Source organism: Ranitomeya imitator, chromosome 1, assembly GCF_032444005.1.
Source record: "Ranitomeya imitator isolate aRanImi1 chromosome 1, aRanImi1.pri, whole genome shotgun sequence".
NCBI lineage: Eukaryota > Metazoa > Chordata > Amphibia > Anura > Dendrobatidae > Ranitomeya > Ranitomeya imitator.
In genome coordinates this window covers 116,910,590-116,982,678 of record NC_091282.1, presented here as the reverse complement: position 1 = coordinate 116,982,678, position 72,089 = coordinate 116,910,590, and the positions used below count along the sequence as shown (strand labels likewise).

The 72,089-nt window shown below is 47.0% G+C and overlaps 1 protein-coding gene across 2 annotated transcripts; it reads left to right on the top strand.

Annotated features, from left to right (window-relative positions):
- The first annotated feature begins 20,268 nt into the window (after positions 1-20,268).
- On the top strand, positions 20,269-68,571 carry AGGF1 (angiogenic factor with G-patch and FHA domains 1). 2 transcript variants are annotated; one of them, XM_069750042.1, is made up of 14 exons: positions 20,269-20,653; positions 27,691-27,781; positions 30,201-30,361; positions 30,728-30,859; positions 31,054-31,236; positions 32,246-32,312; positions 58,510-58,621; positions 58,704-58,755; positions 59,234-59,335; positions 65,556-65,721; positions 66,136-66,218; positions 67,006-67,133; positions 67,522-67,621; positions 68,166-68,571. In XM_069750042.1, exons 1-14 carry the CDS (start codon positions 20,378-20,380, stop codon positions 68,358-68,360), a joined length of 1,848 nt encoding a protein of 615 aa, XP_069606143.1. In that variant the 5' UTR covers positions 20,269-20,377; the 3' UTR covers positions 68,361-68,571. The 2 variants fall into 2 exon arrangements, with proteins under 2 accessions (XP_069606143.1, XP_069606135.1); XM_069750034.1 differs by lacking the exon at positions 32,246-32,312 and adding an exon at positions 41,561-41,807 and having other exon boundaries at positions 20,270-20,653.
- Positions 68,572-72,089: the final 3,518 nt, after the last annotated feature.

Below are 72,089 nucleotides of genomic sequence, written 5' to 3'. Positions count from 1 at the left end.
ATCGTTAGCGGACACCATGTCGCGTTTGGATAGCTCCTGTGTGCCTAAACATTGGCGCTCCCCCACAAGTGACCCCATTTTGGAAACTAGACCCCCCAAGGAACTAATTTAGATGCCTAGTGAGCACTTTAAACCCTCAGGTGCTTCACAAATTGATCTGTAAAAATGAAAAAGTAATTTTTTTTCACAAAAAAATTCTTTTCGCCTCAATTTTTTCATTTTCACATGGGCAGTAGGATAAAATGGATCATAAAATTTGTTGGGCAATTTCTCCCGAGTACGCCGATACCTCATATGTGGGGGTAAACCACTGTTTGGGCACTCGGCAGGGCTCGGAAGAGAAGGCGCGCCATTTGACTTTTTGAATGGAAAATTAGCTCCAATTGTTAGCGGACACCATGTCGCGTTTGGAGAGCCCCTGTGTGCCTAAACATTGGAGCTCCCGCACAAGTGACCCCATTTTGGAAACTAGACCCCCCAAGGAACTTATCTAGATGCATATTGAGCACTTTAAACCCCCAGGTGCTTCACAGAAGTTTATAACGCAGAGCCATGAAAATAAAAAATAATTTTTCTTTCCTCAAAAATGATTTTTTAGCCTGGAATTTCCTATTTTGCCAAGGATAATAGGATAAATTGGACCCCAAATATTGTTGTCCAGTTTGTCCTGAGTACGCTGATACCCCATATGTGGGGGTAAACCACTGTTTGGGCGCACGGCAGGGCTCGGAAGGGATGGCACGCCATTTGGCTTTTTAAATGGAAAATTAGCTCCAATCATTAGCGGACACCATGTCACGTTTGGAGAGACCCTGTGTGCCTAAACATTGGAGATCCCCCAGAAATGACACCATTTTAGAAACTAGACCCCCAAAGGAACTAATCTAGATGTGTGGTGAGGACTTTGAACCCCCAAGTGCTTCACAGAAGTTTATAACGCAGAGCCATGAAAATAAAAAAAAAAATTATTTTCTCAAAAATGATCTCTTAGCCTGCAATTTTTTATTTTCCCAAGGGTAACAGGAGAAATTTGACCCCAAAAGTTGTTGTCCAGTTTCTCCTGAGTACGCTGATACCCCATATGTGGGGGTAAATCACTGTTTGGGCACATGCCGGGGCTCGGAAGTGAAGTAGTGACGTTTTGAAATGCAGACTTTGATGGAATGCTCTGTGGGCGTCACGTTGCGTTTGCAGAGCCCCTGATGTGGCTTAACAGTAGAAACCCCCCACAAGTGACCCCATTTTGGAAACTAGACCCCCAAAGGAACTTATCTAGATGTGTGGTGAGCACTTTGAACCCCCAAGTGCTTCATAGAAGTTTATAATGCAGAGCCGTGAAAATAATAAATACGTTTTCTTTCCTCAAAAATAATTATTTAGCCCAGAATTTTTTAATTTTCCCAAGGGTAACAGGAGAAATTTGACCCCAATATTTGTTGTCCAGTTTCTCCTGAGTACGGTGATACCCCATATGTGGGGGTAAACTACTGTTTGGGCACATGCCGGGGCTTGGAATTGAAGTAGTGACGTTTTGAAATGCAGACTTTGATGGAATGCTCTGCGGGCGTCACGTTGCGTTTGCAGAGCCCCTGATGTGCCTAAACAGTAGAAACCCCCCACAAGTGACCCCATTTTGGAAACTAGACCCTGAAAGGAACTTATCTAGATGTGTGGTGAGCACTTTGAACCCCCAAGTGCTTCATAGAAGTTTATAATGCAGAGCCGTGAAAATAATAAATACGTTTTCTTTCCTCAAAAATAATTATTTAGCCCAGAATTTTTTATTTTCCCAAGGGTTACAGGAGAAATTGGACCCCAAAAGTTGTTGTCCAGTTTCTCCTGAGTACGCTGATACCCCATATGTTGGGGTAAACCACTGTTTGGGCACACGTCGGGGCTCAGAAGGGAAGTAGTGACTTTTGAAATGCAGACTTTGATGGAATGGTCTGCGGGTGTCACGTTGCGTTTGCAGAGCCCCTGGTGTGCCTAAACAGTAGAAACCCCCCACAAGTGACCCCATTTTAGAAACTAGACCCCCCAAGGAACTTATCTAGATATGTGGTGAGCACTTTGAACCCCCAAGTGCTTCACAGACGTTTACAACGCAGAGCCGTGAAAATAAAAAATCATTTTTCTTTCCTCAAAAATTATGTTTTAGCAAGCATTTTTTTAGATTCACAAGGGTAACAGGAGAAATTGGACCCCAGTAATTGTTGCGCAGTTTGTCCTGAGTATGCTGGTACCCCATATGTGGGGGTAAACCACTGTTTGGGCACACGTCAGGGCTCGGAAGTGAGGGAGCACCATTTGACTTTTTGAATACGAGATTGGCTGGAATCAATGGTGGCGCCATGTTGCGTTTGGAGACCCCTGATGTGCCTAAACAGTGGTAACCCCTCAATTCTAACTCCAACACTAACCCCAACATACCCCTAACCCTAATCCCAACTGTAGCCATAATCCTAATCACAACCCTAACCCCAACACACCCCTAACCACAACACTAACCCCAACACACCCCTAACCCTAACCACAACCCTAATTCCAACCCTAACCCTAAGGCTATGTGCCCACGTTGCGGATTCGTGTGAGATATTTCCGCACCATTTTTGAAAAATCTGCGGGTAAAAGGCACTGTGTTTTACCTGCGGATTTTCCGCGGATTTCCAGTGTTTTTTGTGCGGATTTCACCTGCGGATTCCTATTGAGGAACAGGTGTAAAACGCTGCGGAATCCGCACAAAGAATTGACATGCTGCGGAAAATACAACGCAGCGTTCCCGCGCGGTATTTTCCGCACCATGGGCACAGCGGATTTGGTTTTTCATATGTTTACATGGTACTGTAAACCTGATGGAACACTGCTGCGAATCCGCAGCCAAATCCGCACCGTGTGCACATAGCCTAATTCTAAAGGTATGTGCACACGCTGCGGAAAACGCTGCGGATCCGCAGCAGTTTCCCATGAGTGTACAGTTCAATGTAAACCTATGGGAAACAAAAAACGCTGTACACATGCTGCGGAAAAACTGCACGGAAACGCAGCGGTTTACATTCCGCAGCATGTCACTTCTTTGTGCGGATTCCGCAGCGGTTTTACAACTGCTCCAATAGAAAATCGCAATTGTAAAACCGCAGTGAAATGCGCATAAAAACGCGGTAAATCCGCCATAAATCCGCAGCGGTTTAGCACTGCGGATTTATCAAATCCGCAGCGGAAAAATCCGCAGAGGACCAGAATACGTGTGCACATTCCTAACCCTAACCCTAACCCTACCCCTACCCCTAACCCTAACCCTACCCCTAACCCTACCCCTAGCCCTACCCCTAACCCTACCCCTAACCCTACCCCTACCCCTACCCCTACCCCTAACCCTACCCCTAACCCTAACCCTAACCCTATTCTAACATTAGTGGAAAAAAAAAATTTCTTTATTTTTTTATTGTCCCTACCTATGGGGGTGACAAAGGGGGGGGTCATTTATTATTTTTTTTATTTTGATCACTGAGATAGATTATATCTCAGTGATCAAAATGCACTTTGGAACGAATCTGCCGGCCGGCAGATTCGGCGGGCGCACTGCGCATGCGCCCGCCATTTTGGAAGATGGCGGCGCCCGGGAGAAGACGGACGGGACCACGGCTGGATCGGTAAGTATGATAGGGTGGGGGGGGGCCACGGGGGGGGGGATCGGAGCACGGGGGGGGAATCGGAGCGCGGGAGGGGTGGAACGGAGCGCGGGGGGCGTGGAACGGAGCACGGGGGGGGGTGGATCGGAGTGCAGGGGGGGTGATTGGAGCACGGGGGGGTGATTGGAGCACGGGGGGAGCGGACACGAGCACGGGGGGGAGCGGAGCACAGGACGGAGGGGAGCCGGAGCAGTGTACCGGCCAGATCGGGGGGGTGGGGGGGCGATCGGAGGGGTGGGGTGGGGGCACACTAGTATTTCCAGCCATGGCCGATGATATTGCAGCATCGGCCATGGCTGGATTGTAATATTTCACCCGTTATAATGGGTGAAATATTACAAATCGCTCTGATTGGCAGTTTCACTTTCAACAGCCAATCAGAGCGATCGTAGCCACGAGGGGGTGAAGCCACCCCCCCTGGGCTAAACTACCACTCCCCCTGTCCCTGCAGATCGGGTGAAATGGGAGTTAACCCTTTCACCCGATCTGCAGGGACGCGATCTTTCCATGACGCCGCATAGGCGTCATGGGTCGGAATGGCACCGACTTTCATGACGCCTACGTGGCGTCATGGGTCGGGAAGGGGTTAAAGAACAAAAAAAAAAATTCTTAAGATAAGCTATTATTCTAATCAGCTTCAAATTACCAATGATGCTGTTGTTTTTAAACCAGGTATTGGTACTTTTGGCTGTGTGGACAGGTGCCAAGTCCTGCTCAAGAATTAAATTTCCATCTCCATAAAGCTTGTTGGCAGAGAGAAGCATGAAGTGCTCTAAAATTTTGTAGTATACGACTGCACTGACGTTTGTCTTGATAAAACACAATGGACCTACACCAGGTGATGACATGGCTCTCCAAACCATCACTGATTGTGGAAACTTCACACTAGACCTGTAGCAGCTTGGATTGTGGCATCTCCACTCTTCCTCCAGATTTCCAAATGAAATGCAAAATTTACATTAATCTGAAAACAACACCTTTGACCACTGAGCAACAGTCCAGTTATTTTTCTCCTTGGCCCAGGTAAGACGCTTCTGGCATTGTCAATTGGTCATGAGTGGCTTGACACAAGGAATGTGACACTTGCAGCCCATGTCCTGGATACCTTTGTGTGCGGTGGCTCTTGTAGCAACGACTTCAGCAGCAGTCCACTCCTTGTGAATCTCTCCCAAATTTTTGCATGGCCTTTTCTTAACAATTCTTTTAAGGCTGCTGCTATCCCGGTTGCTTGTGCACCTTTGTCTACCACTCTTTTTCCTTCCACTCAACTCTCCATTAATATGCTTGGATACAGCACTCTGAACAGCCAGCTTCTTTAGCAATGACCTTTTATGGTTTACCCTCCTTGTGGAGTGTGTCAATGACTGCCTTCTGGACATCTGTCAAGTCAGCAGTCTTCCCCATGATTGTGGAGCCTACTGAAACAGACTAAGGGACCTTTTTAAACTCTTAGGAAGCCTTTGCAGGTGTTTTTGTTAATTATTCTAATTTACTGAGACAATTTTGGGATTTCATTGGCTGTAAGTCATAATCACCAACATTAACAGAAATAAACACTTTAAATAGATCACTCTGTTTGTAATGACTCAATATAATATGAGTTTCACTTTTTGTATTGAGAAACTGAAATAAATTAACTTTTTGATGATATTCTAATTTTGTGAGAAGCACCTGTATAACTCATACATACACGCCAATCCTGACTCGAAAACCAGAAAATCCTAGCAGTGCACAATATATGTGCTGGGGGGATTACATTGCCAGAGTGGGACTGAAAATCAATCATGGCACACAAACAAAAGCAGCCCACATTCAAAACAATTAAATACAGTTTGTGGGTGAGAACACTAAGGGACATAAATAGGTGAAAAATGATAATGTACATCCCTCCTTGTCTTTAACCCCCTTCGACATCCGGCATAATGTCCGATGTCAGACTCCCCCTGTTTAGTGCAGGCTCCGGCACTAAGCCCATACCTTTCCTGGCACATGATAGCTGATATATACAGCTAACATGTGCCCGCAACAGCCGCAGGTGGAATCACGATCCACCCGCGGCTGTTAACTAGTCATAATCAATCATCAGAGATTGACAGCAGCATTTAACTCGCGCTTACGGAAAGCGTATCACTATGCCCGCCCATTGATGACCCCATGATCGCGGGTCACCCATGGGTTGGCATGACCACCAGAGGTCTCCAGATCTCTATGGTGGTCAAAGTCAGATTGCTATGAGCACCGCCCGATGGTCAGCGCTCATAGCAACTGATCATTTTGCTACATACAGGCGATCTGATCATCGCCTGTATGTAGCAGAGCTGATTAGACAACTGCAGCAACTGAAACATGCAAAAAGTAAAAAAAAATGTTTTTTAAAAAATAAAAATATATAAAAGTTTAAATCACCCCCCTTTCACCCCATTCAAAATAAAACAATAAAAAAAAATCAAATATACACATTTGGTATTGCCACATTCAGAATTGCCCGATCTATCAATATAAAAAAAGAATTAATCCGATCATTAAACGGCGTGACGAGAAAAAAAGTCAAAACACCAGAATTACATTTTTTGGTCACCGCAACATTGCATTAAAATGCAATAACGGGCGATCAAAAGATCGTATCTGCATGAAAATACTATAATTAAAAATGTCATATGGCACGCAAAAAATAAGCCCTCACCCAACCCCAGATCACGAAAAATGGAGATGCTACAGGTCTCGGAATATGGCGCTTTTTTTTTTTCTTAACAAACTTTGGATTTTTTTTTCACCACTTTAGCAAAAAATAACATATATATATATATATATATATATATATATGTTTGATGTCTATGAACTCATAATGACCTGGAGAATCATAATGGCAGGTCAGTTTTAGCATTAAGTGAACATGGTAAAAAAAAAACAACAACTGTGGGATTGCACTTTTTTTTTAGCAATCTCACTGCACTTGCAATTTTTTTCCCATTTTTCAGTACATGATATGTTAAAACCAATGGTGTTATTCAAAAGTACAACTCCTCCCGCAAAAAAACAAACTCTCACATGGTCATTTTAACCAAAAAATAAAAAAAATGGCTCTGAGAAGAAGGGGAGCAAAAAACTAAAATGCCAAAACAAAATTACCCCTTGCAGTTAAGGGGTTAAAAGTTGGGAGATATGGCTGACATATTTTGTTTAAGGCCGGGATCACACTTGCGAGTGTAATGCGAGAAACTCACGCATCAATACCCAGTACTGCCGCCGACACTCGGGACCGGAGTGTGCGGCTCCATGTATTTCTATGCAGCCGCAGGCTCCAGTCCCAAGTGCTGGAAGCAGTGCCGAGTATTGATGCGTGAGTTTCTTGCATTACACTACCAAGTGTGATCCCGGCTTTAAAAAAAAACTATCTCATTAAAACAATCCCAAACAGATCTTTAACTCAGACCTTCCTTGGACAGGGATATAAAACAGAAAAGAAGAAAAACTTAGTTCAAGTATATCAAGTTACAAACAAAAAATTATTATTTCAAAACTAATCAGTTTAAATTAGATACATTGAGTGGCATAAAACAGATGTACAAAGAGTTTTCCTAATTTTCTAGTATTTATTCTTTACTAGAAATAGGCCCGATGCTCTCGCATGAAATTAACATCTGTGTATACTTAGTGGTGCTGACAGGAGCAGCGGACATGTCTCACACCATTTGCACTTTCCAACATATTTGTTCTATATCATCCCTCTGCATTTTTGTATTGTATGTGTTGGGTCATTTCACCTCTTTCACCCCTTGTGCACTGTTTCTTCCTTGTTGAGTGCTGTATTTTGGTATCTGGTGTAGTGTTTCTTGAGCGGTGTTTGCTGCCTGAGGTAATAAAAAGAGCGTATATATTGCTGTGGTACTGGCTTCCTTTGTGCCGTAATGGTGATGAGGCCAAATATTTTTAGTTATTTTTTTGTTGAGTACAGTTAAAATGCAAATCCATAAGAAGTGCCTGCGCAAGTGACTTACACATCACCGCTATTTCCGCGCATGCGTAGTAACGATGCGACTGTTACTGCGCCTGCGTGGGAATAGCGGAGAGGTGTATGTCACTTGCGTAGGCCATGAACTGCGCCTGCGCAAGTGACACTGCCACAGTGCCTTATGGGATTCGGGGACAGAAGACGGAAGTCCCAACAGGCGGGGAAGGGATCGGCATATACTGGTTCAGTCACTGGTACAAGTCTAGGCCGCACGCACACAGCAGTCACAGGTGCCACGGATGAGTAACCTTCCAGCACTGGGGACGTCGGGAGAGTAGCTGTCTGATGTCCGCGAGCAGTGGACACAATTACAGGGGTTGCGCTAGGTGGGCCTACGCTTACAGGATGCCCTGCTATAAAGGCCTGCACCTCACCCCACTGCGCACTCTGTCTTCCCGCCAGAATTCCCGACTTTCTCCCGCACGCAGCCCTTTTTATCTCTGACCCGTCCCCTGCTGACAAGTGTAAAGGTCGGTCCGGGCCAGAAAGCTCTCCCTCGTGCAACAATGGTGACAGTCCCGACAGTTCCAGAACCGGCGCAAGAGAGGTACCCCCGGTCCAGTTAATCTTCTTACATGATCGTGGGTCACCGATGGGTTGGCATGACAACCAGAGGTCTCTTGCAGACCTCTATTGTTATCACTACTGGATTGCTATGAGCGCCAACCGGTGGTCGGCACTCATAGCAAGTAAGTAATTCTGCAACATACAGGTGATCTCATCATCGCCGGTATGTAGCAGAGCCGATCGGGTTATGGCAGCTTCTAGTCTCCCATGGAGACTATTGAAGCATGCCAAAAGAAAAAAAAATTGTTTTTAAAAATATAAAAAAAATATAAAAGTTCAAATCACCCCCCTTTTCGCACCATTCAAAAAAAAAAAAAATCAAGTTCACACATATTTGGTATTGCCGTGTTCAGAATCACCCGATCTATCAATAGATAAAAATAATTAATCCAATCGGTAAATGGCGTAGCGACAAAAAAACAAAATGCCAAAATTTATTTTTTTTAGTCGCTGCAACATTTTAATAAAATGCAATTAACAGGCGATTAAAAAAATCGTATACACACCAAAATGGTATCAATAAATACGTCAGATCAGCATGCAAAAAATAAGCCCTCACCTGGCCCCAAACCCCGAAAAATGGAGATGCTATGGGTCTCGGAAAATGGCAACTTTTTTTTTTTTTTTTTACAAATTTTCGATTTTTTTTTCAAAAACTTAACATAGACACATAGATCTTTATTTTAAACACTATTATTCATATTTTCTCTGCAGCAAACTCTGCTGCAGGGAAGATATGATTTGAGGATTCAGCACGATGCAGGGGACAGCGCTAAACTTTAGCGCTGTCTCCTGCACGGTGCGTGTGGTATCCAGTGGGCACAAGGGCGGCACACATGTGCCGCACGTGTGCCACGTGAGCACACGGACACGGATAACTCTAGTACCGATTTTATACGGTACTGGAATTATCTGGACGTGTGAAACCGGCCTGAGGCTGTGAGGGAGCGCTGACTCAGTGACGTCACTGCTAGTCACTGAAGCTGCGCTAACAGCATCTCATTCACCAGTGGTTTTCAGACGGGACGGTCGCATCTTAGCACTGTCCAGGCTGAAAACTGTATATCCCCCAGATATGGATTACTGCGTGGGACACAACGACAGACAGGCATGGTATATTGTGGGTTTGATATTTTGTTACTGTTACTTTTACTAACCACGGGGCTTGATGTCACCTGAAGGTGACATCAACCCCCCAAACTATTATCCTACTTGCCACCGCTACAGGTCAAGTGGGAAGAGCGAGGCTAAGTGCCAGAATTTGCGCATCTTAAAGATGCGCCTTGTCTGGGGCGGCTGAGAGCTGATGTTTTTAGCCGGGTGGGGCAATATCCATAGTACCTTCCCAGGCTATTAATATCAGCCCGCATTTGTCTGCATAGCCTTTGCTGGTTATTAAAGGGAACCTGTCACCCCGAAAATCGCGGGTGAGGTAAGCCCACCGGCATCAGGGGCTTATCTGCAGCATTCTGTAATGCTGTAGATAAACCCCCGATGTTACCTGAAAGAGGAGAAAAAGACGTTATATTATACTCACCCAGGGGCGGTCCTGCTGCTGGTCAGGTCAGATGGGTGTCTCCGATCCGCTGCGGCGCCTCCCATCTTCATTACAAGACGTCCTCTTCTGATCTTCAGCCACGGCTCCGGCGCAGGCGTACTTTGCTCTGCCCTCTTGAGGGCAGACAAAGTACTGCAGTGCGCAGGCGCCGGGCCTCTGACCTTTCCGGCGCCTGCGCACTGCAGTACTATCCTCTGCCCTCAAGAGGGCAGAGCAAAGTACGCCTGTGCCAGAGCCGTGGCTGAAGATCAGAAGAGGACGTCTTGTAATGAAGATGGGAGGCGCTGCAGCGGACCAGAGACGCCCATCTGACCTGACCAGCAGCGGGACCTCCCCTGGGTGAGTATAATATAACGTCTTTTTCTCCTCTTTCAGGTAACATCGGGGGCTTATCTACAGCATTACAGAATGCTGTAGATAAGCACCTGATGCCGGTGGGCTTACCTCACCCGCGATTTTCGGGGTGACAGGCTCCCTTTAATTATAGGGGGACCCCATGTCATCTTTTGGGGGTCCCCCATTTTAATAACCAACAAAGGCTATGCAGACAAATGTGGGCTGATATTAATAGCTGTGAGCTGATATTAATAGCCTGAGAAGATCCATGGGTATTACCCCCTTCGCAGGCTATAAACAGCTTCCCCCAGTTGCTGGCTTTCCCTCTGCTGGTTTTTAAAATTGCACGGGAGCCCATGCCATTTTTCCCCGAAAAAGAATCTTTAATTAATTAAATAAATGTCCAGTAATTTGCACACACACTGTACTAATAGTATTTTTCACTGACATCTATATATCTATATCTACCTATTCTGCATGGATTTACTATATGTAATCCATCTCTTCTATCCTGTCGGCTCCTGCAGTGATTTTACAGAACACGGCAGATGAATTACCGGCTTTTCTTCTATCTCTCTATGCAATATAAATACATATATACATGTGTGCGTCACTGACATCTATATATATATATATATATATATATATATATATATATATATATACTGTTCAAAAAACTAAAGGGAACACTCAAATAACACATCCTAGATCTGAATTAATGAAATATTCTCATTAAATATTTTGTTCTGTACAAAGTTGAGTGTGCTGACAACAAAACCACACAAAAATCATCACTGGAAATCAAACGTATTAACCAATGGAAGCCTGGATTTGGAAAGATACTCAAAATCAAAGTGGAAAATGAAGTTACAAAGTTACAGGCTGATCCAACTTCAGTGGAAATGCCTCAAGACAAGGAAATGATGCTCAGTAGTGTATGTGGCCTCCACGTGCCTGTATGACCTCCCTACAATGCCTGGGCATGCTCCTGATGAGGTGGCGGATGGTCTCCTGAGGGACCCCCTCCCAGACCTGGACTAAAGCATCCGCCAACTGGACAGTCTGTGGTGCAACGTGACGTTGGTGGATGGTGCGAGACATGATGTCCTAGATGTGTTCAATCGGATTCAGCTCTGGGGAATGGGGGGGCCAGTCCATAGCTTCAATGCCTTCATCTTGCGGGAACTGCTGACACACTCCAGCCACATGAGGTCTGGCATTGTCCTGCATTAGGAGGAACCAGGGCCAACCGCACCAGCATATGGTCTCACAAGGGATCTGAGGATCTCATCTCTGTACCTAATGGAAGTCAGGCTACCTCTGGTGAGCACATGGAGGGCTGTGTGACCATACAAAGAAATGCCACCCCACACCATTACTGACCCACTGCCAAATCGATGATGCTGGAGGATGTGGCAGGCAGCAGATTGCTCTCCACGGCGTCTCCAGACTCTGTCACATGTGCTCAGTGTGAACCTGCTTTCATCTGTGAAGAGCACAGGGCGCCAGTGGCGAATTTGCCAATCCTGGTGTTCTCTGGCAAATGCCAAACGTCCTGCATGGTGTTGGGCTGTGAGCACAACCCCCATCTGTGGACGTCGGGCACTCAGACCATCCTAATGGAGTTAGTTTCTAACCGTTTGTGCAGACACATGCCCATTTGTGACCTGCTGGAGGTCATTTTACAGGGCTCTGGCAGTGCTCCTCCTGCTCCTCCTTGCACAAAGACTGAGGTAGCGGTCCTGCTGCTGGGTTGTTGCCATCCTACAGCCCCCTCCACGTCTCCCCGTGTACTGGCCTGTGTCCTGGTAGCACCTCCAGCCTCTGGACACTACGTTGACACAGCAAACCTTCTTGCCATTGCTTGCATTGATGTGCCATCCTGGATGAGCTGCACTACCTGAGCCACTTGTGTGGGTTGTAGAGTCCGTCTTATGCTACCACGAGTGTGAAAGCACAACCAACATTCAAAAGTGACCAAAACATCAGCCAGAAGGCATTGGCACTGAGATGTGGTCTGTGGTCCCCACCTGCAGAACCACTCCTTTATTGAGTGTGTCTTGATAATTGCCAATAATTTTGATTTCATCTCTATTCCATTTGCACAACAGCATGTGAAATTGATAGTCAATCAGTGTTGCTTCCTAAGTGGACAGTTTAATTTCACAGAAGTTTGATTTACTCAGAGTTATATTCTGTTGTTTAAGTGTTCCCTTTATTTTTTTGAGCAGTGTATATATATACTGTATATATACAGGTCCTTCTCAAAAAATTAGCATATAGTGTTAAATTTCATTATTTACCATAATGTAATGATTACAATTAAACTTTCATATATTATAGATTCATTATCCACCAACTGAAATTTGTCAGGTCTTTTATTGTTTTAATAATGATGATTTTGGCATACAACTCCTGATAACCCAAAAAACCTGTCTCAATAAATTACCATATTTCACCCATCCAATCAAATAAAAGTGTTTTTTAATAACAAACAAAAAAAACATCAAATAATAATGTTCAGTTATGCACTCAATACTTGGTCGGGAATCCTTTGGCAGAAATGACTGCTTCAATGCGGCGTGGCATGGAGGCAATCAGCCTGTGACACTGCTGAGATGTTATGGAGGCCCAGGATGCTTCAATAGCGGCCTTAAGCTCATCCAGAGTGTTGGGTCTTGCGTCTCTCAACTTTCTCTTCACAATATCCCACAGATTCTCTATGGGGTTCAGGTCAGGAGAGTTGGCAGGCCAATTGAGCACAGTAATACCATGGTCAGTAAACCATTTACCAGTGGTTTTGGCACTGTGAGCAGGTGCCAGGTCGTGCTGAAAAATGAAATCTTCATCTCCATAAAGCATTTCAGCCAGGAGTTGTATGCCAAAATCATCAGTATTAAAACAATAAAAGACCTGACAAATTTCAGTTGGTGGATAATGAATCTATAATATATGAAAGTTTAATTGTAATCATTACATTATGGTAAATAATAAAATGTAACACTATATGCTAATTTTTTGAGAAGGACCTGTATATATATATATATCTATATATATATATATATATATATAGATATATATATATATATACAGTGGGGCAAAAAAGTATTTAGTCAGTCAGCAATAGTGCAAGTTCCACCACTTAAAAAGATGAGAGGCGTCTGTAATTTACATCATAGGTAGACCTCAACTATGGGAGACAAACTGAGAAAAAAAAATCCAGAAAATCACATTGTCTGTTTTTTTTAACATTTTATTTGCATATTATGGTGGAAAATAAGTATTTGGTCAGAAACAAAATTTCTTCTCAATACTTTGTAATATATCCTTTGTTGGTAATGACAGAGGTCAAACGTTTTCTGTAAGCCTTCACAAGGTTGCCACACACTGTTGTTGGTATGTTGGCCCATTCCTCCATGCAGATCTCCTCTAGAGCAGTGATGTTTTTGGCTTTTCGCTTGGCAACACGGACTTTCAACTCCCTCCAAAGGTTTTCTATAGGGTTGAGATCTGGAGACTGGCTAGGCCACTCCAGGACCTTGAAATGCTTCTTACGAAGCCACTCCTTCGTTGCCCTGGCGGTGTGCTTTGGATCATTGTCATGTCGAAAGACCCAGCCACGTTTCATCTTCAATGCCCTTGCTGATGGAAGGAGGTTTGCACTCAAAATCTCACGATACATGGCCCCATTCATTCTTTCATGTACCCAGATCAGTCGTCCTGGCCCCTTTGCAGAGAAACAGCCCCAAAGCATGATGTTTCCACCACCATGCTTTACAGTAGGTATGGTGTTTGATGGATGCAACTCAGTATTCTTTTTCCTCCAAACACAACAAGTTGTGTTTCTACCAAACAGTTCCAGTTTGGTTTCATCAGACCATAGGACATTCTCCCAAAACTCCTCTGGATCATCCAAATGCTCTCTAACAAACTTCAGACGGGCCCGGACATGTACTGGCTTAAGCAGTGGGACACGCCTGGTACTGCAGGATCTGAGTCCATGGTGGCGTAGTGTGTTACTTATGGTAGGCCTTGTTACATTGGTCCCAGCTCTCTGCAGTTCATTCACTAGGTCCCCCCGCGTGGTTCTGGGATTTTTGCTCACCGTTCTTGTGATCATTCTGACCCCACGGGGTGGGATTTTGCGTGGAGCCCCAGATCGAGGGAGATTATCAGTGGTCTTGTATGTCTTCCATTTTCTAATTATTGCTCCCACTGTTGATTTCTTCACTCCAAGCTGGTTGGCTATTGCAGATTCAGTCTTCCCAGCCTGGTGCAGGGCTACAATTTTGTTTCTGGTGTCCTTTGACAGCTCTTTGGTCTTCACCATAGTGGAGTTTGGAGTCAGACTGTTTGAGGGTGTGCACAGGTGTCTTTTTATACTGATAACAAGTTTAAACAGGTGCCATTACTACAGGTAATGAGTGGAGGAAAGAGGAGACTCTTAAAGAAGAAGTTACAGGTCTGTGAGAGCCAGAAATCTTGATTGTTTGTTTCTGACCAAATACTTATTTTCCACCATAATATGCAAATAAAATGTTAAAAAAACAGACAATGTGATTTTCTGGATTTTTTTTTCTCAGTTTGTCTCCCATAGTTGAGGTCTACCTATGATGTAAATTACAGACGCCTCTCATCTTTTTAAGTGGTGGAACTTGCACTATTGCTGACTGACTAAATACTTTTTTGCCCCACTGTATATATATATATATATATATATATATATATATATATATACTGTATATAACACTTAGACAACAGAATATAACTCAGAATGAATCAAACTTCTGTGAAATCAAACTGTCCGCCTAGGAAGCAACAGTGATTGACAATCAATTTCATATGCTGTTGTGTAAATGGAATAGAGACGAGATGGAAATTATTGGCAATTATCAAGACACACTCAGTAAAGGAGTGGTTCTGCAGGTGGGGACCACAGATCACATCTCCATGCCAATGCTTTCTGGCTGATGTTTTGGTCACTTTTGAATGTTGGTTGTGCTTTCACACTTGTGGTAGCATGAGACGGACTCTGCAACCCACACATGTGGCTCAGGTAGTGCAGCTCATCAAGGATGGCACATCAATGCGAGCTGTGGCAAGAAGGTTTGCTGTCTCTGTCAGCGTAGTGTCCAGAGGCTGGAGGGGCTACCAGGAAAAAGGCCAGTACACCAGGAAACGTGGAGGGGGCCGTAGGAGGGCAGCAAACCAGCAGTAGGACCACTACCTCAGCCCTTGTGCGAGGAGCACTGCCAGAGCACTGAAAAATGCCCTCCAGCAGGTCACAAATGTGCATGTGTCTGCACAAACGGTTAGAAACCGACTCCATGAGGATGGTCTGAGTGCCCGACGTCCACAGATGGGAATTGTGCTCACAGCCCAACACTGTGCAGGATGCTTGGCATTTGCCACAGAACACCAGGATTGGCAAATTCGCCACTGGCGCAATGGGCTCTTCACAGATGAAAGCAGGTTCACATTGAGCATATGTGACAGAGTTTGGAGATGCCATGGAGAACGATCTGCTGCCTGCATCTGTGGACGCTGGGCATTCAGATCATTCTCATGCAGTCGGTTTCTAACCATTTGTGCAGACTCATGCACATTTGTGACCTGCTGGAGGTCATTTTGCAGTGCTCTGAGGGTATGTGCACACATTGCAGATTCTCTGCGGATTCGCAGCATTTTTTGAGGTGCAGAAAAGCTGCAGATCTGCAATTGATTTACAGTGCAATGTAAATCAATGAGAAAAAAAATGTGCACACTTTGCGGAAAATCCGCTGCGGAAACGCTGCGGTTTAAAAGAAGTAGCATGTCACTTCTTTTTTGTGAATCTGCAGCGTTTTTGTACCCATTCCATTATAGAAAACCGCAGGGGTAAAAAAACGCAGCAAATCCGCAAGAAAACCGCAGCAAAAACGCACAAAAAACGCGACAAATACGCAGGTGCGTTTTCTGCCAGGAGAGGCAGAATTTGCACAAGAAATTACTAAGCCTAATCCGCAACGTGTGCACATAGCCTGACAGTGCTTCTCCTGTTCCTCCTTGCACAAAGGCTGAGGTCCTGCTGCTAGGTTGTTGCCCTCCTACAGCCCCCTCCACGTCTCCTGGTGTACTGGCCTGTCTCCTGGTAGCGCCTCCAGCCTCTGGACGCTACGCTGACAGACACAGCAAACCTTCTTGCCACAGCTCGCGTTGATGTGCCATCCTGGATGAGCTGCACTACCTGAGCCACTTGTGTGGGTTGTAGAGTCCGTCTCATGCTACCACAAGTGTGAAAGCACAACCAACATTCAAAAGTGACCAAAACATCAGCCAGAAAACATTGGTACTGAGTTGTGATGAGCAAGTATTCTCGTTGCTCAAGATTTCCCAAGCATGCTCCTGGGGTCTCCGAGTATTTGTGACTGCTTGGAGATTTAGTTTTTATTGCCACAGCTGAATGATTTACATCTGTTAGCCAGCATAAGTGCCTGGTTGCTAGGGAACCCCCACATGTAGTTATGGTGGCTAACAGATGTAAATCATTCAGCTGTGGCAATAAAAACTAAATCTCCGAGCACCAAAAAATACTCGGAGGACACCTGAGCGTGCTCGGGAAATCTCAAGTAACGAGTATATTCGCTCATCACTAGTGCTGAGATGTGGTCTGTGGTCCCCACCTGCAGAACCACTCCTTTATTGAGTGTGTCTTGATAATTGCCAATAATTTTGATTTCATCTCTATTCCATTTGCACAACAGCATGTGAAATTGATCGTCAGTGTTGCTTCCTAAGTGGACAGTTTGATTTCACAGAAGTTTGATTTACTTGGAGTTAGATTCTGTTGTTTGTGTTCCCTTTATTTTTTGAGCAGTGTCTATACTAAGGCCGGCTTCACACTTGCGAGTTTTACGGACGTAAGAGCGCAGAAACTACGTCCGTAAAACTCGCAAAAAATACGGCACAATTATTCTCTATGCCCCTGCTCCTATCTGCCGTATTTTACTGATCAGTATTATACGGCTTTCTACGGCCGTACAAAATCGCAGCATGCTGCGTTTGTCACCGTACTGCGCAAGAAATACGCCAATGAAAGTCTATGGAAGCGTGAAAAATACGGATTTCACACGGACAAGCAGTGTGACTTGCGAGAAATACGCAGCGCTGTTAGAGAGAAAAGCCGGTAATTCAGTGCGGTGTACAGTAAAATCACACTGACAGCTTACAGTAGAATAGGTAGAATAAATGTGTACACATAGAATAGGTATATATATATATATATGTCAGTGAGACACATATATGTATATATATTAATATTTATTCCAGCGCTAGACAGCTTGAAAGCCGGTAATTCAGTGCGGTGTACAGTAAAATCACACTGACAGCTGACATTAGAATAGGTAGAATAAATATGTACACATAGAATAGGTATATATATATATATGTAAGTGAGACACATATATGTATATATATTCTTACTTCATACAGCCGCGATATAGCAAAAAGCCGGTAATTCAATTACCGGCTTTTTCTTTCTCCTTCCTAAAACCCGACATGATTTGAGACATGGTTTACATACAGTAAACCATGTCTTCTCTCCATTTTTTTTGCAGATTCCACACTACTAATGTCAGTAGTGTGTATCTGCAAAATTTGGCCGTTCTAGCTCTTAAAATAAAGGGTTAAATGGCGGAAAAAATTGGCGTGGGCTCCCGCGCAATTTTCTCCGCCAGAGTAGTAAAGCCAGTGACTGAGGGCAGATATTAATAGCCTGGAGAGGGTCCACGGTTATTGGCCCCCCCCTGGCTAAAAATATCTGCCCCCAGCCACCCCAGAACAGGCACATCTGGAAGATGCGCCTATTCTGGCACTTGGCCACTCTCTTCCCATTCCCGTGTAGCGGTGGGATATGGGGTAATGAAGGGTTAATGCCACCTTGCTATTGTAAGGTGACATTAAGCCTAATTAATAATGGAGAGGCGTCAATTATGACACCTATCCATTATTAATCCAATTGAATGAAAGGGTTAAATAAAACACAAACACATTATTTAAAATTATTTTAATGAAATAAAAACAATGGTTGTTGGAGTATTTTATTCTACGCCCAATCCAGTCACTGAAGACCCTCGTTCTGTGAAAGAAAAAACATAATAAACCAACAATATACTTACCCTCCGCAGATCTGTAACGTCCAACGATGTAAATCCTTCTGAAGGGGTTAAAACATTTTGCAGCAAGGAGCTTTGCTAATGCAATGCTACTCCTCGCTGCAAAACCCCGAGGAATGAGTCTAAATATAGATCAATGAGCTATATTTAGCTTCATTTGCGGTGAGGCGCCCTCTGCTGGATGTTCATAGATCGTGGGAAATTGCCTAGAAAGCCTGGGAGCTTTCTAGGAAAGGAAGGATTTACATCGTTGGACGTTACAGATCTGCGGAGGGTAAGTATATTGTTGGTTTATTATGTTTTTTCTTTCACAGAACGAGGGTCTTCAGTGACTGGATTGGGCGTAGAATAAAATACTCCAACAACCATTGTTTTTATTTCATTAAAATAATTTTAAATAATGTGTTTGTGTTTTATTTAACCCTTTCATTCAATTGGATTAATAATGGATAGGTGTCATAATTGACGCCTCTCCATTATTAATTAGGCTTAATGTCACCTTACAATAGCAAGGTGGCATTAACCCTTCATTACCCCATATCCCACCGCTACACGGGAATGGGAAGAGAGTGGCCAAGTGCCAGAATAGGTGCATCTTCCAGATGTGCCTTTTCTGGGGTGGCTGGGGGCAGATGTTTTTAGCCAGGGGGGGCCAATAACCGTGGACCCTCTCCAGGCTATTAATATCTGCCCTCAGTCACTGGCTTTACTACTCTGGTGGAGAAAATTGCGCGGGAGCCCACGCCAATTTTTTCCGCCATTTAACCCTTTAAGAGCTAGAACGGCCAAATTTTGCAGATACACACTACTGACATTAGTAGTGTGGAATCTGCAAAAAAAATGGAGAGAAGACATGGTTTAGTGTATGTAAACCATGTCTCAAATCATGTCGGGTTTTAGGAAGGAGAAAGAAAAAGCCGGTAATTGAATTACCGGCTTTCAAGCTGTATAGCGCTGGAAAAAATATTAATATATATACATATATGTGTCTCACTGACATATATATATATATATATATATATATATATATAGACAGTATATATATTTTTTTTTTTCTTTTTGGGACACATGGATCACTTCTATAGCGGTATGTTGGTTTTGCAAGCCTGCGAGAAAACCACGCAGTACGGATGCCATACGGATTACATACGGAGGATGCCATGCGCAAAAAACGCTGACACACCCTGCCTACGGAGGAGCTATGGACCACTATTTTCGGGACATTTCAGCGTATTACGGCCGTAATATACGGACCGTATTTTCATACGCTGAGTGTGAAGCCGGCCTTATTCTATTCTAACCTGTCTGTGTGATTTTACTGTAGCAGAACGTGAATTGATGGCTTTTCAAAGGAGGTACGATTCTACAGTAGTTTTTTTCCTCTGGGGGCACTCAACTTTATTAGCATGCACAAAGAGACCCAAGTTAGCCCCAAAAACGCATGAAAAAAACGCACCAAAAATACTGGAAAAAAACCCCTCCGAAGGCGCGATCACATTTTTTCTTCATTTCACCCCACAGGATTGCCTGTACATTATGGTATAATGAACGCTGTCACTGAGCTACAATAATAATCGCACCCTCGTGCTGCTCTGTGGGCGAAAATATGAGAAAGTATCACTCTTACCAGCAGGGGAGGAAAAACATAAGCGCAAAAAAAGACATCATGTCAAGAAGGGGTTAAAGGGAGCGCTTTGGCTGCAGTTATGGGGGCGTGCATGAATATTGGAGGAATTTATACAAAGTAACAGATTCTGCCTGAAAAAAAGGAAAATTGCAAAAATCAGACATGAACTATCAGCACCAGAGCAGCCTGACCGCTGCCCCCCTGAGGACACTGGCGGCACTACACAAGCACCAGCTCCCAGACCCAACCAGCGGCGCACAGAGTACAGCCAGGCATCTGCGTCACGTGATCACAGAGGAGTCACGTGGTATGGAACAGTCACGTGTCGTTCGCCAGTCACGTGTTTCTCTGCGACCGGAGCGTTGAAGCAGGAAGGGAAACTAGTTGCTAATGAAGGGGAACCGGCCAGAGACGTGATGTGATTTTCGGGGTGTTATGGCCGGTCACGGAGAAGACGCCTCTCCACCCCAGGATCTGGATGAGGCAGATGAGATACTAACGAGTGCTGAGGACGATCCGGATCAGTCATGGCCGGAGGTGGAGAATGCTGCAAAAACCCCGCCGTCTTCTGCTCTCGGCTGCCGGGTACAAGCCCTGGAGGAAGAACTGAGGAACTGCCAGGAGGAGCTGCGCAGCATCCAGAGACAGCTGAGCCTGAGCCAGAGACTGCACCGCAGCGCGGAGGCCACCAATCAGGAGCTGCGGAAACAGGCCAGTCACCCATAGCAACCATGACACTCACTTCCAGCCAATCAGATCTCTTCTTTCACTATCGAACCTGCAACAACAAAAAATGAAAGCAGCACGCTGATTGGTAGATGGGAGACAATGCTGTTTTAATTTTATGGCAAGGTTTCTATTACTGATGATCATAAGCTTGTGATACACAGGAGCTGACGTCCAGCATCTCCCCCGTACACAGGAGCTGACGTCCAGCGTCTCCCCCGTACACAGGAGCTGACGTCCAGCGTCTCCCCCGTACACAGGAGCTGACGTCCAGCGTCTCCCCCGTACACAGGAGCTGACGTCCAGCGTCTCCCCCGTACACAGGAGCTGACGTCCAGCGTCTCCCCCGTACACAGGAGCTGACGTCCAGCATCTCCCCCATACACAGGAGCTGACGTCCAGCGTCTCCCCCGTACACAGGAGCTGAGGTCCAGCGTCTCCCCCATACACAGGAGCTGACGTCCAGCGTCTCCCCCGTACACAGGAGCTGAGGTCCAGCGTCTCCCCCGTACACAGGAGCTGACGTCCAGCGTCTCCCCCGTACACAGGAGCTGACGTCCAGCGTCTCCCCCGTACACAGGAGCTGACGTCCAGCGTCTCCCCCGTACACAGGAGCTGACGTCCAGCGTCTCCCCCGTACACAGGAGCTGACGTCCAGCGTCTCCCCCGTACACAGGAGCTGACGTCCAGCGTCTCCCCCGTACACAGGAGCTGACGTCCAGCGTCTCCCCCGTACACAGGAGCTGACGTCCAGCGTCTCCCCCGTACACAGGAGCTGACGTCCAGCGTCTCCCCCGTACACAGGAGCTGACGTCCAGCGTCTCCCCCGTACACTGGAGCTGACGTCCAGCGTCTCCCCCGTACACAGGAGCTGACGTCCAGCGTCTCCCCCGTACACAGGAGCTGACGTCCAGCGTCTCCCCCGTACACAGGAGCTGACGTCCAGCGTCTCCCCCGTACACAGGAGCTGACGTCCAGCGTCTCCCCCGTACACAGGAGCTGACGTCCAGCGTCTCCCCCGTACACAGGAGCTGACGTCCAGCGTCTCCCCCGTACACAGGAGCTGACGTCCAGCGTCTCCCCCGTACACAGGAGCTGACGTCCAGCGTCTCCCCCGTACACAGGAGCTGACGTCCAGCGTCTCCCCCGTACACAGGAGCTGACGTCCAGCGTCTCCCCCGTACACAGGAGCTGAGGTCCAGCGTCTCCCCCGTACACAGGAGCTGACGTCCAGCGTCTCCCCCGTACACTGGAGCTGACGTCCAGCGTCTCCCCCGTACACAGGAGCTGACGTCCAGCGTCTCCCCCGTACACAGGAGCTGACGTCCAGCGTCTCCCCCGTACACAGGAGCTGACGTCCAGCGTCTCCCCCGTACACAGGAGCTGACGTCCAGCGTCTCCCCCGTACACAGGAGCTGACGTCCAGCGTCTCCCCCGTACACAGGAGCTGACGTCCAGCGTCTCCCCCGTACACAGGAGCTGACGTCCAGCGTCTCCCCCGTACACAGGAGCTGACGTCCAGCGTCTCCCCCGTACACAGGAGCTGACGTCCAGCGTCTCCCCCGTACACAGGAGCTGACGTCCAGCGTCTCCCCCGTACACAGGAGCTGACGTCCAGCGTCTCCCCCGTACACAGGAGCTGACGTCCAGCGTCTCCCCCGTACACCGGAGCTGACGTCCAGCGTCTCCCCCGTACACCGGAGCTGACGTCCAGCGTCTCCCCCGTACACAGGAGCTGACGTCCAGCGTCTCCCCCGTACACAGGAGGTGACGTCCAGCGTCTCCCCCGTACACAGGAGCTGACGTCCAGCGACTCCCCCGTACACAGGAGCTGACATCCAGCGACTCCCCCGTACACAGGAGCTGACGTCCAGCGTCTCCCCCGTACACAGGAGCTGACGTCCAGCGATTCCCCCGTACACAGGAGCTGACGTCCAGCGTCTCCCCCGTACACAGGAGCTGACGTCCAGCGACTCCCCCGTACACAGGAGCTGACGTCCAGCGTCTCCCCCGTACACAGGAGCTGACGTCTAGCGACTCCCCCGTACACAGGAGGTGACGTCCAGTTTCTCCCCATACACAGGAGCTGACGTCCAGCGTCTCCCCCGTACACAGGAGCTGAGGTCCGGCGTTTCCCCCGTACACAGGATCTGACGTCCAGCGTCTCCCCCGTACACAGGAGCTGACGTCCAGCGTCTCCCCCGTACACAGGAGCTGACGTCCAGCGTCTCCCCCGTACACAGGAGCTGACGTCCAGCGTCTCCCCCGTACACAGGAGCTGACGTCTAGCGACTCCCCCGTACACAGGAGCTGACGTCCAGCGTCTCCCCCGTACACAGGAGCTGATGTCTGCGCTCTCTCCCGATTCCCCCGTACACAGGAGCTGACGTCCAGCGTCTCCCCCATACACAGGAGCTGACGTCCAGCGTCTCCCCCGTACACAGGAGCTGACGTCCAGCATCTCCCCCGTACACAGGAGCTGACGTCCAGCGTCTCCCCCGTACACAGGAGCTGACGTCTAGCGACTCCCCCGTACACAGGAGCTGACGTCCAGTGTCTCCCCCGTACACAGGAGCTGATGTCTGCGCTCTCTCCCGATTCCCCCGTACACAGGAGCTGACATCCAGCGATTCCCCTGTACACAAGAGCTGACATCCAGCGATTCCCCCGTACACAGGAGCTGAGGTCCGGCGTCTCTCCCGTACACAGGATCTGACGTCCAGCGTCTCCCCCGTACACAGGAGCTGACATCCAGCGATTCCCCCGTACACAGGAGCTGAGGTCCGGCGTCTCCCCCGTACACAGAAGCTGACATCCAGCGTCTCCCCCGTACACAGGAGCTGACGTCCAGCGATTCCCCCATACACAGGAGCTGACATCCAGCGACTCCCCCGTACACAGGAGCTGACGTCCAGCGTCTCCCCCGTACACAGGAGCTGACGTCCAGCGACTCCCCCGTACACAGGAGGTGACGTCCAGTGTCTCCCCCATACACAGGAGCTGACGTCCAGCGTCTCCCCCGTACACAGGAGCTGAGGTCCGGCGTTTCCCCCGTACACAGGATCTGACGTCCAGCGTCTCCCCCGTACACAGGAGCTGACGTCCAGCGTCTCCCCCGTACACAGGAGCTGACGTCCAGCGTCTCCCCCGTACACAGGAGCTGACGTCCAGCGTCTCCCCCGTACACAGGAGCTGACGTCTAGCGACTCCCCCATACACAGGAGCTGACGTCCAGCGTCTCCCCCGTACACAGGAGCTGACGTCCAGCGTCTCCCCCATACACAGGAGCTGATGTCTGCGCTCTCTCCCGATTCCCCCGTACACAGGAGCTGAGGTCCGGCGTCTCCCCCGTACACAGGATCTGACGTCCAACGACTTCCCCGTACACAGGAGCTGACGTCCAGCGTCTCCCCCATACACAGGAGCTGACGTCTGGCACTCTCTCCCAATTCCCCCGTACACAGGAGCTGACGTCTGGCACTCTCTCCCTATTCCCCCGTACACAGGAGCTGACGTCTGGCGCTCTCTCCTGATTCCCCCGTACACAGGAGCTGACGTCTGGCGCTCTCTCCCGATTCCCCCGTACCCAGGAGCTGACGTCTGGCGCTCTCTCCCGATTCCCCCGTACACAGGAGCTGACGTCTGGCACTCTCTCCTGATTCCCCCGTAGACAGGAGCTGACGTCTGGCACTCTCTCCCGATTCCCCCGTACACAGGAGCTGACGTCTGGCGCTCTCTCCCGATTCCCCCGTACACAGGAGCTGACGTCTGGCGCTCTCTCCCGATTCCCCCGTACCCAGGAGCTGACGTCTGGCGCTCTCTCCCGATTCCCCCGTACACAGGAGCTGACGTCTGGCACTCTCTCCTGATTCCCCCGTAGACAGGAGCTGACGTCTGGCACTCTCTCCCGATTCCCCCGTACACAGGAGCTGACGTCTGGCGCTCTCTCCTGATTCCCCCGTACACAGGAGCTGACGTCCGGCGATCTCTCCCGATTCCCCCGTACACAGGAGCTGACGTCTGGCGATCTCTCCCGATTCCCCCGTACACAGGAGCTGACTTCAAAATGGCCGCCATGGTCACCACCACTCTTGAAAAGTTTTCCCCCTCCCTTATACTAGTATGCCACAAACAGAAAGTTGATATCACAAACCATTCCCATTTTATTTAGGTGTATCCATTATTGATGAGCGAGTGTACTCCGAGTATTTGTTAGTGTTCGGAGATTTAGTTTTCATAGCGGCAGCTGAATGATTTACAGCTATTAGCCAGGCTGAGTACATGTGGGGGTTGCCTGGTTGCTAGGGAATCCCCACATGTAATCAAGCAGGCTAACAGATGTAAATCATTCAGCTGAGGTGATGAAAACTTAATCTCCGAACACTAACAAATACTTGGAGACCACCCGAGCGTGCTCTGGAAAACCCGAGCAACGAGTATATTCGCTCATCACTAGTATCCATATACATGGCCCACCCTGTATATTCATTCTGTGATTGTAACAGAAACGGAAGCAATGGGTTAATCTGCGCTGCCGTGGAAAGGAATAGCAGATGCAGATCCAATTTTAGCGGTTTAATCATCAGTGCCTTTCAAAGTTTCACAACTTCATCAGGACAAACCACAATATAGTCACAATCAGCACAGGCAGAAATAAATAGACTGTTCAAATAAAGGGGGTCCTTATAAGTGGCATCTTCTCTGAGTGAAGTCCTTCCGATAACTGTCTCCATGTAGCACAGACGCCATGAAGAGATTTGATGCCCAGAGCTCGTCTCCACTGACTTACCTCTTCTCCATCTTCAGTAGTGATTCCCAACACCATACCCTTAAAAATTTAAGTATCATTATACTGCCCCATGAAAATATTTCCCATGCTGCATGCCTGAATAAATAATTGCCTGTGCTTCCTACTTAAAATACCCCCGCTTCCCCCCCACACTGCCCCCTCAGCAAAATATCCCTACTCACAGCCCCTCTGGCATATGTCCTCCTTACTGCTCCTCTGCAAAATGTCCCCCTCAAACTGCCCCTCTCCAAAACATCCCTGCACACTGCTCCTCTGTAAAAGTGTCCCCCTTACACTGCCCCTCTGCATAATATCCCCCACACTGTGCCTTTCCGAAACCTCCTCCCCACACTGCCTCTCTTCAAAATATCTCCCAAACACAACCTGTCTCCTCCATATATCTCTGAACTAATCTCCCGATATCTTCCCTCACGTAATCTCTGGTCCTCCCAAGACCTCCTACTCTCCTCCACACTTATTCTCTCCTCACCCAACCGCCTCCAAGACTTCTCCCGAATATCCCCAATCCTCTGGAATTCTTTGCCCCAAAACGTCCGACTATCAACCACATTCGGATCCTTCAGACGGAACCTGAAAACCCATCTCCTCTTCAGGAAAGCCTACAGCCTGCACTGACACCGCTGCCTCCTCGCCAACATCGGAGCTCCTGCAACCCTCAACCTACTGTCTCCATCCCCACCATCCTGTAGAATGTAAGCCCACAAGGGCAGGGTCCTCACCCCTCTGTATCAGTCCGTCATTGTTAGTTTGTTTACTGTAAGTGATATCAGTAACTTGTATGTAACCCCTTCTCATGTACAGCACCATGGAATCAATGGTGCTATATAAATAAATAATAATAATAAAAAACTTCACTCTGCAAAATATCCTCTGCACACTTCCCCTCTGCAAATTATCCCCCCCCCCCCACACTGCCCCCCGCACTTCCCGTTTACAAAATATACACCCTTTAAAGTGGCTGTTCAACATACCCACCTACATTGCCCCTCTGCAAAATACCACCCCACACACACTGTGCCTCTGTTAAATATCCCCAGTACAGTGCCCCTTTGAATAAAGTCCCCACCACCTCTTGGAAAACTATGCACCTTTTCAAAATTGTCACTCCCATTGCATGCTGACACAATAACATTAAACCCCTCCCCACCTCATCCACAATAATAAGGCATTGAATCTTTGGCTTCTTGAAGGAGCGCTTAGTATTGGCTGTGTCATCTCTTCTCCTGCTGCTTCGGTGCCCTCAGCAGTGTGATGATATCTTCAGCGTGCTGACCGCATCACGTTGCTGCACATTTGGGTTCAGGACTGACGAGCACTGCGCTGCTCCTGTCCCTGCTCCTGTCCCTGCTGCTCTCTCTGCTCCTGTCCCTGCTGCTCTCTCTGTTCCTGTCCCCGCTCCTCTCTCTGCTCCTCTCTCTGCTCCTGTCCCTGCTGCTCTGTCTGCTCCTGTCCCCGCTCCTCTCTCTGTTCCTGTCCCTGCTCATGTCCCCACTCCTCTCTCTGCTCCTGTCCCTGCTCCTCTCCCTGCTGCTCTCTCTGTTCCTGTCCCCGCTCCTCTCTCTGCTCCTGTCCTTGCTCCTGTTCCCTCTCCTGTCCCCGCTTCTGTCCCTGCTCCTGTCCCTGCTGCTCTCTCTATGTTCCTGTCCCCGCTCCTCTCTCTGCTCCTGTCCCTGCTCCTGTTCCCTCTCCTGTCCCCGCTTCTGTCCCTGCTCCTCTCTCTGCTCCTGTCCCTGCTCCACACTGTTAAAATGTATTCGCCTCTAAAAGCCGCGAATACATTTGAGTATAAGAAGGAGCAGCGCATCCCGGACAGCTCTGCAGGCCACACAACAACCTTCGTAGCGCTGCTTTATTTTTTGTCAATCAAAATCCACAGCAGCAAATCTTCTTCGTTTTGTACCAATACAGGACCGCTCCTTATGAATGAGCCCTGCGGAGTGGGAAAAAACCTGATGCCCCTCTCCCGGACAGCATTACTTCTCCATGCTCAGCTCTGCAGCCCCCCTCTAATCCCTTAGCATCAACATTCGGAGGGGTGTCTCGTGAGTGTTGCTGCTGATCAGTGATGAGCCGCGACATTACCTGTGAACATGTCCTTACATAAGTGAATTACCAGGATGATCGTGTATTGTGCTGAAAGAATTGTCTATCATGTGCAATATATTTCTATGTACAGTACTTTATAAATTCCTTCCTTTTCATCTGTTGACAGGTAGAGAAATTAAGTGAAGAAATCCATGAATTTAATAAGCGTGAAAAGGTTGACCAGGAAGTGCAGACAGAGGAGTATTCATCATGGCCGGGTAAGGATGGCTGTGCGCCATGAGGCTAGAACTGGAATTTGTACACTAGTATAATCATATAATTAATGGGGTTGTTTCATGAGGTATCTTATGGAGCGGCGCCGTTGCCTCTTGTGGAGCGGCGCCGTTGCCTCTTGTGGAACGGCGCCGCTGCCTCTTGTGGAGCGGCGCCGCTGCCTCTTGTGGAGCGGCGCCGCTTCCTCTTGTGGAGCGGCGCCGCTTCCTCTTGTGGAGCGGCGCCGCGGCCTCTTGTGGAGCGGCGCCGCGGCCTCTTGTGGAGCGGCGCCGCGGCCTCCTGATTACTTTGGGAACTCTGGACTCTTATTGATTGACAGTTTGGACCAACGTTGTTTCTCAGGCCCTTACTGTGCGCTCTTCAATGTGACAAGGAAATGCAGCTCTGCCTCTGCAGCATCAGCGGAGCACCGGCACATTGAAGCTATATAGAGAAGAGCTTGTAAGTGCTGCACTCTGGCAAGGAGACTGACCTGCCACTGCTGGTAGACTGCAGATGTGGCCCATCACCTAGACAACAAGCCGTAAACAATGACATTAATAAGCCCCCCATTCTTGAGAACGAACAGGATTCCAAAGTTGCCTGTTTTTACAAGCACACTGAAATGGTACCCACTTAATATAGGGAGACTAACCCTTTAACATCATGTGTGGTGTGGCAGGTGTCTGATAATCATCTGTATTGTATTTTTTCTTGGCTGTGATAGAAAGCAGCCCTTTGTGCACTGACTTTTTCGAAAACTCCATGTAAAGAGCGTGACCAGCAGTTCCCAGTTAATTTCAAGCTAAACTAGTAATCCAATCTCGAAAAGATGTAAGATGTAATAATAGCATCCAAAAAGACGTGTTTTAATCTGCCCATTGGATATGTTGTGTATGCGCTAATATAGACATTTTCTAGATTTATACTTATTTGGAACAAGTGGAGCTGCAGTGTAAAGTATGAGGGTGGCTTCAGAACTCAGCCGTGAGCTGCACTGCTGTATAGGCGGCATACTGAGGTACGGAAGAGGCCTCTAGTGCGTCAGATACAGTCCTACTTGTAAAACACACGTAGGCTGCCGTCAGCGATCATAGCCCCATTACAAGGCTACACACTTGTCATGTAAATGGAAATTGTGTTTCTATTACCTAACAGACCGGACATTCAGCGTCTCCCACTCACACACCACCTCCTCATATCGCCCCCTATCTGTCGGAGTCCCACAATGTTCAGTCCTTGGGCCCCTGCTCTTCTCCATTTACACCTTTGGCCTGGGACAGCTCATAGAATCTCATGTCTTTCAGTATCACCTCTATGCTGATGACACACAGATCTACATCTCTGGACCAGATATCACCTCCCTACTAACCAGAATCCCTCAATGTCTATCTGCTATTTCATCCTTCTTCTCCGCTAGATTTCTAAAATTTAACATGGACAAAACAGAATTCATCGTCTTTCCCCCATCTCACGCGACCTCCCAACGAACATATCCATTACAGTAAATGGATGCCCACTCTCCCCAGTCCCACAAGCTCGCTGTCTCGGAGTAATCCTTGACACTGATCTCTCCTTCAAACCGCATATCCAAGCCTTTTCCACTTCCTGCTGACTTCAACTCAAAAATATTTCACAAATCCGTTCATTCCTAAACCAAGAATCTGTAAAAACCCTAGTCCATGCCCTCATCATCTCTCGCCTTGACTACTGCAACCTCCTGCTCTGTGGCCTCCCCTCTAACACTCTCGCACCCCTCCAATCTATTCTAAACTCTGCTGCCCGACTAATCCACCTGTCCCCCCGCTATTCCCCGGCCTCTCCCCTCTGTCAATCCCTTCACTGGCTCCCCATTGCCCAGAGACTCCAGTACAAAACCCTTACCATGACATACAAAGCCATCCACAACCTGTCTCCTCCATACATCTGTGACCTCGTCTCCCGGTACTTACCTACACGCAACCTCCGATCCTCACAAGATCTCCTTCTCTACTCCCCTCTTATCTCCTCTTCCCACAATCGTATACAAGATTTCTCTCGCGTATCACCCTCTACCACAACATATCAGACTCTTGCCTACCATCGAAACCTTCAAAAAGAACCTGAAGATCTACCTCTTCCGACAAGCCTACAACCTGCAGTAACCACCGATCGACCAAACCGCTGCATGACCAGCTCTATCGTCGCCTACTGTATCCTCACCCATCCCTTGTAGATTGTGAGCCTTCGCGGGCAGGGTCCTCACTCCTCCTGTACCAGTTATGACTTGTATTGTTTAAGATTATTGTACTTGTTTTTATTATGTATACCCCTCCTCACATGTAAAGCGCCATGGAATAAATGGCGCTATAATAACAAATAATAATAATATTACAGAGAGAGGATGAGCATATAACATTCATGGTTACTAACATTACTTTTCAGATTCCTATTATTACCAGTATTCCTATGAGCATTACACCCACACTGATGCCCACGAGGTGGAGGCAAGTAATGGTAGCGAGTCTACTATAGATAGGTCACAGGATCCAGGAGAAAGTACGAGTCTGTGTGATGGAGGAGTGCAAGAATCCGATAATTGTCAGGTAAGGAATCTGGGACATGAAATCCAGCTGGTAACACATACCCCGCTGTGATATGCACAGGGGGCCGGTGATCAATAGTCCATGGGCCTAAGAGACTTCTCCATGCAGAATTTCTAGTTGCCTATTAGTTTGCTCATGTTAAAAATAATAAACTCCACAGCATTACTCACCTTCCCCAGGTCCAGTGCTGCCTTTCCGCAGTTTCTCCTGGTCTTTAACAAGCTGCATCGGTGGCATTGTGACAACAGCGCATGCAACCGCTGCAGGCAATCACTGAGCTCACAGGCACAAGCTTAAGATTGAGAAATGAGATTGTGTACAGCACTGCAGGACTTGTCTGCAAAAAAGTCTTCTTCATCTTTCTAGGAAGAGAGCGGAACGTCGCTTGCCGAAAGCCTGAGAGCAACCGCAGAAGCCGCCTTATCTCAGACTGGATTTACCTACGATGAGAATACTGGGATGTATTACGACCACAGTACTGGATTTTACTATGATTCGGTATGTGTCTATAGTGCACATTCATCTAGCAGAATATTCCCTGTGCGTGCTCCCACTGGGGTATAACACGGCCGAGTGCTACCTGGTGTTTTATCGGAAAGCACCCGGATCAGTGTTGGGCTATGGGGCAGTCACATCTGCGATTATTTCTTCAGGCTGATTTCATAACTTTTATTCTCTATTTCCTTTTAAAGGAATCCCAGTTATATTATGATCCTGCAACTGGGATTTATTACTACTGCGATGTGGAAAATGGTCGCTACCTGTTTCATTCAAAGGTGGATTTTCAGTCATTTGTAAACCCAGACCCTCAACCAATCACTGAGAAAAAGAAGAAAAAGAAACGTGAGGCCAGCAGTCAGCAAGAGGATGGCAAAGTCAGTAACGAGCTCTGTGCATGTGCAGTTGTCGGAATAATGTGTCACCATTAAAGGGGTTGTCTCCCTTACAGTCTTGAGCACACTGCTCTTCTGTATGCTGGCATCCAGCTTTCTGAGGTCAGTGTGAGCTGGCGGCATGCCTAGGCCATAGTCCCGAACTGTGTGCTCTCCAATGCTGCTTGCAGAGGCAGCGTCACCTCTGTAGCATCGGAGGAGTACAGGAGCGCTTTGTTGGCCAGCCTCAGAAAATGGCTCGATAACTAGCTGTGAATTATAGAATTGAGTCCCTCTGTTCTTGAGAACGTAGAGGATTTTTCGTAGAAGGTAAATTCCATACCTACTATTTTTATTTATTTTTTAAAGCACTTTGCAATTTTATCAATTTGATAAGACGAGACAACCCCTTTAAATGATTTACTGGTTTCGGGTACTTTATAGAAATGATGAGGGAATTCCATAACCTACAATTGCCTAATGCTCCTATGGAAAGAAGCCGTCTCCATAAACTGTATATTAGGCAATTGCAGTTTGTCTAATTCCCAAACAATTTCTGTACCGTAACGTAAAACCTCGCCATTTCCACTTTAGACAAAGCATGGTGTCTATGTGACCGTGTAGCAGCCGCCATATTCTCCATCTAAAGGGAACCATATGTTTAACAGAAATGAAAATTGGGCTTTCCCAGGTGTAAATGACCTCTGAACTGTACTAGATGACCTCTGACACAATGCCTGGCCATACATTAGGGTTCCGCCGCTGCTCTGTCTGGTGTAATCCGAATTTGGTGTGGAGATACCATACACCTATAGATTATGTCCCTGGAGTGAGGGGACAGGGCAGGAAGGTCCTCGCACGATGTCCTGAGAGATGTTGGGGCCCTCTGACACTTCTTCACCAGTGATTGTCGCTACGTTTGTGTCTTTTGGGCACGAGAGGCAGGTTTTGTTTCCAGAAATGCTCCTTTGTAACCCATTCCAGATATGATGACTGTTCATCCTGTCTTTAGGTACTAGCCTTGACCGCAAACATGGTTGGCTTGAGGATTTCTTCTTATGGATACTCTCCATGCAAAGGTAGAGTTGAATTGTTTTATTGTACCTTGATGGGCAGGTGAATATTGAGATTTGGATGTTCTCCTTTTTCCACACACAGGTTCACCTTCTTTAGATCGCGTTACTTTTTCCAGTGAGTGAAATTCGTTCTTGCTTTTTAGTGAATATGTAAAAAACAGATTAGGCTTGGACATTAAGTACAGGCACCTTCTACATGTGATACATGCTCTTAAAGGACTGTTTCCACAGGGACGTTTATGGCTTATCAGTGGGATATGCCATTAATGTCTGATAAGTGGGAACCCAACCTTTGTGATCTACGGTTGTCTCGAGAACAGGGTCCCATAGCGAGAAGTGGTCACACGTACACAGCTCCTCCCCACTTACCGGTATATTGATTTTCCAAAAATTGCATAGCAAGTCTGTATGCCAATATCGAGACCTCCTAAGCAAATGAATGGAGAGGGCAAATGCCCTGGATGACAGTGATGTGAAATGGGGTCCTCTTCTCATGGCTTTTATGATATCCGTCTCCCTTGCTCATTATGGCATAGCCACACATGCAGACATCCCAGGTGGGACAACACCTTTAAAGTTGTGAAATCCCTTGTTCAGGCACATGTTTTCCCTACAGAGGATACCACCGGGATGATGAAGTATTAGGCTATGTGCACACGTTCAGGAATTCATGCAGAAAATTCCTGTGAAAATCCGGACATTTCTGCCAGATTTCCGCATGCGTTTTTTTGCGAGTTTTTGACGCGGTTTTTTGTGCGTTTTTTCCCGGACATTTCCCAATGCATTAGACAGTGGGAAAACTGCGAAAAAAACGCAAAATTAATGAGCAGGTTCATTATTTTTCCGCAATGCGTTTTTCATGCGGAAAAACGCACATCATGTGCACAGAAGTTGCGGATTTCATTAAAAATGATAGGATGCTTAATGTATGCAGATTATTTGCGGTTTTATAGCGTTTTTATAGCGCAAAAACGCTAAAAAACCGCAAATAATCTGCAACGTGTGCGCATAGCCTTACACGGGAAATGGACGCTCACAGGAGCAGCTCTTACTTGGTGCGTCTCTTCTTCTATAAGTTAGAATGGGTTTCTGACTGAGGAGCATCTTTTTATTTGGGTGGATGGGGCAGCCTCCATGATTTGCTGTGGTTCTGTGCATAATTACTGAGAAATGGGCTCATTCTTATTAAGCTCATAAGCTAAGATTTCATTATAGCTGAGGGTCCCAAATTTTAGTACATGGAAAAAATGTCAGAACTGAACTGGCAGATATCTTTGCCATCTTTATAGTTAAACTTGCTATTGAACCCGTTCTACGCCCGGGTGGCGAGCATTTATATTGGTATATGGTCTCCATCCTGGTATGTGCTGCTCCATCCTGCGCCCCCATCCTGTCATGTGCTGCTCCATCCTGCGTCCCCATCCTGTCATGTGCTGCTCCATCCTGCGTCCCCATCCTGTCATGTGTTGCTCCATCCTGCGCCCCCATCCTGTCATGTGCTGCTTCCATCCTGCGTCCCCATCCTGTCATGTGCTGCTTCCATCCTGCGTCCCCATCCTGTCATGTGCTGCTCCCATCCTGCGTCCCCATCCTGTCATGTGCTGCTCCCATCCTGCGTCCCCATCCTGTCATGTGCTGCTCCCATCCTGCGTCCCCATCCTGTCATGTGCTGCTCCCATCCTGCGTCCCCATCCTGTCATGTGCTGCTCCCATCCTGCGTCCCCATCCTGTCATGTGCTGCTCCCATCCTGTCATGCGCTGCTCCCATCCTGCGTCCCCATCCTGTCATGCGCTGCTCCCATCCTGCGTCCCCATCCTGTCATGCGCTGCTCCCATCCTGCGTCCCCATCCTGTCATGCGCTGCTCCCATCCTGCGTCCCCATCCTGTCATGCGCTGCTCCCATCCTGCGTCCCCATCCTGTCATGCGCTGCTCCCATCCTGCGTCCCCATCCTGTCATGCGCTGCTCCCATCCTGCGTCCCCATCCTGTCATGCGCTGCTCCCATCCTGCGTCCCCATCCTTTCATGCGCTGCTCCCATCCTGCGTCCCCATCCTGTCATGCGCTGCTCCCATCCTGCGTCCCCATCCTGTCATGCGCTGCTCCCATCCTGCGTCCCCATCCTGTCATGCGCTGCTCCCATCCTGCGTCCCCATCCTGTCATGTGCTGCTCCCATCCTGCGTCCCCATCCTGTCATGGGCTGCTCCATCCTGCGTCCCCATCCTGTCATGCGCTGCACCCATCCTGCGTCCCCATCCTGTCATGTGCTGCTCCCATCCTGCGTCCCCATCCTGTCATGCGCGGCTGCTCCCATCCTGCGTCCCCATCCTGTCATGTGCTGCTCCATCCTGCGTCCCCATCCTGTCATGCGCTGCTCCATCCTGCACCCCCGTTCTGACATGGGCTGCTTCCATCCCGCCACACTCAGCTCTGCTACATCTGCCACACTCAGCTCTGCTACATCTGCCACACTCTGCTCTACTACATCTGCCACACTCTGCTCTACTACTTCTGCCACACTCTGCTCTACTACTTCTGCCACACTCTGCTCTACTACTTCTGCCACACTCTGCTCTACTACTTCTGCCACACTCTGCTCTGCTACATCTGCCACATTCTGCTCTGCTACATCTGCCACACTCTACTCTGCTACGTCTGCCACACTCTGCTCTGCTACGTCTGCCACACCCTGCCCGCTACATCTGCCACATTCTGCTCTGCTACATCTGCCACACTCTGCTCTGCTACGTCTGCCACTCTGCTCTGCTACGTCTGCCACACTCTGCTCTGCTGCGTCTGCCACACTCTGCTCTGCTACGTCTGCCACACCCTGCCCGCTACATCTGCCACATTCTGCTCTGCTACATCTGCCACACTCTGCTCTGCTACGTCTGCCACTCTGCTCTGCTACGTCTGCCACACTCTGCTCTGCTGCGTCTGCCACACTCTGCTCTGCTACGTCTGCCACACTCTGCTCTGCTACATCTGCCACACCCTGCCTGCTGAATCTGCCACACTCTGCTCCCGCTCGGCCCCGCTGCCTCTGACCCGCTCGGCCCCGCTGCCTCTGACCCGCTCGGCCCCGCTGCCTCTGACCCGCTCGGCCCCGCTGCCTCTGACCCGCTCGGCCCCGCTGCCTCTGACCCGCTCGGCCCCGCTGCCTCTGACCCGCTCGGCCCCGCTGCCTCTGACCCGCTCGGCCCCGCTGCCTCTGACCCGCTCGGCCCCGCTGCCTCTGACCCGCTCGGCCCCGCTGCCTCTGACCCGCTCGGCCCCGCTGCCTCTGACCCGCTCGGCCCCGCTGCCTCTGACCCGCTCGGCCCCGCTGCCTCTGACCCGCTCGGCCCCGCTGCCTCTGACCCGCTCGGCCCCGCTGCCTCTGACCCGCTCGGCCCCGCTGCCTCTGACCCGCTCGGCCCCGCTGCCTCTGACCCGCTCGGCCCCGCTGCCTCTGACCCGCTCGGCCCCGCTGCCTCTGACCCGCTCGGCGCCGAGTGCTGGGGGGCCTGAGCAGGCGGGGACACCGGCGCGCTGTGGGGGTCAGGTGCTGGTATCGCCGCCAGCTCAGGCCCCCAACACTTACTATATTCACCTGTCCTGCATTCCAGCGCTGCGCACCGCCATCTTCCCGGTCCTCTGGCTGTGACTGTTCAGTCAGAGGGCGGCGCCGGCGCGCATTAAGCACGTCATCGCGCCCTCTGAACTGAAGGTCACAGGCCGAGGACCAAGAAGATGGCGGCGCGCAGCGGTGGAACGGGACAGGTGAATATAGCTGATACTCACCCTCCTGGCGGTCCCTGCTTCTCTGTTGGAGATCGCGGTGTGCGTTCAGTGTTAACGCATACCGCGATCTCCCGGGAGCGTCACTCTGTGAGGCCCAGACTGCGCCGGCGCTTGCGCAGTCTATAAAGGCTTCGGACAGAGTGACGCTCCCAGCGTTATATTATAGATGTTAGACACCTGTAAAATGTTCTTCAGCTGATGTATGGTTCACGAATGCACCTAAACACAGTCTATGGAGGTGAGCAAAATGTGTGTCAGGCTCCTGGTCTAGTGGCCATGTCTGCACTTTCCCGGCACCAGGTCAGAGCAATACAAATTTCCTACTATCTGCTGGCACCTTCTCTGGTTAGTAGGCATCCACAATGGCATTATGTTTAGGTCATACTAGATAAAATAAATTTGCAGGACCCAGGTCTACCGGCCAAGTCAGTAATTCATAGCCGCTGGACATGAGCCCTGCGAACTGCCTCCTACCTGCCGGCATCCCCAGCTGCTCTTGGCACGATATCATATGGTAATATGAAGACTTTATTCTCTAAATGAGAGGTCATTGCCCTAAGATGAGCACTACGGACTGACCATCATGCTATTTAGCTATAAGGGGATGATGAAATGATTGTATATAAAGGCAGCCAGTATAGCCGAGGATGTTATTATTATTATTTATTATTATAGCACCATTTATTCCATGGCTCTTTACATGTGTGGAGGGGTATACATAATAAAAAAACAAGTACAGTAATCTTAAACAATACAAGTCACAACTGGTACAGGAGGAGTGAGGACCCTGCCTGCGAGGGCTCACAATCTACAGGGGATGGGTAAGGATACAGTAGGTGAGGGTAGACCTGGTCATGCAGTGGTTTGGTGGATACTGCAGGTTGTAGGCTTGTCGGAAGAGGTTGGTCTTCAGGTTCCTTTTGAAGGTTTCCATAGGCGAGAGTCTGATATGTTGTGGTAGAGAATTCGAGAGGAGGGATGCAAGGGAGAAATCTTGTATGCTATTGTGGAAGGAGGAGATAAGAGGGGAGTAGAGAAGGAGATCTTGTGAGGATAGGTAAGTTGCATGCAGGTAAGTACCGGGAGACTAGATCACAGATGCAAGTTGTGGATGGCTTTGTATGTTATGGATAGAGTTTTGAACTGGCGTCTCTGGGTAATGGGGAGCCAGTGCAGGGATTGATAGAAGGGAGAGGCCGAGGAATAGCGGGGGGACAGGTGGATTAGTCGGGCAGCAGAGTTTAGAATAGGTTGGAGTGGTGTGAGAGTGTTAGAGGGGAGGCCACAGAGCAGGAGGTTGCAGTAGTCGAGGTGGGAGATGATGAAGGCATGGACTAGTGTTTTTGCTGATTGTTGTTTGAGGAATGTGCAGATCCGGGAAATATTTTTGAATTGAAGTCAGCAGGAAGTGGAGAGGGATTGGATGTGGTTTGAAGGAGAGATCAGGATCAAGGATTACCTCTAGGTTGCGAGCTTGTGAGACTGACTGGGGAGAGTGAGCAGCCATTAACTTTAATGGATAGGTCTGTTGGGGGAGTCGAGTGAGATGGGGGAAAGATGATGAATTCTGTTTTGTCCATATCAAGTTTTAGAAATCTAGAGGAGAAGAAGGATGAAATAGGGGACAGACATTGTGGGATTCTGGTTAGTAGGGAGGTGATATTTGGTCCAGAGATGTAGATCTGTATGTCATCAGCATAGAGGGGATACTGAAAGCCGTGAGATTCTATGAGCTGTCCCCGGCCGAAGGTGTAAATGGAGAAGAGCAGGGGCCCAAGGACTGAACCTTGTGGGACTCCGACAGATAGGGGGCGAGGTGAGGAGGTGGTGTGTGAGTGGGAGACGCTGAATGTCCAGTCTGTTAGGTATGACAAGATCCAGGATAGGGCCAAGTCTGTGATGCCAAGAGATGAGTGGGTCTGTAGTAATAGCGAATGGTCCACTGTGTCAAAGGAAGAGGACAGACCGGTCCAGGAGAAGGAGGACAGAGTTGTGTCGCTTGGCTTTGGCAGTTAATACAGTGCCTTGTGAAAGTATTCGGCTCCCTGGAACTTTTCAACCTTTTCCCACATATCATGCTTCAAACATAAAGATACCAAATGTAAATTTTAGGTGAAGAATCAACAAGTGGAACACAATTGTCAGTTGAATGAAATTTATTGGTTATTTTAAATTTTTGAATTGGAAATTCAAAAACTGAAAAGTGGGGCGTGCAATATTATTCGGCCCCTTTAACTTAATACTTTGTTGTGCCACCTTTTGCTGCGATTATAGCTTCAAGTCGCTTGGGGTATGTCTCTATCAGTTTTGTAGATCGAGAGACTGAAATTGTTGCCCATTCTTCCTTGGCAAACAGCTCGAGCTCAGTGAGGTTTGATGGAGATCATTTGTGAACAGCAGTTTTCAGCTCTTTCCACAGATTCTCCATTGGATTGAGGTCTGGACTTTGACTTGGCCATTCTAACACTGGGATACGTTTATGTGTGACCCATTCCATTGTAGATTTGCGTTATGTTTTGGATCATTGTCTTGTTGGAAGACAAATCTCCGTCCCAGTCATAGGTCTTTTGCAGACTCCAACAGGTTTTCTTCAAGAATCGTCCTGTATTTGGCTCCATCCACCTTCCCATCAATTTTAACCATCTTCCCTGTCCCTGCTGAAGAAAAGCAGGCTCAAACCATGATGCTGCCACCACCATGTTTGACAGTGGAGATGGTGTGTTCAGGGTGATCAGCTGTGTTGCCTTTACGCCAAACATATCGTTTGGCATTGTTGCCAAAAAGTTCGATTTTGGTTTCATCTGACCAGAGCACCTTCTTCCACATGTTTGGTGTGTCTCCCAAGTGGCTTGTTGCAAACATTAAACGACACTTTTTACTTATATCTTTGAGAAATGGCTTTCGTCTTGCCACTCTTCCATAAAGGCCAGATTTGTGCAGTGTATGACTGATTGTTGTCCTATGGACAGACTGTCCCACCTCAGCTGTAGATCTGTGCAGTTCATCCAGAGTGATCATGGCCTCTTGGCTGCATCTCTGATCAGTCTTCTCCTTGTTTGAGATGAAAGTTTAGAGGGACGGCCGGGTCTTGGTAGATTTGCAGTGGTATGATGCTTTTTCCATTTCAATATGATCACTTGCACAGTGCTCCTTGGGATGTTTAAAGTTTTGGAAATCATTTGGTATCCAAATCCGGCTTTAAACTTCTTCACAACAGTATCATGGACCTGCCTGTTGTGTTCCTTGGTCTTCATGATGCTCTCTGTGCTTCAAACAGAACCCTGAGACGATCACAGAGCAGGTGCATTTATGCGGAGACTTGATTACACACAGGTGGATTATATTTATCATCATTAGGCACTTAGGACAACATTGGATCATTCAGAGAGCCACAATAAACTTCTGGAGTGAGTTTGCTGCACTGAAAGTAAAGGCCAAATAATATTGCACGCCCCACTTTTCAGTTTTTGAATTTCCAAAAAAATTTTAAATAATCAATAAATTTTGTTCAACTTCACAATTGTGTTCCACTTGTTGATTCTTCACCAAAAATTTACATTTGGTATCTTTGTTTGAAACATGATATGTGGGAAAAGGTTGAAAAGTTCCAGGAAGCCGAATACTTTCGCTAGGCACTGTAGGTCATTGGTGACTTTAGTTAGGGCAGTTTCAGTGGAGTGATGCAGTCGGAAGCCAGATTGTAAGCGGTCAAAGAGGGAGCAGGAAGAGAGGTGGACAGTTCAAGATGGACATGTTGTTCCAGGAGTTTTGAGGCATATGGGAGAAGTGATATGTAGTGATAGCTAGATACAGAGGATGGGTCAAGATAGGGCTTTTTGAGGATTGGTGTGATTGAGATATGTTTGCAGCATGAGGTGAAAACACCAGTTGTTAGTGATAGGTTGAAGAGATGGGTTAGGGTTGGGATGAAGACTGTGGTGAGGTTTGGCATGAAGTGGGATGGAATCGAGTCAAGTGCTCAGGTGGTGAGATATGATCTTGAGAGTAGAGTGGAAAGTTGATCTTCTGTAATGGTGGAGAAGTTGGTTTTGGAGGAGAAGGGCTTAGCAGTTAGGAGGAAGGGCTCTGGGGGTTCTAGATCAAATCTTTCTCTGATGTTATCAATCTTCTGCTTGAAGAATGAGGAAAAGTCTTTAGCGGAGATGAGTGGAGAGGGAGGCAGTGCTGGGGGATGGAGGAGAGAATTGAAAGTGTTGAGAAGCTGTTTAGGATTGTGAGACAGGGAGGATATGAGAGATGAGAAGTAGGTTTGTTTTGCTGCAGTGATTGTGGCCTTGAAAGTAGTCAGGTTCTGTTTGAATCCAATGAAGTGCTCCTTGGAGTGGGATCTTTTCCATCTCTGCTGAGTAACCCTAGAAGCCCTCCTCAGTTCTTTGGTCAGACTGGTGTGCCAGGGTTTTCTGTTGATTCTACGAGCTTTGGTATGTGTGAGAGCGCCAACTGATTCCAGAGTTGCAGCTATTGTGTTATATAAAGCGGCAGCAGTGTCCGCATGTGATCCGTCCACTTCTGGATCTAAGTGATAGCATCTCAGAACTGTAATTGCATGCTCCTTAATTCCAGAGCATACATTTTTCTTCCTTTTGAATAAGGTTGCATAAACTCCATTTACATGCATGGGATGTGAGTTGTTCTACAATTTTCCCCAGATTTTAACCTGCTAAAATCTGGATGAAATTCAACATTAGCAGACTTTATCAGCCCATTACCTTAAGGTGAAACAGACTATAATTTTTAATTTGCGGTTTGTGACAATGAAGACGATGTGCCTTCTATTCAGCATCTGACATCTGCCAAATCCTCTGACAAGTGGGAGATCTGCAGTCACTGCTCAGGTGTAGTGTTTGTAATGTACAAGAAACCTGCTATAATGAATGCCATTGTTTTGTCATTTGTGTGGATTTATTATAATAGGCCCCAAAGTCTGTCCAGAGCAGCTGGGAACGATAAATCATCCATTGGTCCACTACGTAACTCCACTAATGTATGGCCAGGGGAAATGACTACACTGTGTAATAAGCTGATCAAGTGGGGTCCCAAAAGAGTGCGCCATACTTAAGTCGGCCGGTCTCCCCCCTCAACAGATGATGGGAAAAGAATATGGAGATTGCATTCCAATGTCCAATCCTTTTATTCCCAGGTAAAATAAGCCACTCTAGAGGAATCTGCCAGTGGCGTCTTCCCCTCTCCCCGTACAAGACACATGCATGCTTAGCTGAACAGAGTGTGCATCTGTACGGGAGCTGTTGACTGAACGACTACATGGCCAACAGCTATTTTCTGTGTATGGCCGGCTTAAATGTTAGTGACTATTCTAAGTGGTTCTGTAAGAAGAAGATCAGTTTGCTTTTGGCCATTTATTGCTCTGGGAAAGCTCAACTTTCAGTAAATTAGGTTACGAAAACAAAGATTTATGTCTATGCTGAGTATTGTCCATTTTTCCCAAGGCGTCTTTGGAGATGAGAACATCTTCTTCCTGTAATACATCCCATGACAAAATAAGCCCATATGACAGGGACGAGCCTGCCGGGAGAAATAAGAGGCCTAAGCTGAACAGTGATTGTGTAGACAGCGCCTCCTCTTCAGGTGACAGTGAGCCCGAGGAAGGGGAGGTCACTGATTCTGAGAAGACCGCCAGCGAGGAGGACGAGTCCAGCGCAAGCAGCGTCTCCTCCCATAACTCTGACGTAGAAGGTGACCTGACTTGCATTTAGAACTGAAATCTGCATAAAGTCGTTGATCAGTAAGGGGCACATTTATCAACCGTATCCTAAGAAAATAGGTAAAAATATGTTTCATTAAAACCCAAAGTGCCCTGAATGTATCAAAATGGCACACTACATGATGTAAATTACATGGGCAAAAGTATTGGGGCACTACCTGTTACACCTACAGCAGCTTTATGACCTCCCTTTATACATCCACAGGCATTAATATGGAGTTGGCTCCATTGCAGCTACTCTGCGAAGGCTTCCAAGTGATTTTAGCATTTGTGGGAATATTTGCACATTCCCCAGCATTTGAGAGGTCAGGCACTGATGTTGGAAGAGAGGGCCGGGCTCAAATTTCTGTTCTAGTTCATCCCAAAGCTGTTGGATGGGGTTGAAATCAGGGCTCTGTGCAGCTCGTCAAGTTTTTCCTTTATTAACCCCTTCAAGACAATCGCCGTACATGCAAAACGCTGCGGGTGGTGCGTTCACGCAAACCGCCGCACATGTACGGCAAGGCGATCGCGCAGGCTTGCTCTGAGCGCCGGTGCGATCAAACGCGAGTGTCAGCGCTATATGAGAGCTGCCGCCCTGTAGCTACGCCCAGTATCGGTGCTCAATAGTGACAGCGACATCGATCAGCCCCCGAACGCAAATGTGAACTTAGCCTAAGACCTTCCTTTGAACATTAGGTCCAGTCAGGAGGGATGTGTCCCAATACTTTTCATCTTACAGGCCCCTATTCATCAGGCCGTTTATGCCAGTTCTCTAGTGCGAAACTGCTTGAAATTATGCTAAATATTTTCAACTTTTAGTGTTTTATGCCAGTCTGAACAAGGGCGTCATTTTTCAGAAGAGCAGGCGGAGCTCTGTAGGAAGGGGCAGAGCAAATTTCATTATAACTTCAATAATGTCGGAAAGAAATAAAATCCAGCCCCAGACCAACATCTCTTGTGGTGGCGCACAGCAGCTGAAAGACAAATTCATTACCTACTACTCCAGCGCACGGGTTCACCAGGAGCAGAGTAGGCAACGCCTGTCGTGGTGAATCTCGGCCATAGTGTATTTACCCTCACAACATATCAGAAATGTGTTACATTATTCGTATACCTGTATTAAATCATAATAATATTTGGCTCCTCCATTTCTAGTTTAGTTTTGTGCCTTTCAATGTATGCAACTTTGCCAAACAAGGTTTAAAAAAAAATGTAGTGAATTGTATGTTCAACGCCAGTTTTCTCACATTTAGCCCCCATTTCATTTGATACATGTGCCCCTTTCTAACTGGTTAGACTTTTTTATGATGTCACATTTTGCACTGTAGATGTAAGAAGCAAAGGGTCACATATCATGTATGTAATAATTATTCACCGACAAGTTAATGTTGTATTGGACATTGGGGTTCGGATTGCTGGTTGACATTGTTTAGTTCCCTGTGGGGGATAACAACTAGAAATGTCTGACAGCTGCTTATTTGCCTCTTCGTATTGGGGCAAAGTCAGACGGCCGTATAAATCAGACTGAGATTGGACCATATGCTTGGACTGGCCGCGGCTCTCCCGACCACAGTGTGACAGCTCCTTCATATATTTCTATGCAGCTGTCATGCTTCGGTCAGGAGAGCCGCGGCCAGTCCGAGCATTGCGGTCCGATCACAGTCTGAGTTGTATGGCTGTCTGACTGTGTTAGGAGTCGAGTTCCCGCCGCTGCATAGGGTGAATCTCGAACCATGTCTGCTGCGGTCTCTCATTCTGCATCAGCCGCAGTGGAGCCTGCTCAGCGGAGACGTCGGTCCCAGCGTCTCACTCAGTCTGATTCTGTGCAAAGGATTACTGCTGCCTTTCCAGGCTCTGCCATTGTAGCCTGTACTGATCAGCGGCAAGCAGACGTCTCTGGGACTAAGTCCTGCTTTTCCCCTTCTGAGCATGCCCAAAGGAAGACCTCTCAGTGGAGGTCTGGGGTCACATGCTCAGGTACTGCAGTAGCTCCTATTGGTCCTCTAGGAAGGTCCTGAAGTTGCTCAGTTAATAATAATAATAATAATAATCTTTATTTTTAAATAACTGAGAACTGTAGCAGTTCTCATTGGTCCTCTAGGAAGGTCATGAAGTTGCTGCAGCTATTAAAGATTTGCATGGTCGCACGGCCATGCGCTAGTATACACTTATTTATGTGTGTGTGTTGTGAGTGAAAGTCGCTCTTTGATCATCCCCTCCCTTGTGTTTGAATGCTCGCGTAAGGAGGATGATTGTAATCTAGCGCCCGACTTGTTACCAACACTGGTACACAAACAGCGTTTATTACTGTGACCGCCAGTGCGGTGCCGTGCGCTATCACGGCGCTTTCCAAACCCAAGTCTGGGTGGTTAGTGGCGTCCGCCAGCGCGGCACCTCATGCACTCTCGTGCTACTTAAAGGGAACCTGTCACCCCGTTTTTTCAAGATGATATAAAAATAGCGCTAAATAGGGGCAGAGCTGTGCTTTAAATTAGTGTATTTTTGGAGCCTTTTTTCCTTCACCTGCGCACTGGATTTGCCTGCTGGGCATGCGCACACCACTACGCCACCAATGGAGATCTGGGGGAGAAACAGCGCTGTCACCACGCCCATATGACCAGACCAGCGTGAGTGACAGCCCAAAACGGCAGCATAGGTGGGGAATAAAGGCTCCAAAAATACACTAATTTAAAGCACAGCTCTGCCCCTATTTAACGCTATTTTTATATCATCTTGAAAAAACGGGGGTGACAGGTTCCCTTTAATTATTATCTCTGTTGCGTGCGGTACTGCGGCCCTGTGACGCAACAGGGTTCGCTTCTTTCACACAGGGTGAAGCTAACCCGTGTGTGTATCCTCATTGTACCGCCATATAGTCCGTCATTGCTTAGCAGCAGGTTCCATCTCTGCACGGTGGACCCCGGGCTGCGAACGCACCTTATTGCTTTTCTCTAATTATTTGGTGTGTTCCGCTAGCCCTAACAGACTGTGCTGTAAAGGTAAATTTGCACTTGGAGGATTTGCTCAAATTTTACTTGCAGGTTGAGCAGATAACAAGTCTGCAACTGCTTACAGTACGAGGCAAGTAGATGAGATTTCACAAATCTTGCTCAAATCCTGCAGACTATTTCTCTGTAGAAATGAAATCATTTTTCAGAATTACAAATAATCAGGATGTTCCTGATGAAGAACTGCTGTGGATGTTCACAAAAGATTTCATCACATTAAAGGGAATCTGTCAGCATGTTTTTGCCACCTTATCAGAGAGCAGCATAATGTAGGCAAAAAGAAGCTGAATCCAAGGATGCATCAGTCAATTACTGGGTGTAGCCGTTCTGACATTGGAGCCTTTAGATTTAGCAATTAAGCAGAGCTGAGAAAGCTAACCCCGCCCATACCGCAGCTAACCCCGCCCACACCGCAGCTAACCCCGCCCACACCACAGCTAACCCCGCCCACACCACAGCTAGTCCCGCCCACACCACAGCTAACCCTGCCCACACAAGACTCTTTATGTACAAAGTCCATAGACAGTGAGCAGCCTATCGCAGGAGGGGGCGTGTGAAACCAGGGCTCACACCAACTAGACACAGCAATGATAAACTACTGGTGCTAAAATAATCATTGTAAGCAAATGGGAGCTTGATAAGAGAGGCATCACAGAAATCTGTGTTTTAACCCCTACAGCATGCTGTCTTCACATAATATAGCAAAAACCTGCTGTCAGATTCCCTTTAATTTAGTAGCAGTGAAATCAGAGCAGTCCTGAGTCTAGTTGGTTTACTCTCAGATCTGTAATGGGAAATGACTCCATTCTGAATACCCCTAGGCCTCGTGTACTGTTATTACAAATCCATGCTGTGTGAATCCTTAATAAAGCACTCCTATAATGTTATAGAAACATACAGTAACACTGCGTGCCTCACATTTCATGCAAAGACGTCTTCACATGGAATATGTGAAGAGCCATGCTTCAACTCTTTCCATGTTACACCATATCACTGCTGGACCTTGTATGTTGCAAAAAAGGGTGGTCTTCAATGGGTTTGCAGTTTGGGCAGAAAAGTTTCCTAATATATATATTAGTTCTCTACATACCCTGTCTTCAGTGCTGACATCATGTGCCACCAATAACTGAGTTCAGCTGCTCTGTCCACATTGACAGCCTGATCCGTTCAGCTCATGGAGTGGCCACAACACTTTTGACGTGACATTGGTGCTGAAAACAATAACGGGCTTCAGGAGCAGCAAAGGGGGTCATTCATAGGGTTTGTTGTTATGTTTGCTAATGACAGGTGTTATGAAGGCAATCCAGAAACACAGTGTGCTTAGCGATCAGAGCGCACACAGTGATCTGACAAATACCCAAAAATACAAGAACGAGCTCTGAGACGTGGAAACTCTGTAGACTGCACACCTGATCCTATCCTAAACACAACTAAAAGCGGCTGTGGATTGCGCCTAACAACTACCTAGGCAACTCGGCACAGCCTAAGAAACTAGCTAGCCTGAAGATAGAAAAATAGGCCTGACTTGCCCCAGAGAAATTCCCCAAAGGAAAAGGCAGCCCCCCACATATAATGACTGTGAGTAAGATGAAAAGACAAAACGTAGGGATGAAATAGATTCAGCAAAGTGGGGCCCGATATTCTAGGACAGAGCGAGGACAGTAAAGCGAACTTTGCAGTCTACAAAAAACCCTAAAGCAAAACCACGCAAAGGGGGCAAAAAAAACCCACCGTGCCGAACTAACGGCACGGCGGTACACCCTTTGCGTCTCAGAGCTTCCAGCAAAACAAAAGACAAGCTGGACAGAAAAAAAGCAACAAAAAAGCAAAAAGCACTTAGCTATACAGAGCAGCAGGTCACAGGAACAATCAGGAGAAGCTCAGATCCAACACTGAAACATTGACAAGGAGCAAGGATAGCAGCATCAGGCGGAGTTAAGTAATGAAGCAATTAACGAGCTCACCAGAACACCTGAGGGAGGAAGCTCAGAAGCTGCAGTACCACTTGTGACCACAGGAGTGAATTCAGCCACAGAATTCACAACAGTACCCCCCCCTTGAGGAGGGGTCACCGAACCCTCACCAGAGCCCCCAGGCCGACCAGGATGAGCCGCATGAAAGGCACGAACAAGATCGGAAGCATGAACATCAGAGGCAAAAACCCAGGAATTATCTTCCTGAGCATAACCCTTCCATTTAACCAGATACTGGAGTTTCCGTCTAGAAACACGAGAATCCAAAATCTTCTCCACAATATACTCCAATTCCCCCTCCACCAAAACCGGGGCAGGAGGCTCAACAGATGGAACCATAGGTGCCACGTATCTCCGCAACAACGACCTATGGAATACATTATGTATGGAAAAGGAGTCTGGGAGGGTCAAACGAAAAGACACAGGATTGAGAACCTCAGAAATCCTATACGGACCAATAAAACGAGGTTTAAATTTAGGAGAGGAAACCTTCATAGGAATATGACGAGAAGATAACCAAACCAGATCCCCAACACGAAGTCGGGGACCCACACGGCGTCTGCGATTAGCGAAAAGTTGAGCTTTCTCCTGGGACAAGATCAAATTGTCCACTACCTGAGTCCAGATCTGCTGCAACCTATCCACCACAGAATCCACACCAGGACAGTCCGAAGACTCAACCTGTCCTGAAGAGAAACGAGGATGGAACCCAGAATTGCAAAAAAATGGAGAAACCAAGGTAGCCGAGCTGGCCCGATTATTAAGGGCGAACTCAGCCAACGGCAAAAAGGACACCCAATCATCCTGGTCTGCAGAAACAAAACATCTCAGATATGTTTCCAAGGTCTGATTGGTTCGTTCGGTCTGGCCATTAGTCTGAGGATGGAAAGCCGAGGAAAAGGATAGGTCAATGCCCATCCTACCACAAAAGGCTCGCCAAAACCTTGAAACAAACTGGGAACCTCTGTCAGAAACAATATTCTCAGGAATGCCATGCAACCGAACCACATGCTGAAAGAACAAAGGTACCAAATCAGAGGAGGAAGGCAATTTAGCCAAGGGCACCAGATGGACCATTTTAGAAAAGCGATCACAGACCACCCAAATGACTGACATCTTTTGAGAAACGGGAAGGTCAGAAATGAAATCCATCGAAATATGTGTCCAAGGCCTCTTTGGGACCGGCAAGGGCAAAAGCAACCCACTGGCACGAGAACAGCAGGGCTTAGCCCTAGCACAAATCCCACAGGACTGCACAAAAGTACGTACATCCCGTGACAGAGATGGCCACCAGAAGGATCTAGCCACTAACTCTCTGGTACCAAAGATTCCAGGATGACCAGCCAACACCAAACAATGAAGTTCAGAGATAAGTTTATTAGTCCACCTATCAGGGACGAACAGTTTCTCTGCTGGACAACGATCAGGTTTATTCGCCTGAAATTTTTGCAGCACCCGCCGCAAATCAGGGGAGATGGCAGACACAATTACTCCTTCCTTGAGGATACCCGCTGGCTCAGATAAACCCGGAGAGTCAGGCACAAAACTCCTAGACAGAGCATCCGCCTTCACATTTTTAGAGCCCGGAAGGTACGAAATCACAAAGTCGAAGCGGGCAAAAAATAACGACCAACGGGCCTGTCTAGGATTCAAGCGCTTGGCAGACTCAAGATAAGTAAGGTTCTTATGATCAGTCAATACCACCACGCGATGCTTAGCTCCTTCAAGCCAATGACGCCACTCCTCGAATGCCCACTTCATGGCCAGCAACTCTCGATTGCCCACATCATAATTACGCTCAGCGGGCGAAAACTTCCTGGAAAAGAAAGCACATGGTTTCATCACTGAGCAATCAGAACCTCTCTGTGACAAAACCGCCCCTGCTCCAATCTCAGAAGCATCAACCTCGACCTGGAACGGAAGAGAAACATCTGGCTGACACAACACAGGGGCAGAACAAAAACGACGCTTCAACTCCTGAAAAGCTTCCACAGCAGCAGAAGACCAATTAACCAAATCAGCACCCTTCTTGGTCAAATCGGTCAATGGTTTGGCAATGCTAGAAAAATTACAGATGAAGCGACGATAAAAATTAGCAAAGCCCAGGAACTTTTGCAGACTTTTCAGAGATGTCGGCTGAATCCAATCCTGGATGGCTTGGACCTTAACTGGATCCATCTCGATAGTAGAAGGGGTAAAGATGAACCCCAAAAATGAAACTTTCTGCACACCGAAGAGACACTTTGATCCCTTCACAAACAAAGAGTTAGCACGCAGGACCTGAAAAACCATTCTGACCTGCTTCACATGAGACTCCCAATCATCTGAGAAGATCAAAATGTCATCCAAGTAAACAATCAGGAATTTATCCAGATACTCACGGAAGATGTCATGCATAAAAGACTGAAACACAGATGGAGCATTGGCAAGTCCGAACGGCATCACTAGATACTCAAAATGACCCTCGGGCGTATTGAATGCAGTTTTCCATTCATCTCCTTGCCTGATTCTCACCAGATTATACGCACCACGAAGATCTATCTTAGTGAACCAACTAGCCCCCTTAATCCGAGCAAACAAGTCAGATAACAATGGCAAGGGATACTGAAATTTAACAGTGATCTTATTAAGAAGGCGGTAATCAATACACGGTCTCAGCGAACCATCCTTCTTGGCTACAAAGAAGAACCCTGCTCCCAGTGGTGATGACGATGGGCGAATATGTCCCTTCTCCAGGGATTCCTTCACATAACTGCGCATAGCGGCGTGTTCGGGCACGGATAAATTAAATAATCGACCTTTAGGGAATGTACTACCAGGAATCAAATTGATAGCACAATCACAATCCCTATGCGGAGGTAGAGCATCGGACTTGGGCTCTTCAAATACATCCTGATAATCAGACAAGAACTCTGGGACCTCAGAAGGGGTGGATGACGAAATCGACAAAAATGGAACATCACCATGTACCCCCTGACAACCCCAGCTGGATACCGACATGGAATTCCAATCCAATACTGGATTATGGGTTTGTAGCCATGGCAACCCCAACACGACCACATCATGCAGATTATGCAACACCAGAAAGCGAATAACTTCCTGATGTGCAGGAGCCATGCACATGGTCAGCTGGGCCCAGTATTGAGGTTTATTCTTGGCCAAAGGTGTAGCATCAATTCCTCTCAATGGAATAGGACACCGCAAAGGCTCCAAGAAAAACCCACAACGTTTAGCATAATCCAAATCCATCAGATTCAGGGCAGCGCCCGAATCCACAAACGCCATGACAGAAAACGACGACAAAGAGCATATCAAGGTAATGGACAGAAGGAATTTGGACTGTACAGTACCAATGACGGCAGACCTAGCGGACCGCTTAGTGCGCTTAGGACAATCAGAAATAGCATGAGTGGAATCACCACAGTAGAAACACAGACCATTCAGACGTCTGTATTCCTGCCGTTCAACTCTAGTCATAGTCCTATCGCACTGCATAGGCTCAGGTTTAACCTCAGGCAGTACCGCCAAATGGTGCACAGATTTACGCTCGCGCAAGCGTCGACCGATCTGAATGGCCAAAGACTCATTCAAACCAGCAGGCATAGGAAATCCCACCATGACATCCTTAAGAGCCTCAGAGAGACCCTTTCTGAACAAAGCTGCCAGCGCAGATTCATTCCACTGAGTGAGTACTGACCATTTCCTAAATTTCTGACAATATACTTCTATATCATCCTGACCCTGGCACAAAGCCAGCAAATTTTTCTCAGCCTGATCCACTGAATTAGGCTCATCGTACAGCAATCCGAGCGCCAGGAAAAACGCATCGATACTACTCAATGCAGGGTCTCCTGGCGCAAGAGAAAATGCCCAGTCTTGAGGGTCGCCGCGCAAAAAAGAAATAATAATCAAAACCTGTTGAATAGGATTACCAGAAGAATGAGGTTTCAAGGCCAGAAATAGCTTACAATTATTTTTGAAACTTAGAAACTTAGTTCTATCTCCAAAAAACAAATCAGGAATAGGAATTCTTGGTTCTAACATAGATTTCTGATCAATAGTATCTTGAATTTTTTGTACATTTATAACGAGATTATCCATTGAAGAGCACAGACCCTGAATATCCATGTCCACACCTGTGTCCAGAATCACCCAAATGTCTAGGGGAAAAAAAAAAAAATGAACACAGAGCAGAAAAAAAAAAAAAAGTGATGTCAGAACTTTTTCTTTCCCTCTATTGAGAATCATTAGTTAGGCTCCTTGTACTGTTATGTTTGCTAATGACAGGTGTTATGAAGGCAATCCAGAAACACAGTGTGCTTAGCGATCAGAGCGCACACAGTGATCTGACAAATACCCAAAAATACAAGAACGAGCTCTGAGACGTGGAAACTCTGTAGACTGCACACCTGATCCTATCCTAAACACAACTAAAAGCGGCTGTGGATTGCGCCTAACAACTACCTAGGCAACTCGGCACAGCCTAAGAAACTAGCTAGCCTGAAGATAGAAAAATAGGCCTGACTTGCCCCAGAGAAATTCCCCAAAGGAAAAGGCAGCCCCCCACATATAATGACTGTGAGTAAGATGAAAAGACAAAACGTAGGGATGAAATAGATTCAGCAAAGTGGGGCCCGATATTCTAGGACAGAGCGAGGACAGTAAAGCGAACTTTGCAGTCTACAAAAAACCCTAAAGCAAAACCACGCAAAGGGGGCAAAAAAAAACCACCGTGCCGAACTAACGGCACGGCGGTACACCCTTTGCGTCTCAGAGCTTCCAGCAAAACAAAAGACAAGCTGGACAGAAAAAAAGCAACAAAAAAGCAAAAAGCACTTAGCTATACAGAGCAGCAGGTCACAGGAACAATCAGGAGAAGCTCAGATCCAACACTGAAACATTGACAAGGAGCAAGGATAGCAGCATCAGGCGGAGTTAAGTAATGAAGCAGTTAACGAGCTCACCAGAACACCTGAGGGAGGAAGCTCAGAAGCTGCAGTACCACTTGTGACCACAGGAGTGAATTCAGCCACAGAATTCACAACAGTTTGTGCACACTAAGTCTTTTTGCAGAGTTTTCGGAGCAGAAACTGAGCAGAATCTCCAAATTTTGCTGTGGATTTGGAGAGTTTTGTTTAGTTTGTGCTTCAAAAACTCATAAAACTCCTAGTGCACACACGTGTATTGTGTATTTCCCTCTGGGATGGCGCCTACATCTTTCACTGAAGCCTTCGGCATTGGATGTAGCCATTCCTGATGTAGACCTAGTGAGGCAATACAGCGTCTACTTGACACTTGTTTCGTCACCTCCGTCAGGAGAGCGTGAATTCTGTTCTACCCCAGAAAACCAGTAAGGTTAACGGACAATATAAAATAATTCAATAATACATTAATTAACCCCTTCACGGCATGCGCCGTACTAGTATAGCTGACATGTGTGCGCAATAGCGGCGGGTGAAATTGCGATTCACACGCAGCTATTAAGCTATGTTCACACGCTGCAGATTTTGCTGCGGATCTGCAGCAGTTTCCCATTTGTTTACAGTACAATGTAAACCTATGGGAAACGCAATCCGCAGTGCACATGCTGTGGAAAAAAACGTGCGAAAACGCAGCGGTTTACATTCCGCAGCATGTCAATTCTTTGTGCGGAATCCGCAGCGGTTTTACACTTGCTCCATAATAGAAAATCGCAGGTGTAAAACCGAAGTGGAATCCGCACAAAAAACGCGGTAAATCCGCAGGAAGACGCAGTGTTTTTGCCCTGCGGATTTATCAAATCCGCTGCGGAACACTCCGCAGTGGACCATTCTACGTATTCACATACCCTTAACCTGTTAAATGCCGCTGTCAAACGCTGACAGCGGCATTTAACTACCGCTTCCAGCTGCGCGGCCGGAAATGGTCGCATCGCCGACCCCCGTCACATGATCGGGGGTCGGCGATGTGTCAGGACAGTAACTATAGAGGTCCTTGAGACCTTTATGGTTATTAATGCCAGCCTGCTGTGAGCGCCACCCTGTGGTCGACACTCATAGCAAGCCTGCATTTCAGCTACATAGCAGCGATCTGATGATCGGTGCTATGTAAGGCTAGGTTCACATTGCGTTAGGGCAATCCGTTAACGCAATGTTTCTCTAGGGTCCACGTGCAAGCAGCGTCCGAGGTCCGTCACAAAAGAACGGCACATCGCTAGCTCGTGACGAAAATGGCATGCGCTAGCGATGCGCTACAGGCACAAATCACATTGCTGTCAATGGGTGCGCGAACGGACCCGTTGCTCAGCGTTAATTGCGACATTTTCGCCGTGCAACGCAGTCCATTAGCGTTAACCCATTAACGCAATGTGAACCTAGCCTTACAGAGCCGATCCAGTGGTGCTAGCTTCTAGCCTCCCATGGAGGCTATTGAAACATGGCAAAAGTAAAAAAAAAAAAAAAAAAAAAATGTTTTTAAAAATATGAAAAAAAAAGAGTTTAAATCACCCCCCTTTGGCCCCATCCTAAATAAAACAATAAAAAATAAAATAAAACCCACACATATTTGGTATCGCCGCGTTCAGAATCGCCCGATCTATCAATAAAAAAAAGCATTAACCTGATCGCTAAACAGCGTAGCGAGAAAAAAATTCGAAATGCCAGAATTACGTTTTTTTGGTCGCCTCGGCATTGCATTAACCCCTTCCCGACCTTTGACGCACCGTATGCGTCATGAAAACCCGTGCCAATCCGACCTGTGACGCAGCATATGCGTCATGGCCGGATTGGGCTCCTGCAGGCCGGGTGAAAGGATTAACTCCAATTTCACCAGGCCTGCAGGGACAGGAGGAGTTGTACTTCAACCCCCGTGGCTACGATCGCTCTGATTGGCTGTTGAAAGTGAAACTGCCAATCAGAGCGATTTGTAATATTTCACCTAAAAAACTGGTGAAATATTACAATCCAGCCATGGCCGATGCTGCAATATCATCGGCCATGGCTGGAAACACTGATGTGCCCCCACCCCACCGATCGCCCCCCCAGCCCTCCGATCCGTGGTCCGCTCCCCTCCGTCCTGTGCTCCGCTCCCCCGTCCTCCTGTCCGCTCCCCCGTGCTCCAATCCCACCCCCCGTGCTCCAATCCACCCTCCCTGCACTCTGATCCACCCCCCCGCACACCGATCCACCCCCCCGCACTCCGATCCACCCCCCCCCGTGCTCCAATCCACCCCCCTGTGCTCCGATCCACCCCCCCCGTGTTACGATCCACCCCCCCGTGTTACGATCCACCCCCCCCATGCTCCGATCCACCCCGCCCCCCGTGCTCCGACGCTCCCCCTCCATGCCCTGATCTCCCCCCCTTATACTTACCGAGCCTTTCGGGGTCCGTCCGTCTTCTTTCCTGGGCGCCGCCATCTTCCAAAATGGCGGGCGCATGCGCAGTGCGCCCGCCGAATCTGCCGGCCGGCAGATTCGTTGCAGAGTGAATTTTGATCACTGTGATAGGTTTTATCACAGTGATCAAAATAAAAAAACAGTAAATGACCCCTGTCCTTTGTCACCCCCATAGGTAGGGACAATAATAAAATAAAGAATTTTTTTTTTCCACTAAGGTTGGAGTTAAAACTAGGGTTAGGGTATGTGCACACGTATTCTGGTCCTCTGCGGATTTTTCCGCAGCAGATTTGATAAATCCGCAGTGCTAAACCGCTGTGGATTTATCGCGGATTTACCGCGGTTTTTCTGCGCATTTCACTGCGGTTTTACAACTGCGATTTTCTATTGGAGCAGTTGTAAAACCGCTGCGGAATCCGCAGAAAGAAGTGACATGCTGCGGAATGTAAACCGCTGTGTTTCCATGCAGTTTTTCTGCAGCATGTGTACAGCGATTTTTGTTTCCCATAGGTTTACATTGAACTGTAAACTCATGGGAAACTGCTGCGGATCCGCAGAATTAGGCCATGTGCACACGGTGTGGATTTGGCAGCAGTGTTCCATCAGGTTTACAGTACCATGTAAACATATGGAAAACCAAATCCGCTGTGCCCATGGTGCGGAAAATACCACGCGGAAACGCTGCGTTGTATTTTCTGCAGCATGTCAATTCTTTGTGCGGATTCCGCAGCGTTTTACACCTGTTCCTCAATAGGAATCCGCAGGTGAAATCCGCACAAAAAACACTGGCAATCCACGGTAAATCCGCAGGTAAAACGCAGTGCCTTTTACCCACGGATTTTTCAAAAATGGTGCTGAAAAATCTTACACGAATCCGCAACGTGGGCACATAGCCTTAGGGTTAGGGTTGGGTTGGAATTAGGGTTGTGGTTAGGGTTAGGGGTGTGTTGGGGTTAGGGTTGTGGTTAGGGGTGTGTTGGGGTTAGGGTTGTGATTAGGGTTACGGCTACAGTTGGGATAAGGGTTAGGGGTGTGTTGGGGTTAGTGTTGGAGGTAGAATTGAGGGGTTTCCACTGTTTAGGCACATCAGGGGTCTCCAAACGCAACATGGCGCCACCATTGATTCCAGCCAATCTTGTATTCAAAAAGTCAAATGGTGCTCCCTCACTTCGGAGCCCCGACGTGTGCCCAAACAGTGGTTTACCCCCACATATGGGGTACCAGCATACTCAGGACAATCTGCGCAACAATTACTGGGGTCCAATTTCTCCTGTTACCCTTGAGAAAATAAAAAATTGCTTGCTAAAACATCATTTTTGAGGAAAGAAAAATTATTTTTTATTTTCACGGCTCTGCGTTGTAAACGTCTGTGAAGCACTTGGGGGTTCAAAGTGCTCACCTCACATCTAGATAAGTTCCTTTTGGGGTCTAGTTTACAAAATGGGGTCACTTGTGGGGGGTTTCTACTGTTTAGGCACACCAGGGGCTCTCCAAACGCAACGTGACGCCCGCAGACCATTCCATCAAAGTCTGCATTTCAAAAGTCACTACTTCACTTCCGAGCCCCAGCATGTGCCCAAACAGTGGTTTACCCCCACATATGGGGTATCCGCGTACTGAAACTGGACAACAACTTTTGGGGTCAAATTTCTCCTGTTACCCTTGGGAAAATAAAAAATTGCGGGCTAAAAAATCATTTTTGAGAAAATAATTTTTTATTTTATTTTCATGGCTCTGCGTTTATAAACTTCTGTGAAGCACTTGAGGGTTCAAAGTGCTCACCACACATCTAGATTAGTTCCTTTGGGGGTCTAGTTTCCAAAATGGGGTCATTTGTGGGGGATCTCCAATGTTTAGGCACACAGGGGCTCTCCAAACGCGACATGGTGTCCGCTAATGATTGGAGCTAATTTTAAATTTAAAAAGCCAAATGGCGTGCCTTCCCTTCTGAGCCCTGCCGTGCACCCAAACAGTGGATTACCCCCACATATGTGGTATCTGCGTACTCAGGACAAACTGGACAACAACATTTGTGGTCCAATTTCTCCTATTACCATTGGCAAAATAGGAAATTCCAGGCTAAAAAATCATTTTTGAGGAAAGAAAAATTATTTTTTATTTTCATGGCTCTGCGTTATAAACTTCTGTGAAGCACCTGGGGGTTTAAAGTGCTCAGTATGCATCTAGATAAGTTCCTTGGGGGGTCTAGTTTCCAAAATGGGGTCACTTGTGGGGGAGCTCCAATGCATAGGCACACAGGGGCTCTCCAAACGCGACATGGTGTCCGCTAACAATTGGAGCTAATTTTCCATTCAAAAAGTCAAAAGACGCGTCTTCCCTTCCGAGCCCTGCCGTGTGTCCAAACAGTGGTTTACCCCCACATATGAGGTATCGGCGTACTCGGGAGAAATTGCCCAACAAATTTTAGGATCCATTTTAACCTATTGCCCATGTGAAAATGAAAAAATTTAGGCGAAAATAAATTTTTTGTGAAAAAAAAAAGTACTTTTTCATTTTTACGGATCAATTTGTGAAGCACCTGAGGGTTTAAAGTGCTCAATATGCATCTAGATAAGTTCCTTGGGGCGTCTAGTTTCCAAAATGGGGTCACTTGTGGGGGAGCTCCAATTTTTAGGCACACGGGGGCTCTCCAAATGTGACATGGTGTCCGCTAAAGAGTGCAGCCAATTTTTCATTCAAAAAGTCAAATGGCGCTCCTTCCCTTCCAAGCCCTGCCGAGCGCCCAGACAGTGGTTTACCCCCACATATGAGGTATCAGCGTACTCAGGACAAATTGGACAACAACTTTCGTGGTTCAGTTTCTCCTTTTACCATTGGGAAAATAAAAAAATTGTTGTGACTAAAAAGTTAAATGTTCACTTTTTCCTTCCATGTTGCTTCTGCTGCTGTGAAGCACCTGAAGGGTTAATAAACTTCTGGAATGTGGTTTTGTGCACCTTGAGGGGTGCAGTTTTTAGAATGGTGTCACTTTTGGGTATTTTCAGCCATATAGACCCCTCAAACTGACTTCAAATGTGAGGTGGTCCCTAAAAAAAATGGTTTTGTAAATTTCGTTGTAAAAATGAGAAATCGCTGGTCAAATTTTAACCCTTATAACTTCCTAGCAAAAAAAAAAATTTGTTTCCAAAATTGTGCTGATGTAAAGTAGACGTGTGGGAAATGTTATTTATTAACTATTTTGTGTCACATAACTCTCTGGTTTAACAGAATAAAAAATCAAAATGTGAAAATTGCGAAATTTTCAAAATTTTCGCCAAATGTCCGTTTTTATCACAAATAAACACAGAATTTATTGACCTAAATTTACCACTAACATGAAGTCCAATATGTCACGAAAAAACAATCTCAGAACCGCTAGGATCCATTGAAGCGTTCCTGAGTTATTACCTCATAAAGGGACACTGGTCAGAATTGCAAAAAACGGCAAGGTCTTTAAGGTCAAAATAGGCTGGGTCATGAAGGGGTTAAAATTCAATAACGGGCGATCAAAAGAACGTATCTGCACAAAAGTATCATTAAAAATGTCAGCTCGGCACGTTAATAATTAGCCCTCACCCGACCCCATATCACGAAAAATGTAGACGCTACGGGTATCGGAAAATGCCGCTTTTTTTTTTTCTTTTTTTTTTTAGCAAAGTTTTGAATTTTTTTTCACCACTTAGATAAAAAATAACCTAGATATGTTTGTTGTCTATGAACTCGTAATGACCTGGAGATTCATAATATCAGGTCAGTTTTAGCATTTAGTGAAGCTATAAAAAAGCCAAACAAAAAACAAGTGTGGAATTGCACTTTTTTTTTTTGCAATTTCACTACACTTGGAATTTTTTTTCCCGTTTTCTAGTACAAGACATGGTAAAACCAATGGTGTCGTTCAAAAGTACAACTCGTCCCGCAAAAATTAAGCCCTCACATGACCATATTGACGGAAAAATAAAAAAAGTTATGGCTCTGGGAAGGAGGGGAGCGAAAAACGCAAATCGAAAAAGGGCCGCGGTGGGAAGGGGTTAACCAATCTTAAAGCTTTTCTTAGCCAACCACGTTGCTCAGGGATTTTACACTTGTGGATCTTGATTTTCAAATAGGCGCCTAATTTAGATCACCTAAGTATCTAGTTTGGCTTAATAGTATCATGGTGATGTTCTGTATTAATAATCTGCATAATTGGGTCTTGAAAATAAAGGTTTAATAAAACTATGAAACTCGTCGCTAAACACTAGTAGTCAGCAAGTGGCAAGCATAACATACATAAAGGGAAAATATGAATAAATGTTCAGTTCTCACTAATAACGTCATGATTGTTTGTGACTTGTGCAGACACCGAGCAAATCTGGCCTCCATGTATTCGAGTGATCGTGGTAAGGTCACCAGTGCTACAGAAAGGATCCCTGTTTATTATAACAGCCGAGAAAAGTGCCACCATTGGAAGGTAGGTGCAGAGAATGGGAAAATGTGGCCTAAAATTCACTGCAGATGGCTTCTTGTCACTTACACGTCTTCTTATTGTGTAGGGAGAAGAACCTGGGTCATGACATTCGTATTCCAGAGGTTGGCGTGAGCAAGGTGAGCACATATTAGAAGTCATTTTTACGGCGTATCGTTACTGATGAACTTGTCACATTGAACGTGCTTCTCTTTTACTATATAACGTAGTTTTTCTCAATAAGTTGAGTAATTTTTCAAATCCTTTGCTGTTCCTACAAATGAGTTGTAATGCCATTTACAGTCCAGAGCTGCATTCATAATTCTGCTAACTTCCATGTGGAGATCTCCTGGCTGGTGTGCATTGGTGATTTGTATTCTAGGGTATGTTATCTTTACACCTGGCTCTGTACAGCATCAAGTAGGAAAAAATAACTGTTTCCAAGTATCAAAAAGGCTCCGCTAAGCTTTCATGGTGCATCGGTCATAGGTTGGCTGTGTTTTAGCCAGAACATCTAAGAATGTAAATAAAATTTCTTTCCTTCTCTACTGTAAGTCCATGCTACATATAGAATTAGTGGGAATTATTTAATAAGCTCCTATTTTCTGGTGTCTTTAGTTTCATGCAGAAGTTTACTTTGACCACAGTTTGCAAAGCTATGTACTTGTGGACCAAGGCAGCCAGAATGGCACAATCATTAATGGCAACCAGATTTTGCAGGTACGTACATTCTGTTCCACAATCATAGAAACTTTTGACATAAATGTAGTGATAGAAATACTGTTGTTCATGAAAGCATCTTTACCTACACACTGGTTAATAAAGATGGTGGTCTTTGGACAGCTAAAGAGAAATGCAACCCTACAGCTTCTCAGTGCCTTGTATCATCATTTCTGGCCTACGGTCACCAAAGGTTCATTGTTGTCAGACTTCGAGGAACTGCCTGTAATCCCCTGGTCTGAATGATAGAAAAAGTGGTATTAAATAGTTGATTCACCATATAGATCCTGCTAATTCCAGACAATACTCAGTACTCACAGATTTGCAGGCTTCCTAATTCTAATGGTGCAGCTGTTCCAAATAATGATGAAATATGTCCTTTTCTCCTACGCCTCATTGGGGGACACAGGGTGTTATGCTGCTGCCACTAGGAGGACACTAAGTAATACAGAAAGAATAGCTCCTCCTCTGCAGTATACACCCTCCTGCTGGCTCCAAGTGAACCAGTTCTTGCTTAGTGTCTGTAGGAGGCACTTGGGTCTGCTTTCAGACCCCACCGTTTTTATTTTTATTCGATCTTTCCCTTAACGGAGCGAATGGGGGCGACGGATCATTTCTAGGTTCCGATCTCCCCCGAACCATCAACAGGCGAGAACGCGGAGCGTCCCTCCCCGTACCCTTTCCTGCACCGTTGGATGTCAGCCCTGAGCTCACCTTACGGGCGACGGTTCCTTCGCGTTCCGATCTCCAGCCTCTATAGCAGGCGACCACATTGAGTAGCCCTCCATTTTCCTCTCCTGGAGCCAGGTGCATAGCCGGACATGATGTATATGGCGTCCGTGCAGCCCCCCGCTGCATCACCACTGTTATAGCGGATGATGAAAGGCGACAGAAGCTCTCCACCCCCTCCCTGTCTATGGCGATAGTGGATTGAGCACCGGCCCACCGCATCTACCGTGAGTACACTTGCGGGGCCGAGGCGCTGGGGGGTACTGGTCCCTGGTAATAAGGGAGGTCCGCATATACCTTTAAGCCAGGGTGCGTGGGTAATGTCTGTCCGCACAAATAGCGGCCGCGGCGCTGCAGGCCGCAACCGCAAGCTTAAAATTTAGCCCCCGGCGTCTCTCTCATCCAGGCCGGAACGTTGGCTCCGCCCACCAGCAGTTACTGCCGCCCACTCTCTCTGGCGCTTCTCGTTCTGCGAGAAGCGCCTTCTGTTCCTGATCTTGGCGGCCATCTTTGGACACCCACAGGGCTGATGCTGCAGCGTTTTGAATCAATTGCGGACCTCCCTGGGGACTCAAGACACAGGACCTGGGGAGGCTGCAGAAACATAGCTTAACCCTTCCCCTGCTAGTAAGCGCTCTCCTCAAGGCTACACTATGTCTCAATCAAAGCCTAACAAAAAGTCTGGGAAAACCCACACAGTTTTTTGCTGCTTGTACCGCTTGTAAGGTATCCCTTCCCCGGGGTCACAATACTGCGTTATTCTCAGCTTGTGAACCGGTGACTGCTCAGGAACCACCTGTTACTGATACCGAACCCAGTGAGCCTAGTCCCCCGGAGTGGGCTACCTCCCTTACCCGGTCTATGGCATCCCTGGCCAAAGCGTTAGACTTGTTCCGAGACCCTTCCTCTAACCAGGGCACCTTTACGGATAACACTTCCGATGATCAGAACCCCTTGTACACTAGGGGTCGTACCTTACCAAGGAGCTCTCGCTCTTCCAGGAAAAGGACTCATGCCTTGTCCCCAGTCCATCACCGGTAATTGGGTTCTGAGAGTTCCATTTCTCGCTCCCCCTCCCTTGGGGCTAGTAGAGAACCTGGCTCAGAGGACGATTCTAACACGTCCCTAGATCAGGAATTTCAATCAGGAGACTCTCGACTCTCTCATTAAGTCAGTAAACAAGGCCCTGAAGCTAGATGAGGAACCTTTATCTAAAACGGATCATGCTGTGTCCTTTAAGAGGACCAGGCGGGTTCACAGAGTGTTCGCCAATCATTTAAGGAAATCGTTGAATCTCATAAGATCCGTCCAGATAAATGCTTCACAGGGCAAAAGCCCATGGAGTCAAAATATCCCTTTGCTCGTAATCTAAGAAAAGATTGGTCACAGTCTCCTCTGGTAGATCCTCCAGTATCATGCCTAGCTACAAAATCTATTTTATCCTCTTCGAAGGGCGCCTCGATTAAAGACCCCACCGATCGTCAGATCGACAATATGGCTCGTTCAGCTTTTGAAGCCTCAGCAGCCGCACTCTTTCCATCTTTTGCTGCTACGTGGGTGGCTAAGGCTATGACCCATTGGGCTGAGGTCTTGTCTTCAGCTGTTCTGGATACCAATCTTCCCCCTGAGGTAGCAGACCTTGCTACTCAGATAGCCACAGCTGGGGATTTTCTAGTGACCGCGTCTCTGGATCCTGCTGACTGCGCTTCTCAAGCAGCAGCAAACTCCATCACCATTCGGAGGTCCTTATGGCTCAGGGACTGGCGTGCGGATTCTGTTTCCAAAGAGTCATTGACTTCTTTACCATATCAGAGCGGTCGCCTTTTTGGCGAAAAACTCCCTCAATTAATTTCCGACGTCACTGGAGGGTAGAGTAAATTTCTCCCACAACAGAAACTCTTTCGGCCCTTTCGGAACCATCAACAGCAGGCTCGATTTTCTTTTTTTTTTTTTCTCGTTCCAACTCAAATTGGTCCTCTACTTCAACATCTTCCGGACCCGGCTGGACACAACGTAGGGGTAGAGGTCCCCAGACCTCTTACAAACCTTCCTTTTCATGGAGAGGCAGGCATAGGCAGTCAGGATCCAGGGGGTCCAGACCGGGCAGATCTCCCACACAATGACTCCCGGTGGTATCCAGAGAACACCCTCAAAGTAAGCGGCCGCCTGATTTCCTTCTCCGACGCGTAGCACTCGGACATTCACGACGAATGGGTCCGCGACCTAGTGTCCTCCGGATACAAGATAGAATTCTTCTCTCTTCCACCAAATCGTTTTTTCCTGTCTCCGCCTCCCAGGGCAAATGCATCAGATTTTTTTCAAGCCATAAGCTCTCTAAAAGAAGACGGGGTTATTATCCCGGTCCCTCAAAGCAAAAGGTTTCAAGGTTTTTATTCAAACCTGTTCATTGTTCCAAATATACTCATACTGGACCTAAAACTGCTGAACAAGTTCGTCAGGGTACGACGGTTCTGAATAGAATCACTTCGTTCTGTCATCGCCTTCATGGAAAAAGGCGAGTTCCTGGCATCTATAGACATCCAGGCTGCGTACCTCCACATCACAATTTTCCATTCTCACCAGAGTTTCCTTCGCTTCGCAGTTCAGGAACAACACTTCCAATTCGTTGCTTTGCCTTTCGGCCTCGCCACTGCTCCCAGGGTATTTACCAAGGTCATGGCGGCCGCCGTGGCCATCCTTCACACCCAAGGCGTGGTGGTGCTACCGTATCTAGATAATATCATCATCAAAGGCCCCTCTTTCCGCGCCTGCAAGGAGGCTGTGAACATCACAATAGATTCTCTTTCTCGCCTGGGTTGGAAGATAAACTTCAAAAAGTCTTTCCCAGTACCGGCTCAGCGAATTTCCTTTCTAGGAATGATACTGGACTCATCTCGGGTTGGTGCTTCTTCCCCCCGGAAAAGATCTCAGCCTTACAGCGGGAAGCTCAGAAGCTCTCTCAACCTCGCACTCACTCTCTGCGCTTCAATATGAGAGTCCTCGGCAAGATGGTAGCAGCCTTGGAGACGGTTCCATTTGCCCAATTACACCTCTGTCCCTTACGGCATGCCCTCCTGGCTGTTTGGGACAGGAACCCGTTCTCCCTCGACCGTCAGTTCTTCCTTCCCCAGCAAGTCAGACAGTCTCTCAGTTGGTGGACATTTAAGTCCTCCCTGAATCAAGGGAAGTCTTTTCTTCCAGTACATTGGCTAGTTGTGACAACAGATGCCAGTCTTCTAGGCTGGGGAGCGGTGTTCTTACATCACACTGCTCAGGGCCGCTGGTCACTTCAGGAATCACACCTTCCGATCAACATCTTAGAAATTCGGGCAATCATGTTAGCTCTTCTCCAATTCCATCCCTTCCTGGCGGGTCGTCCCATCAGGATTCAGTCCGACAATGCCACTGCAGTAGCATGCATCAACCGACAAGGTGGAACCCACAGCATGGCAGCCATGAACGAGGTAGGCTACATTCTCCGTTGTGCCGAGGAAAACCGCTCAATGATTTCTGCGGTTCACATCCCGGGAGTGGACAGTCGTCAAGGCCTCGACTCCGGGGAGTGGTCTCTCCATCCGGAGATACTTCACCAGATCTGCTGTCGTTGGGAAACTCAGGACGTGGATCTGATGGCCTCACGGCTAAATTCCCAACTTCATAACTCGGTCCCACGATCCAGCAGCCATCGAGGCAGATGCACTTGTACTCCCGTGGCATCATTTTCGGCTTCCGTATATATTTCCCCCCGCTCCCCTTACTGCCGAGAGTCATCAAGAAGATCAGAGCGGAGGGAGTACCGGTAATCCTGATTGCGCCAGATTGGCCGCGCCGGGTGTTGTACGTGGAACTAGTTCAACTGGTCGCCGATGTTCCCTGGCGACTACCGAATTGCGCAGACCTGCTATCACAGGGCCCCATTTACCACCAGAACTCTGAGGCCCTGTGTTTGACGGCATGGCCGTTGAGTCCTGGGTTCTAAGCCAGGCAGGTTTCTCTCCAGAAGTCATCTCTACCACGATCAGCGCTAGAAAGCCTACGTCTATGCGCATTTATCATCGCACTTGGAAAACCTTTTCCTGGTGCAATGACCGGGGACGTTCTCCTCTTGAATTTTCCATTCCTTCCATCCTCGAATTTTTACAAAAGGGTTTGGACTTAGGTCTCGCCCTTAGTTCTCTCAAGGGGCAGATTTCAGCCCTGTCCATTCTGTTCCAACGCAGGATTACCAACAGATTATAAGTGAAGACGTTCATTCAGGGAGTCTCCCATAGGGTGCCGCCCTATAAGATGCCGTTGGAACCATGGGACCTTAATCTGGTCCTCGGATCCTTGCAAGAAGCTCCTTTTGAACCTCTACAGGAGGTTTCCTTGTCCTTTCTTTCATGGAAGGTTGCCTTCCTGGTTGCGGTCACGTCCATTAGACGAGTCTCAGAGCTGGCGGCTTTGTCTTGTCAAGTCCCGTTCCTGAATTTTCATCAGGATAAGGTAGTTTTGAGAACATCCCCGTCCTTTTTACCAAAAGTTGTCTGATCCTTTCATCTCAATCAGGAGATTGTCTTACCGTCTCTCTGTCCGGCACCAGTACATCGCATCGAGAAGGCCCTCCTCACACTTGATTTAGTGAGAGTTCTCAAGAGATACGTCTCGCGGACGGCGTCCTTCCGCAGGTCGGATACCCTGTTTGTGCTCCCGTAAGGGCCAAGGAAGGGGTTTCCCGCTTCCAAGGCGACAATAGCCAAATGGATTCGTTCAGCTATTCAGGAGTCCTACCGAGTCAGAGGTCATCCTGTCCCAGCAGGGATTAAGTCTCATTCCACTCGATCAGTGGGTGCGTCTTGGGCCATCCGACACCAAGCTTCGGCAGCACAAGTTTGCAGAGCTGCGACCTGGTCCAGTCTGCATACGTTTACAAAACATTACCATATTCATTCTCGGGCCTCGGCAGATGCGACCGTCGGCAAATGAATTTTGCAGGCGGCTGTGCCTCATCTGTAACCTGTGGGTGCAAGGAGCAATTACAGTTGATTGTTCACCACCCAGGGACTGCTTTAGGATGTACCATGGTCCTTTGTCCCCAATGAGGCGTAGGAGAAACGGATTTTTGTGTACTCACCCTAAAATCCTTTTCTCCGAGCCAATCATTGGGGGACACGGCCCCCAACCTGTTAACCTAACGGCCTTGGTTTTCTGTGTTGGTTTGGTTTTGACATAGTTCATCCTGGCTAAATGTTAAGCTCCTACTGCTTTGTTACCGAACTGGTTCACTTGGAGCCAGCAGGAGGGTGTATACTGTAGGCGAGGAGCTATTCTTTCTGTATTACTTAGTGTCCTCCTAGTGGCAGCGGCATAACACCCATGGTCCTTTGTCCCCCAATGATTGGCTCGGAGAAAAGGAGTTTACAGTGGGTACACAAAAATCCCTGTATATACAACTGACATTGCACTTCTATGTTTTCTATGATAAATGCTTTGTCCCTATTCTATAATTCAGCCTAAAATCATCTGTGAGCCCGTTTTGATACATCACGGAGACGAGGTCAAGTTTGGAGAGACTGTGCTTTCATTTCACGTGCACCCTGGTAGCGAAACCTGTGACGGCTGTGAACCTGGACAAGTCCGAGCACATCTGCGATTAAATCAGAAGGAAGAATACTCTGGTAAGGCTTGGTGTTTGTGCCCATTATTGGGTGCTTACGTACTGGATGTATGTGCTTCACAGTGGCCTCAGTCCATGCATTTTTATAAAAAAAAAAAAAAACTACATACCACTTGGTATAGATTTTTTATTTTCCCGGTGTCCTTCTGTATATCAAAACAGAGTTTGCAATGCTTTGCTACAGAGTAAAGGCAGATACCTCCCTGTCCGAAGGTCTGGTGAAAAAGGACCTATGGGGATTACAGCAAACGTTGCGTAAAACTCTCAATGTATACAGTAGTCTATGTGCACAGATGAAGTGTCCACTTGGCCTACGTCGTACTTTTATATTTCACTTGTATTGGTATGTGGCTGCAAAACAATAGCTTAACGTTCTATATAAAGGTGAAAGTGATCACTGTTCATTCTTTGTCAGCTGGACCCATCCTAAGCAAAGAAGAAAAAGAAAAACTACGACGAAAGGGGCTCAAGCAAATCCGTGACAAATACGGTTTACAGGTAAGAGAACGGACATTTATAACCTGAAAAGAAAAATATACTGTATTCTCCCTACACCAGTGACTGACTGTTCCTGACCGCATGAATAAACCGGGATGTGTACCTGAATCTTACATCTAAAACAGGTTATTTGGCCGTACAGGAACGCTCCAGAAAATGACTGTGCTCCACTTTCCACAAGCCATAACATACTGAATGGAGGTGCATAAAAGTGTAACACTTAAATTAGGGATAACAAGTAAAGGACGTGATGTGACTTAATTAAAATATAAAGTATTTTGGTGTATTAAAACGCTACTGACAAAGAGATATGGCAAAAGTAATTAGCAGTTCAGACTAATATTGCAAATACCATATTATCTATGCGCCCTGGATAAGACGACCTGATTTCATGATAATAGTAGAGAGAGTTTTAATATACCTATTTTTAATTAACTGTTAATCATGTTACTTTATTTCCTATCCCTGATTTATTTGCTCCTGGTGGTGTGCACTTGGTGAATAATTAATAATCAGACTGCCCAGTGAACGCCGTATACATTTAGGGCATAAGTATAATAAAGACGTACAATTTAGTCCAATAAATGTATCCGCTGTTCTCTAGAAACGGCCATAGAGACATTAAAGCAAACAGAGTTTTACTGAAGCATCTTCTACTTCAAAACTTTGGGGGTATGCCGCCGTCTAAAAGATGTGTGCACATATCCTTGGGGTGTATTCAGATGGTAAGCTTAAAAACTACATCTAAAAGATTGATGAATATTGTATTCCTTTCTATCCTTTTTAGACTGTTGAATACGAAGACAACAAAGTGTTGAAAAACTCAAAATACAAAGACCGAGCCGGAAGACGCCGAAAAGTGGTGGGGAGTGAAGGCACATTCCAGAGAGATGACGCCCCGGCATCTGTACATGTGTACGTGTGGGAGGGGGAAAAAATCCTGAATTTTATTAATTTTTTTTTTAATTAAAATTCCTACTAAACCTAACCATTTTTTATATACCGTATATATGACTGCACTTTACTCATGTACTTTGAGCCATGTTCACACATTGCATTTTTTTTTACTTTTTTTTTTCTGCAAACTTTCAACTGTATTTCACAGTACTGGCAAAGTCTGAGATTTTCAGAAATCTCATGCATACAGCTTGTTTTTTTTTCCTGTTTTGTCAAAAGGTACCAAAAATGTAGCAAAAACTAAGAAAAACCTGCTTTTTGAAAGCAGCTTAAACTTGGCATTAAAAAAACACTGCAAAAAACGCAACATGTGATCATAGCCTTAATAGTCGTTTCCTTCATGCAGAGAAATTAATGACAGCAACAAAGGAAGACAGATGTTAGAGAAGATGGGATGGAAAAAAGGAGAAGGGCTCGGCAAATCCGGCGATGGAATGAAAGACCCGGTAAGTTATTGAGAATGCTTTTAACATTTTGTTTCAACACTCAATACAGAACCACTATGGAGGGGTTGTCCCATAGACGCTGGGCTTCATGACAAGCGTACAATGGCCTCCAATGGCCATGACAGTCCACCTGTGTCTAACTACTTTTTACTGCAGTATCAAAGGGTTAAGTTATAGCGCTCAGAGCTGGATCCAATCCCTGCAGTTAGAGGCAGGAGCCGGCTGTATACCACAGCTGGCACCGACCATGTCCTCCATATTTTGTAAGCTGGGAAAAGCTGCGTCCTTTACGATGCAAATTCTGTATCAAAAATCCATGGAAGTTTACAGTACAATAGATGTGGGGATTTAACGCACTTTCCATATGTTGCAGACCTGCAGCAGGTCAGTTGTGCTGAGGATTTGTCACAGATTTTACACATTGCATTGGGTGCAATTTGTGGCAAATAATCATGTAGATCAATTCCAAATTTTGCTTTGACATTGACAACAGAAAAGTCATCAGTATGTGGACCCAGCTTTAATACATTTGTTTTATCACCAGATCCACCTCCAGCTGCATAAGAAGCAGGCGGGCCTGGGGGCTCATAACGCCTCTTCTGTGGAAGATATTCAGAGCTCCACTCGAAATAAGAAGAACTGGGAGAAAGCACGAGAGAGATACGCCGAAAACTTTGAGGAGTCTAATAAGAACAATGCAAAAAAAGCCACTCCTTGGGTCAAAAGCACAGTACAGTGATATGAACTGACTGTAAATAAATCTGGGGTCTATTTTATATATTAAAAAAAAAAAAAATACTAATTGATGTGACGCGACTCTTTAGATACTTGTACCTGAGGCCAGGTTCTCCCTTGAAAAGTTTCTTCAGGTTTTCATTGCAGGTCTAAGCAGATAAATGGCAATGGAAAGTTTTAAGATAAAATTGGATTTGTACCAGTCCTTTATACAGTATGTAACCTGTTCAAGATGGACAAATTTTTTATTTTTGAAGTTTCATTATTTTCCTTCCTTTCTTCCAAGAGCCATAAGCCATAATTATCTTATAGCCACATACATGAGGGCGTGTTTTTTTTTTGAGGGACAATTGAATTATTAATTATGTACTGGAAAAAAAATACTGTGAAATGGGAGAAAAACTGCAATTCCACCATAGTTATTCTGGCATCTGTTGTGCAGCAAAAACATGAAACAGGTCAGTACAAATACTACAATACCAAACTTGCATGGAATAATATATTGTATAGGTGTGTCAGCAGGGCCGTATTTAGAGTTTCTGCTGCCCTAGGCACTTTTAGTGCTGCCTCCCCCATTGGTGAGTATGACACTATCGGCAGTGACTTTGGCAAGAATCTCTGATGTGAAAGTAGGCTTTTGCAGCAGATCTGGCAGTTTTTCTGCATCTGCCGCGTAACGGATCACTTACGGCAACTCTTTGTGGCACTTGCCGTGATCTGGCAAATGTGGTACCATACCTCCCAACTTTTGAAGAAGGCATAAAGTTTGCGGCGCACGCAACGGCAAATTTTAGGCCACGCTTCTGACCACACCCATTTCACTAGTCACACCCATATCCACATCCCAACCACACCCATTTAGCACTGCTGATCACACTGTTTCATGTACAGGTCTTTCTCAAAAAATTAGCATATAGTGTTAAATTTCATTATTTACCATAATGTAATGATTACAATTAAACTTTCATATATTATAGATTCATTATCCACCAACTGAAATTTGTCAGGTCTTTTATTGTTTTAATACTGATGATTTTGGCATACAACTCCTGATAACCCAAAAAACCTGTCTCAATAAATTAGCATATCAAGTAAAGGTTCTCTAAACGACCTATTACCCTAATCTTCTGAATCAACTAATTAACTCTAAACACATGCAAAAGATACCTGAGGCTTTTATAAACTCCCTGCCTGGTTCATTACTCAAAACCCCCATCATGGGTAAGACTAGCGACCTGACAGATGTCAAGAAGGCCATCATTGACACCCTCAAGCAAGAGGGTAAGACCCAGAAAGAAATTTCTCAACAAATAGGCTGTTCCCAGAGTGCTGTATCAAGGCACCTCAATGGTAAGTCTGTTGGAAGGAAACAATGTGGCAGAAAACGCTGTACAACGAGAAGAGGAGACCGGACCCTGAGGAAGATTGTGGAGAAGGACCGATTCCAGACCTTGGGGAACCTGAGGAAGCAGTGGACTGAGTCTGGTGTGGAAACATCCAGAGCCACCGTGCACAGGCGTGTGCAGGAAATGGGCTACAGGTGCCGCATTCCCCAGGTAAAGCCACTTTTGAACCATAAACAGCGGCAGAGGCGCCTGACCTGGGCTACAGAGAAGCAGCACTGGACTGTTGCAAAGTGGTCCCAAGTACTTTTTTCTGATGAAAGCAAATTTTGCATGTCATTCGGAAATCAAGGTGCCAGAGTCTGGAGGAAGACTGGGGAGAAGGAAATGCCAAAATGCCTGAAGTCCAGTGTCAAGTACCCACAGTCAGTGATGGTGTGGGGTGCCATGTCAGCTGCTCGTGTTGGTCCACTGTGTTTCATCAAGGGCAGGGTCAATGCAGCTAGCTATCAGGAGATTTTGGAGCACTTCATGCTTCCATCGGCTGAAATGCTTTATGGAGATGAAGATTTCATTTTTCAGCACGACCTGGCACCTGCTCACAGTGCCAAAACCACTGGTAAATGGTTTACTGACCATGGTATTACTGTGCTCAATTGGCCTGCCAACTCTCCTGACCTGAACCCCATAGAGAATCTGTGGGATATTGTGAAGAGAAAGTTGAGAGACGCAAGACCCAACACTCTGGATGAGCTTAAGGCCGCTATTGAAGCATCCTGGGCCTCCATAACATCTCAGCAGTGTCACAGGCTGATTGCCTCCATGCCACGCCGCATTGAAGCAGTCATTTCTGCCAAATGATTCCCGACCAAGTATTGAGTGCATAACTGAACATTATTATTTGATGGTTTTTTTGTTTGTTATTAAAAAACACTTTTATTTGATTGGATGGGTGAAATATGCTAATTTATTGAGACAGGTTTTTTGGGTTATCAGGAGTTGTATGCCAAAATCATCAGTATTAAAACAATAAAAGACCTGACAAATTTCAGTTGGTGGATAATGAATCTATAATATATGAAAGTTTAATTGTAATCATTACATTATGGTAAATAATGAAATTTAACACTATATGCTAATTTTTTGAGAAGGACCTGTACAATAATTATAAACAAAAATAAATATGGCCACACATGATGCTGCATACTGTATAATGGCCACACATGATGCTGCATACTGTATAATGGCCACACATGATGCTGCATACTGTATAATGGCCCCAAATTATGATGTGTACAGTGTACTGGCCCCACGTGATGCTCCATACAGTATAATGGGCCTATATGATGCACAATACTGTATAATGGCCACACATGATGCTCCATACTGTATAATGGCCACACATGATGCTGCATACTGTATAATGGCCCCCTCCCATCTTGTATGCGTGGCTCATCTCCCTCCCATCCCATATGCATGGCTCATATTCCCCCCTCCTCCTGTATGCATGGCTCATATTCCCCCCCCTCCTGTATGCTATTCATGGCTCATATCCCCCCCTTCCTGTATTATGGCTCATAATCCCCCCCCCCCATATGCATGGCTCATAATCCCCCCCCACCTCCTGTATGCATGGCTCATATTCCACCACTGTCCCCCTCCTGTATGCATGGCTCATAATCCCCCCGTATGCATGGCTCATCTCTCCACCCCCCTCTCCTTCTCCCATGGCTCTGCGCCCCGCCCTCTTTCTTCTTTCCCCATCCCTCATACTCACTTGTCCCACACCGCGCAGCCGCGCCGACATCACTCTGGCTCTGTCCCGACTCCCGGCGCAGCACCTTCCTGAATGAGCGGTCGGGTGGTACCGCTCATTAAGGTCATGAATATGCGCATATTCATGACCTTAATGAGCGGTACCACCTGACCACTCACTCAGGACGCGCTACAGACGCCGAAACCAGGCATCGCTGGAGCAGGGTGAGTATCGTCTTCAAGGAGGGTGGGTGGGAGGCAGGCGGGAGGTGACCCAGGACTTTAAAAAAACAAACCTTGCTCAGGTGCCGCCCCCCCCCCCCAGGCACGTGCCCTCAAGTGCCTAGTGGCAAATACAGCCCTGGGGGGGGGGTGTGGGGGTGTGTGTATATATATATATATATTATACAGTGGGGAAAAAAAGTATTTCTCCTACGCCTCATTGGGGGACACAGGACCATAGGTGTTATGCTGCTTGCCACTAGGAGGACACTAAGTACAAGTATTCAGACCCTTTGCTCAGACACTCATATTTAAGTCACATGCTGTCCATTTCCTTCTGATCCTCCTTGAGATGGTTCTACTCCTTCATTGGAGTCCAATTGTGTTTAATTAAACTGATAGGACTTCATTTG

Coding starts and splice junctions, on each gene's coding strand:
- AGGF1 (XM_069750034.1), top strand. CDS start 20,378: ATGGCCGGTCACGGAGAAGACGCCTCTCCACCCCAGGATCTGGATGAG. Junction 27,782..30,200: donor GGAGTATTCATCATGGCCGG/GTAAGGATGGCT, acceptor ATTACTTTTCAG/ATTCCTATTATTACCAGTAT. Junction 66,219..67,005: donor GTGACAAATACGGTTTACAG/GTAAGAGAACGG, acceptor TATCCTTTTTAG/ACTGTTGAATACGAAGACAA.